Raw genomic sequence first — 72089 nt, forward strand, 5'->3', positions numbered from 1 at the left:
ACGCCGGACCTCACCCTCGCACACCTCTCGCACGCTCCTCGGACACCCCCTTCGCACGTGTCGTCTTTCCATTGGACCGAGGGTTAGACCAATCCGAGCCATCCATCAGCGAGCCTCCGGTCCGAATAACTGCCCTCGCCTCGCCATCTGTCAAAGCGTGTCACCCTCGCATAGCTTCGGGTCCGAGCCTTCGGGCTATATATAGCATGCGAGGGCTTCCGAATTATTTTCACTTTTCACCCTAAATTTCTCACTCTTTCACATTTTCTACTCCCTTAAACTCATATACAACCCCTAAAGCCCCGGTATCAAGACTCGAGCCCGAAGTAAGCCGTGAAGCCCCGAAATTCTCGAGAATTCGTCCTCTCTCCTGTCAAAACTCTGCCCGATTTGAGCCGGTTTCTCGACAAATAAACTCCTTTTCGTGAAACGAAACTCTGTCCGAATTACCACCTATCAAGTGAGTTCATACCCCCGTATTTTCATAATTTCTACTGTTTTAAGGGGGGGGGGGGGGAATACAAGTATAACACAACAACTTTGTGTTATAAATAAATGATTTCAAATCACGATAAAATGATTTTAAAGAATCAAAAATACTTCAAATATTGAACTCTTTTATAAACTTATATTTTTCCCAAATATACATATTTTCATATATAATTTAATATAAATAAGATTTAAAAGGCTTAGGACTAATAATTCATTCTAGGTCCTTTTCCTTGTTTGGATGTGGACTTATAGTACCGGTTATTTGTCCGAAGGTCGTTTAAATTTTACCTATATATAAAATTGTATATGTATATAAATATAAAAGTTATTTCATCAGTTTAATTACCCTTTGTAATATGTTGAGCAAAGGATTACATGCAAAAATAGTTATTTACCAGTTCCTAAAGTACGTATAAATTATAATAGGTATAATTTACGATACATAGAGCAATAATTCATATGAATACACTGTTTTACATGCAACAAGGGTTTTAGTTCAAAACAAATCAAGGGTTTACACTTATCAAATACATGTTCGGGATACTAAGTCAAGAACATATTGTCAATCATTTATTTCAAAATGATTGGGTTTTCATAACTAATATACATGTAACGTTTATATGCTTTTTATGAGACATTCAATTCAGGTTGTTTAATTCAGTTTAGACAACCAAGGTAAAGCCCTGACATTATAACCAGAATCTCCAGTCCGGGGATCGAAACAAGTTGTGTGTAGATCTATATCGGGATTGACAACCCCACACTCAGGCTGCTAGCTACAGTCAGGCATACATGCCAATGAGTAGAAATTGTTATCAACAGTTTAAGCGCTCATCAGGCGTTTGTTTCAGGCGTTCATGTCTTAGTATGGTTATAATAACTCATTAAAAAGATATTAACAACACGTTAGTGTATAAACAACTAAACGTAAGTATATCTTCAAAGTACCAGTTTACAAAATGCAAAGTATAATGGTATACTATAGTTTTCAATAACAGTTGGTGAAGCCAGGCACACTCTCAAATACAAGTTTTACAAATACATTGGTTTACAAATAGGACGGTTTTATGGGAATAAAACTACTTTTCACATACCACAGAAAATATGGGATTTTCTAGATGGGTTTTCATATTCAAAATACAAAGACACCCATTCAAACATAAAGACTTATGTACTCACTCAACTTATTGTTGATACTCTCTTTTCAAATTACTTGTATTATCAGGGAAATAATAACAGGTACTCCCCGAGCTTTTGAGAAGATGGAGCCATTAGGAGTCTTATCTTCTTCTTTTGTATAACTATTTTGGTTTCAATATACAATGTTTGAATGCATGTAAATATTATAATTTTAAATACAATGGTTGTTTGTGCTTTGATTACTATGATACATGTGTTGTGATACTACAAATGAAGTCCTCCACCCCCGGACGTTTCCGTCGTCTGGTTTGGGGGTGTGACAGATTGGTATCAGAGTATTGTTTATAGTGAACTCAATATATCAATCCATAAAAGATATACAAACTATAAATACATTGGGGCTGAGAGCTCTGACTACAAGTATACTTTTAAGAATTCTAAGTATTTTTACAAGAAGTATACTAACCCTCATACTACAAGTACATAGTCATAAGAACTTAAAAGTATTTGGATGTTGAATATTACAGTTAAACTCGGGCTGTTATGTAATCATATCTAGAATTAATATAGTCTGATCAACTATATTGATTTCAGACATGACTAACATATGTTTGGGAGTAATAGTAGTGTTGTGACATGTCTAAAACTTACCAACTACCGAAGAAACTCTAAGAACAGAACATAAAATACTATAAGAATATTATAAACATCGATATGCTTTAGTTTTCTTTTCAGGCATTTCTCATAACCTTATTCTCATACAGACACAATGGCAGGACATCATCTACCAGGGGACCCTTATTTTCCAAATCATGGCAATCAAGGATGGATAGTGGAAGATCCGGAGGAGGATCCAGAAGAAGACTCAGATGAAGAACCATTTGAGGACAGCAAATCAAGCGGTACAGATACAGAGCCACAAGTCTGCAACCCGGGGATACGTCTCCCGAGACAAGAGGAAGCAATACCCATACCCGAGTGGGGCCAATACATAAACCATTGGAGTCGACAAGACGGCCAACGCCCTCCCTACGGAATGGCACGGGGTTTCTATAACGTCTCAGAAGGAGGAACAGCCGACAGAGCTCTTCCATTTATAGTGAACGGAATTGCCCGACAATTCGATCAATCAAGGATGTCAATCAATCGTATCCTAGAAGTGAATGCGGCTGCGCAGGCTAACGCTGCTGATATCCTCCGTCTTGACGAGATGCAAGATGATACCCAACACCATACTGAGGCCCTTCAAAGGAAACTTAATGCTGCCGAATCAGAAATTAGAGGACTGAGGGAGCATCAATCTGCCCAAGAAAGGCGCTGGAAATCGCAAGACGAAGCGGAACCCAGTAAACGTCGTAGCAACCGCCGCAAGTAGTGTTACACTACTTTCTAGTTTAATATACTGAATGTATAGACTACTTTCAGGATATGTATAAAGCAAGTATCAATAAAATAATAAGCACTTTACTTCAACAAGAGTTATTACAATTTACATAAATATTCCATTCCAAAGTTTTGGGATTTTGGATATGTTCCAGTGTTATTTTTCATACTTTTCAAATAGGACCGCGAAATTTTTTATTTTCGGTAGGCCGGTTTGAAGTCGATACTTTTGCAATATTGTGGTTTATTAAAGACCTACTTTAGGGTTAAGTATCCAAATTACATATACTTAATATACCAATACAATCGACATGTACTTTCATACTCTTTGAAAAATAACCACTTCATTTTCATCTATCCAGTTGCAAGTTGTACTTACAATGGACATCCATTTTCAATTCTTTACAAGATTCTTGTTGAATTAAGTGTTTAAGTTCAGAGATATCAAATTCATATTCATTCTTGATATCTCACTATCTTTTTATCTATTTATCTATTGACTTTTATAGAAAAAGATGCATCCTCGTAGGAATCCAAGACGTAACAATGAAACGGAAGCACCGACGCCACCTCCACCACCACCCCCTCAATTCGATGCTGCCATGTTCCAAGCGGCAGTCACGGCAGCTGTAGCGGCTGCCTTATCTCATATCAATACTCCTGGTGCTAGTGGGTCGGGAGCTGGTCCACGTCCTTCTAACCTTGCCGAGGGTCATGAGCACTCGAGAGAGTGCACTTATAAAGACTTCTCGAATGCCAAACCCAGGACCTTTAATGGAACTGGAGGAGTGATGGTTTTAAGGTAGTGGATTGAGAAGATAGAAGCAGTCTTTAAAATCTGCTCCTGTCCAGAGGGTAGCAAAGTTAAATTTGCAGCCTTTACTTTCTTAGATAGGGCCCTAACATGGTGGAACGGTCATGTTATGTCACTAACTTTGGTAATGGCTAATACTATAAGTTGGGAGAACCTAAAAACCATGTTGATGCGGGAATATTGCCCGCGAGGGGAAATTCAGAAACTGGAACAAGAACTCTGGGGTATTACTATGGCCGGTGCCGACATAACGACTTACACGAATCGATTCTGTGACTTGGCGATTCTGTGTCCGGAGATGGTTGCTCCAGAGAGCAAAAAGATTGAAAGGTATATTTGGGGACTGTCGCCCTAGATACAAGCAAGTGTCATTGCATCTAAACCTGTCACTTTTGACAGTGCCAAGGAACTGGCACAGTCACTAATTGACCACGGAAACCGTCAAAACTCTATGGTTACTTCCCCAGAACAACCTAGGGAGAACAACAACAACAAGAAGAAGAAGGGTTGGAACAAAAGGAAGGGAAAATCTCCTCTAGAACCTTCAAAGAAGCAACAAATAGTGGCAGTCCATGCTACTACTGTGCCTGCAACCATACCTACTACTGCACCTGCTGTTGCCCCTAGCTACTCAGCACCAACTAAGCCCTATGTCGGTAGCCTCCCTAAATGCAACAAGTGCAATTTTCACCACACCAGAAATTTCCCTGAAATGCAGTGTCGTAACTGCAACAGGAAAGGGCATACTGCCCCGATTCTGTAGAACACCACCTCAACCCCTTAACCAAGTACCTGCTGCTGGAGTAAGTCGAGCATGCTACCAATGCGGTGATGTGGGGCATTTCAAGAAAGATTGTCCAAAAGCTGGAAATGTCGGTGGGGTTGGGAGAATTCTAGCACTAGGTCACGAAGAAGCGGTGGCAGACCCTACTGTGGTCACGGGTACGTTCCATCTCAACAATACTTATGCATGCATTCTTTTTTATTGTGGTGCCGAGAGGAGCTTCTTGAGCCATAACTTTAAAAATCTACTAAATCAAAACTCCCAACCACTAAATAAAACCATCACTGTAGAAATGGCTAACAGGAAATCCGAATCCACCAATGATATATACATAGGATGTACCCTTACGTTAAATGACTTGTCTTTCCCAATAGACCTTATGCCGGTCTCTATCAAAAGTTTTGACATCATAATAGGTATGGATTGGTTGTGCCCCAACCATGCCGACATCCTATGATATGAAAGAGCTATTCGTTTGAACTTGCCAACTAACGAAACTCTTATTATCTATGGCGAAAAACCCGGAACGAACCTTCAGATCATTTCATGCATCAAGGCACAGAAATACCTTCGCAAGGAGTATTGTGCATTCCTAGCTCATGTGGTAGACAAAAAGCAAGAAGTAAGAGACATCGCGAGCATTCCTGAGGTCTGCAACTTTCCCGATGTATTTCTTGATGATCTTCCAGGGGTGCCTCCCGAACGACAAGTCGAATTCCGAATCGACTTAATCCCTGGAGCTACCCCTGTAGCCAAATCCCCCTATCGTCTTGCACCTTCTGAAATGCAGGAATTATCTAGCCAACTTAACAAACTCCTAAGCAAAGGTTTAATAAGACCAAGCTTCTCACCTTGGGGAGCACCGGTTTTGTTCGTGAAGAAGAAGGATGGATCATTCCACATGTGTATAGACTATCGCGAGCTGAATAAACTTACCATCAAGAATCAATACCCTCTGCCTCACATTGACGATCTGTTCGACCAACTTCAAGGGGTGAACTACTTCTCGAAGATAGACTTAAGATCCGGGTATCACCAGTTACGGATTTTGGAGGAAGACGTTCCCAAAACTTCGTTCAGTACTCGTTATGGTCATTACGAGTTTATAGTGATGCCATTCGGATTGACGAATGCACCTACAGTGTTCATGGACCTAATGAACAGAGTGTGTCGTCCATTTTTGGACAAATTCATTATAGTCTTCATTGACGATATCCTTATCTACTCAAAGAGCAAAGAGGAACATGGCCAACATCTTTGTCAAATATTACAAACTCTTAGATCGGAGAAGCTCTATGCGAAGTTTTCAAAGTGTGAATTTTGGATCAGGAAGGTAGATTTCCTAGGTCACGTGGTCAGTTCAGAAGGAATACACGTCGACCCTTCCAAAATAAAGGCAATTGAAAATTGGTCAGCACCTAAAACACCTACAGAAATCCGTCAATTCTTAGGTCTTGCTGGCTATTATCGCAGATTCATTCAAAATTTCTCTTGAATAGCTAAGCCTCTTACTACTCTGACCCAAAAGGGTGTAACTTTTAGCTGGGGAGAAAAGCAAGAAACAGCATTTCAAATGCTGAAGCGAGCCTTGTGTAGTGCACCGATCCTGTCTCTCCCTGAAGGAACAGAGGATTTCGTAGTGTACTATGATGCTTTTAATCAAGGGTTTGGATGTGTTCTTATGCAAAGAGGAAAGGTTATATCCTATGCCTCAAGACAGCTAAAGACACATGAAGTCAACTATACAACACATGACCTTGAATTAGGAGCAGTGGTGTTTGCTCTGAAGATTTGGAGACATTACTTATATGGCACGAAATGCACAATATTCACGGACCATAAAAGTCTCCAACACATCTTCGATCAGAAAGAGCTTAATATGATACAACAACAATGGGTGGAGCTACTGAACGATTACGAGTGTGAAATTCTTTATCACCCTGGTAAAGCAAACGTAGTAGCTGACGCCCTCGGTAGAAAAGAATACTCGGGACGTCGGGTAAAGTCGTTGACCATGACAATCCATTCGCATCTGTCCACGCAAATCAAGGAAGCTCAACTTGAAGCCTTGAAACCCGAAAACGTAGCAGGTGAAACTCTAAGAGGAATGGATAAGAACTTCGAAGTCAGGGATGATGGAGTCTATTATTTCATGAACCGGATTTGGACACCAAAGTTCGGTGGTTACAGAGATGTGGTTATGAATGAAGCACACAAAACCCGATACTCCATCCACCCAGGTTCAGACAAGATGTATCTGGACCTTAAGAAGCTATATTGGTGGCCTAACATGAAGGCCAAAATCGCTACCTTTGTGGGCAAGTGCCTTACTTGCGCCAAAATTAAGGTAGAGTACCAGAAACCTTCAGGCTTATTACAACAACCTGAAATCCCTGAATGGAAGTGGGAGCGGATTACAATGGATTTCATAACCAAGTTACCCAAGACTTCAAGTGGTTATGATACTATTTGGGTAATTGTCGATAGATTAACCAAATCCGCACACTTCTTACCAATCAAAGAGACTGACAAGATGGAAAAGCTAACCAAAACATACCTCAAGGAGATTGTTAGACTACATGGTGTACCAATATCTATTATTTCAGACCGAGATAGTAGATTCACCTCTCGTTTTTGGCAGTCTTTACAAAACGCTCTGGGAACTAGGCTAGACATGAGTACAGCCTACCATCCGCAAACCGATGGACAAAGTGAGAGGATGATTCAAACGTTAGAAGATATGTTACGATCTTGCGTGATAGACTTTGGAAAGGCATGGGATATTAATTTACCCCTTGTTAAGTTTTCTTATAACAACAGCTATCACATTAGCATAAAAGCTGCTCCATTCGAAGCCCTCTATGGCCGCAAGTGCAGATCCCCTCTGTGTTGGGCTGAAGTGGGTGACATGCAGCTAGCTAGAGGTCAAACTCCTGACAGTGCTCTCACTGGTCCAGAAATTATTCGAGAAACTACCGAAAAGATCGTACAAATTCGGGAACGACTTAAAGCTTCCAGAGATAGATAGAAAAGCTACGCAGACAAAAGGAGAAAACCCTTGGAATTCTAGGTTGGCGACTGAGTTTTGCTAAAAGTCTCACCCTGGAAAAGCATGATACGCTTTGGAAAGCGTGAAAAACTGAACCCACGGTATATAGGACCATTCGAGATTCTTGCCCGAATCATCCCTGTAGCTTACAAACTTCGATTACCCCAAGAACTAAGTAACATTCATCCTACCTTCCACTTTTCAAACTTGAAAAAGTGTCTTTCCGACGAGACTCTTGTGATACCACTCGAGGAAATCGAGTTAAACGAGAGCCTCAATTTTGTTGAAGAACCCGTAGAGATACTAGACAGGGAAGTTAAGAAAACCAAACAAAGCCGCATCTCGATAGTGAAGGTTTGCTGGAACGCAAAGCGGGGACCTAAATTCACATGGGAGCGGGAGGATCAAATGCAACAAAAATACTCACATCTTTTTCCCTACTCTATCTGTAAAGTAATTTTCGGGACGAAATTCTCTCTAACGGGGGGATAATGTAACAAACCGTTATTTCAAACTTATGTAATAGTTTAGGTCAAATTGTACTTCTTTTTAATTAAATAAAGAGAAATTTTGGCATACTATGTATATTTACATAATTGACCCTCAAAAATAAATTATTAAATAATCTCAATTGGGTTGAACCAAGTGATAGAGATTGTAACAAGGTTTCCAAAAATATAAAGAACACTAAAATCCGAGTTATAACGAAGAAGTTATGACCAATCGAAAATCCGCGACAAAACCGGCAAGACACTGTTCAGTATAAAAACTGAATTTTTGATAAAAGGATTTTTAGCCTTAACAATCTAAATGAAAGTTATAGTTTATGTTAAACCGAGAACTTTCATAAAAAGAACGCTAAAATATGACTTCGTATGAGGAAGTTATGATTTTTCTAAGTTTTAGTATAGCAGTGTACAGCTAAAAACTCGAAATAAAGATCGAGTGGTTTTTAGCCGACACAACCTAAACGAGAATTGAAGGTCTCATCATTAGTAGTACAACGGTAAAAAGACAGACAAAAACGGACGTCGTATGAAGAAGTTATGAATTTATAACGGATTCACGTCCCGGTCTGTTTAAAATAATAATATAAAAAATAAAGTCAAAATTAGCTGACGAAGTCTAAACGGAAGTCGTAGATTATAATTTTACCTACGCGTGCATATAAAGAACGTCAAAATCGGAGTTCGTATGCAAAAGTTATGAATTTTACAAGTTTTGGCAAAAATAAATAAAGAAAAATACCAAAAACCGGAATATCCGCATGAACAGTAACTGCCACGTCACCCTCGCATGCGAGGCCTCCACGTGTCGGCTGCTGAGTGGACCGATGTCTCGCGTGTCACCTCCTGATTCGACCAGGTCCGAGGTCCAGTAAGAACCGGACAGCCTCGCATGAGACACACCGGACCTCACCCTCGCACGCCTCTCACACGCTCCTCGGACACCCCCTTCGCACGTGTCGTCTTTCCATTGGACCGAGGGTTAGACCAATCCGAGCCATCCATCAGCGAGCCTCCGGTCCGAATAACTGCCCTCGCCTCGCCATCTGTCAAAGCGTGTCACCCTCGCATAGCTTCGGGTCCGAGCCTTCGGGCTATATATAGCATGCGAGGGCTTCCGAATTATTTTCACTTTTCACCCTAAATTTCTCACTCTTTCACATTTTCTACTCCCTTAAACTCATATACAACCCCTAAAGCCCCGGTATCAAGACTCGAGCCCGAAGTAAGCCGTGAAGCCCCGAAATTCTCGAGAATTCGTCCTCTCTCCTGTCAAAACTCTGCCCGATTTGAGCCGGTTTCTCGACAAATAAACTCTTTTTCGTGAAACGAAACTCTGTCCGAATTACCACCTATCAAGTGAGTTCATACCCCCGTATTTTCATAATTTCTATTGTTTTAAGGGGGAAATACAAGTATAACACAACAACTTTGTGTTATAAATAAATGATTTCAAATCACGATAAAATGATTTTAAAGAATCAAAAATACTTCAAATATTGAACTCTTTTATAAACTTATATTTTTCCCAAATATACATATTTTCATATATAATTTAATATAAATAAGATTTAAAAGGCTTAGGACTAATAATTCATTCTAGGTCCTTTTCCTTGTTTGGATGTGGACTTATAGTACCGGTTATTTGTCCGAAGGTCGTTTAAATTTTACCTATATATAAAATTGTATATGTATATAAATATAAAAGTTATTTCATCAGTTTAATTACCCTTTGTAATATGTTGAGAAAAGGATTACATGCAAAAATAGTTATTTACCAGTTCCTAAAGTACGTATAAATTATAATAGGTATAATTTACGATATATAGAGCAATAATTCATATGAATACACTATTTTACATGCAACAAGGGTTTTAGTTCAAAACAAATCAAGGGTTTACACTTATCAAATACATGTTCGGGATACTAAGTCAAGAACATACTGTCAATCATTTATTTTAGAATGATTGGGTTTTCATAACTAATATACATGTAACGTTTATATGCTTTTTATGAGACATTCAATTCAGGTTGTTTAATTCAGTTTAGACAACCAAGGTAAAGCCCTGACATTATAACCAGAATCTTTAGTCCGGGGATCGAAACAAGTTGTGTGTAGATCTATATCGGGATTGACAACCCCGCACTCAGGCTGCTAGCTACAGTCAGGCATACACGCCAATGAGTGGCAATTGTTATCAACAGTTTAAGCGCTCATCGGGCGTTTGTTTCAGGCGTTCATGTCTTAGTATGGTTATAATAACTCATTAAAAAGATATTAACAACACGTTAGTGTATAAACAACTAAACGTAAGTATATCTTCAAAGTACCAGTTTACAAAATGCAAAGTACAATGGTGTACTATAGTTTTCAATAACAGCTGGTGAAGCCAGTCACACTCTCAAATACAAGTTTTTCAAATACATTGGTTTACAAATAGGACGGTTTTATGGGAATAAAACTACTTTTCACATACCACAGAAAATATGGGATTTTCTAGATGGGTTTTCATATTCAAAATACAAAGACACCCATTCAAACATAAAGACTTATGTACTCACTCAACTTGTTGATACTCTCTTTTCAAATTACTTGTATTATCAGGGAAATAATAACAGGTACTCCCCGAGCTTTTGAGAAGATGGAGCCATTAGGAGTCTTATCTTCTTCTTTTGTATAACTATTTTGGTTTCAATATACAATGTTTGAATGCATGTAAATATTATAATTTTAAATACAATGGTTGTTTGTGCTTTGATTACTATGATACATGTGTTGTGATACTACAAATGAAGTCCTCCACCCCCGGACGTTTCCGCCGTCTGGTTTGGGGGTGTGACACCAAGGTGTGGCCCAACCATGGCCCAAGGACACAAAACCCATACTGACAGAGTACATGGGGCATACCTTTACGTACGCTAAGCGTACATGCAAGATGGTGAGTACGCTGGGCGTACCTGCACGTACGCTCAACGTAATACCCCTGTTAAGTCCTTTTTCCATTAAGCACTTATTAGACCACTCCAGAGGCTACGAACTCAAATCCAGGTCCTTTTCCATGTCTTATTCGATAAAGTCACTGACTTGGTGACTTTACTTGGCCCACACAACTCAAACTCCAAAAATGATCTTCTACTTCCATAAAAAGGCCTAAACCTCATGCATGATTATGAATGGACTAGCAAGTTCGAAACTTTATTGGTTATGAAACACTTTTAGCCTTGAGGGTGGTAACCCTAAGCTCAGAAATGAGATTTCATCACAAAGGTCCCATCGTGGGACCCAAAATGACTCCAAAACTAGATCTATGCATCCTTAAGTAAAGTCATGAACTTTATACCTCCAAAGAGTCCCAAATGATGATGTTATTCCAGATCTATGAGCTCCAACTTCGAAAGTTCTTCCTTGCTAACTTCTTCTTTTCCTTCTTTCAAGTTTACACCACGAAAATGAGCTTCTTAAGGAGAAAATCACTCAAGAATGAGGGGATGAGGCATTCTAGGGATATCTGAGGGTAAGGGAACAGATAATGAGGCTAGGGCTTGAACCAATATATTCTTTATATAATGGCACACCCTAAAATTAGGGTTTCTGGACATTAGACGTACGTTGGGCGTACATCCTGTACGTTCGGCGTACGTCAGAAGGCACCTGTGATCTTTTCCTGTCATACGTTGGGCGTAACCCAGCTTACGTTGGGCGTACCTACACGCGTTCCAATTTGCATGCATGGTCCTCCATGCCAACTTTCCTCCATAAGGGACCAATTATTCCAATAACTTGCAAGTGCCATAACTCCCTCACCCGATGTCCGTTTCCGACGCACTTTATATCCGAGAAACTCTACACTTCTATCAACTTTATTCCTCCAGCACCTTTAACGATACATTTGGCTCTAAAGCACAAACCGAACTCTTTTATCACACAACCTACCTTACCTATATCCCAAAAAGGCCTAAACCTTTATCCCTCAAAGCCTCAAAGCCTTCTCATACTCGGATTAAGGCCCACGAGCCTTAATTCACAAGACAATCTAGAACAGGATGTTACAGTAAGATAGTGTGGTGCAAACGGATCTTCAAGAAGAAGACCGACATGGATGGGAAAGTACACACATATAAGGCGCGGTTGGTTGCTAAAGGCTTTACTCAAGCTCATGGAGTTGACTATGAGGAGACCTTCTCTCCAGTAGCGAAGATTAAATCTATAAGGGTTATGCTTTCCATAACTACATTTCATGATTATGAAATATGGCAAATAGATGTCAAAACCGCTTTCCTTAATGAGAAGTTGGCTGAAGATGTTTACATGAGTCATCCAGAGGGTTTTGTTAATGAAAAGTACCCTAATAGAGTGTGTAAGCTTGAGAAATCCATTTATGGATTAAAACAAGCATCTCGCAGATGGAATCTTTGTTTCGATGAGAAAGTCAAAGAGTTTGGATTTTCGAGAAGCGATGATGAGTCCTGTGTATATGTCAAAGCTAGTGGGATTATAGTTAGCTTTCAAGTGTTGTATGTGGATTACATACTTCTCGTAGGAAATGGCATCCCAACCTTGTAGGAGGTTAAGTCCTGGCTTGGGAAGTGTTTCTCTATGAAGGGCCTTGGGGAAGCTGCCTATATTCTAGAGATAAGGATATTGAGAAATAGGAGTAAAAGACTAATAGTACTAAGTCAAATTACCTACTTGGATAAAGTGTTGAAACGTTTCAACATGGAGAATTCCAATAAAGGTGAATTGCCCATCTAGAGCAATACCAAACTGAGCAAGGCTCAGAGTCCTAGAACTGATGAAAAGATAGCGGATATGATTCAAGTGCCATATGCCTCTACTGTTGGCTCAATCATGTACGCTATGACATGTACTCACCCTGATGTGGCTTTTTCTTTGAGCATGGTTAGTCGATATCAAGAGAACCCTGGTAGAGCTCACTAGAATGTAGTAAGGAACTTTCTTAAGTACCTGCAGGGGACTAGAAACTGGGTCCTTACCCTCGTTAGGAGGGATGAGTTGAGAGTGACAGGGTATTGTGACGCCAGCTTTCAGACCGACAGGGATAATTTACACTCTCGGTCGGGCTAGGTGTTTACCCTAAATGGAGGAGCAGTAACATGGAAAAGTTCCAAGCAGGAGACTGTAGCTGATTCAACGTGCGAATCAGAGTACATAGCAGCAAGCGAAGCATCGAAGGAGGCGATATGGTTGAAAAACTTCATCGGAGACCTTAGAGTTGTACCATCCATAAAGGAGCCTGTGGAGATTTTCTGTGATAACGAAGGAGCAGTCGCCTTAAACAAGGAACCGATAGATCATGGAAGATTCAGGCATATCGACAGAAAATATCACTTCATAAGACATCGAGTAGAAGGACTCCTCACAGTAAAGAGGGTACTGTCAGAGGATAGCCCAGCAGATCCCCTTACGAAGGGACTGAGTAGAGTTAAGCACTTGCAGCATGCTAAGAGTATCGGGCTAAAGGACGATATTAGTGCTAGTGATTAGATATATATTCAAAAACTTGTAATAGCTAAAATGTAATTGACATGTGATTATTGAATAAAAGGAGTTTTATTTATAAGTAAAGTTAATATCTTGTGTCAATTGTTTACTATTGTTTCACTTTTGCATGTTTTGACTTTCAGAATAATAATATTATTCAAACTATCCACAATCGATCATACTTTGGGAGTAGGTTATGAGGCTAGACTGTCATGAATTGGCTTGTAGATTGTCCAAGGTATTAGAAATAGAAAAAGTATGCTAAAACATTCATGAGTGCTCTTGAAATAAGATTTGAGTATTGGATTAAACCCACGCTCACATGAATCCCTTCATTGAATTTATCACAAGTGATTGTGAAACAATAATATCATATAGTCTTCAAACCAATATATATGAGTTGTTGACTACGAGTTGGTTGTGCATTGATGGTATGAAAATGCATCAGTAACTTGATGTTATAAAACGTATTGTTGTGTATGATTTAACGAGTAGTTAGTACAAGAATATTAGTCAAAGTTTATATGTTCCTTTTATCGTAAGAGGATTAAAAGAGATATCTTGGGCCCCTCGATGATTTTGTTTTGGATTATGTGTCGAGCCCAGTCAGGACTCAATTGATGTGTTCAATTAAGTTCTCTGTCAAACAAATAATAAATCGGGAAACACACTGTTGGACAATAAGTATGACTATGTTCCATGTATTTTTCCACATGATATCTTGAAGAACAGAGGATTATATGATCCCTTATCTAAAGGACGCGTCACTGACTTGTCTAAGCCTATAACTATAATTGGTATGTAGTTGACCCGATAGTAGCATGGTCCCTTTGGGTTGCCTTCACCGGAGCAATTTGATAGGATGGACTTTTGAGAAAGAGTTTATTTGTGATTTATTAATATATTATAAGTATAATGTATTAATTGAGAAATCATATTATTTAATTAGTATTGATAAAGAATTAATTTGGAATTAATTTAGTGATCAAAAGAGACTAATTAAATTTACGAGGACTGATTAAGTAAATCAATAATACTTATAGTTTAGGCTAATGATCCATGGTTGATTAGGGATGGGCTAAACCTATATGATAGTCCATGAAGGTTTAACCCATAAGGCCTAAGCAATATCAAGGGTCATGGTGAATTAGGATTTGCATGGAAGAAACCCTAGTCTTTGCCACATTATAAAAGCAACCCTTAACCTCTAAAATCGGCCCCCATACATTCTAAAGAAGAACCATAACCAGTTTTAGTGTTACCTAGACTCTCTCTCATAAGCCTCCACTTGCATTTGGTGTTTGTGACACATTAGAGGCATCACATTTGAGGTGCTAAAGCTTTTAAAGGCCAAGAACCACAAGGTACATCAAGAGGATTCATCTAACTTAGTTTTATGTTGTATATCTCCAATTACATGCTAGTTAGGGTGTATGCTTTGGAAAAATGAAATTGCATGTATAATTAGAGAAACTTAGATCCAAATCATCTAGGGTTGTATGTGCACAATAGGAGTGTTATAGTACTCAAACCACAACAGTTAATGGTTCAATTACATCAATGAAATTAAGGGTTGAAACATCATCAGGATAACGCATGGCATCATAAATATTGAAGTTGATAACTTCACCATCAAATTTCATGGAAAGGATACCATCATAAACATCTATTTTAGTTCTGGCAGTTTTTAAAAATGGTCTCCCCAAAAGAATGGAACTGGAATTCAGTGAGTCGTAATATCCAATATCTAAGACGTAAATATCAGCTGGGAATATCAGCTCATTCACTTGAACCAGAACGTCTTCCAGCACACCTTTTGGGTGTACCAGAGAACAATCAGCCAACTGAATGATAACTCATCTTCTTTTTAGTGGCTATGGCAAAACATTTATTTAAGCACCTAAGTCTAGCATGGAAGGTGACACTGAAAGGTTCCCCAACTTGCAAGGAACAGTGAATACTCATGGGTCCTTGCACTTTGGGGTTGCTTTTTTGTAAAACAGCTGGAACATTTTCGCTTACTTTAACTGTTTTGTTACCCTTTAATTTTCTTTTTGAAGTACACAATTCTTTTAGAAATTTTGCGTATCGGGGTAGCTTTTAATAGCATCAAGAAGGGGAATATTTACCTTGACATTTCTGAAGAAGTCCATAATCTCTCTGTCCTCCTTTTCCTTTTTTTTGTATTTTTCAGTCTTGAGGGAAAAGGAGGAGGAGTAATTTTTACCTCAGCTTCAGCATGTTTATCCTTTTTCTGTACCTCTTTAGTTGCCTCAGATTCTTGCTCAGCTACAATCTCTTCTTCCTCATCTTCTTATTTATTTGTAGTTTATACCACTTCTAAGAGTCACAACACAAGCATTGTTCTTTGGGTTTTTCTCAGTCTGAGATGAGAATTTTCCTTGTGTTTGTGCTTCCAGTTTGCTCATAGAGTTCACGAGTTGTGATACCTGCTGCTCCAGATTTTTGAGACTAGACTCGGTCTCATTCTGAAAAGCTTGATTACTGGTAGCAAAACTTTTAACAATGTATTCCAAAGACATGTTGGAACTACTAGCTTGGGGATGAACATGTGGCTGTTGAAAGTTGTTTTGGTGCTGATTTTTCTGAAAAGGGTGTTGAAATCCAAGTGGAGTCTGGTACTGATTTCTTTGCTGAAAGTTCTGTTGAGGCCTCTACTGAAAATTGTTGTTTTGAGGACCTCCCCAAGCTTAGTTGTTGCGATGTTGGTCAAATTGCCTCTGCTGAAATCCTCTCATTGCTTGAATAGACTCAATATCTTCTTGAAGTAGTGGGCACATATATGTTGGGTGCCCAGTTTTGTAGCAGATCCCGCAAGATTTGACTTTTGGCTTGATACCATTTTCTTTTGTCAGCAGGAGAACAACCATAGTCAATTCTAAAATCTGAGATTCTAGGTGGGCATTACTTATTTCTTTGACTCCTCTTGGCTAGTCCGGGTACCACTCTTCTTTAGTTGCTGAGTGTTTTAATTCATTGGCCAACTTCTCGATTAATGTACGAATCTCTATCGATGTCATGTCTGAAAGTGACCCTCCACTTGATGCATTTATAAGCCGCCTTTCCATGGGTACTTGAGGGAAAAGGAGGAGGAGTAATTTTTACCTCAGCTTCATCATGTTTATCCTTTTTCTGTACCTCTTTAGTTGCCTCAGATTCTTGCTCAACTACAATCTCTTCTTCCTCATCTTCTTATTGATTTGTTCCTTTGTAGTTTATACCACTTCTAAGAGTCACAACACAAGCGTTGTTCTTTGGGTTTTTCTCAGTCTGAGATGAGAATTTTCCTTGTGTTTGTGCTTCCAGTTTGCTCATAGATTTCGCGAGTTGTGATACCTGCTGCTCCAGATTTTTGAGACTAGACTCGGTCTCATTTTGTAAAGCTTGATTACTGGTAGCAAAACTTTTAACAATGTATTCCAAAGACATGTTGGAACTACTAGCTTGGGGATGAACATGTGGCTGTTGAAAGTTGTTTTGGTGCTGATTTTGCTGAAAAGGGTGTTGAAATCCAGGTGGAGTCTGGTACTGATTTCTTTGCTGAAAGTTCTGTTGAGGCCTCTACTGAAAATTGTTGTTTTGAGGACCTCCCCAAGCTTAGTTGTTGCGATTTTGGTCAAATTGCCTCTGCTAAAATCCTCTCATTGCTTGAATAGACTCAATATCTTCTTGAAGTAGTGGGCACATATATGTTGGGTGCCCAGTTTTGTAGCAGATCCCGCAAGATTTGACTTTTGGCTCGATACCATTTTCTTTTGTCAGCAGGAGAACAACCATAGTCAATTCTAAAATCTAAGATTCTAGGTGGGCATTACTTATTTCTTTGACTCCTCTTGGCTAGTCCGGGTACCACTCTTCTTCAGTTGTCGAGTGTTTTGATTCATTGGCCAACTTCTCGATTAATGTACGGATCTCTATCGATGTCATGTCTGAAAGTGACCCTCCACTTGATGCATTTATAAGCCACCTTTCCATGGGTACCAAGCCTTCACAGAAACATTGGTATAACTGGTAATCACTAATTTCGTGTTGTAACCATCAGACCAATAACTTCTTGAACTGCTCTCAATAAGTGTGGAAAGCTTCTCTTTTCCATTGCTTTATATCGAAAATTTCTCTGTGTAAATGTGACACTTTATCCTCAGGAAAATATTTCTCCAGAAAAAGTTTGGCGAGCTTGTTCCAACTTGTTATCGAACCAGACGGGAGGTCATATAACCACTCATTTGCTGCATCTTGAACTGAAAATGGGAATGCCCTTAGTTTGATCTGGTCTTCAGTAACTGCATGAGGCTTCATTCCAGAACAGACAACAAGGAATTCTTTGAGAAATTTATGAGAATCTTCGTTCTCAAGGCCTCGGAACGGGGGCAGCAGATGGATTAAACCATATTTGAGCTTAAAGTTTTGAGCTTCTAGAAAGGTGATACATAGAGGTTGTCGGGTAACCTCTTGTGTTGCCCACTCACGAAGAGTCTTTTCATCATCGTCTCCATTTTCGCTCATAGCTGGTTCTGTTTCAGGATCTGAATCAGAAGGTTCAGGTGTTTTAGGTTTGATTGAAGATGTGAGTGAGTAATTCTTAAATGGACTATTGGAAGGTGAGAAGGCGGGTGCTTTTGGAAATGGGTGGAATGAGGCTTCAGGTTCGTTCCACAAGGGAGTGCCTTATGGTGTGGGTGTTTTATGGTGTGATGGGGAAGAGGAGGTTGAGGTACTTACTTGTTGCTTCCGAAGTTTTGTCTCCTTCTTTAGCTTCCTAGCAGTCTTCTCAATCACCATATCAAAAATTAGATCACTTGTTTGTGAAGATCATGGCATAAAAGTATTAGTCTTTACCGTGTCCCCGAAAACGGCGCCAGTTTGTTAAAACCGTTGTCGCACACAATTTAAACAAATAAAAACAAATGGAAGACGGCTTTATTGCACTAACAGGTAGTACAGGTAAGTAGGGTCGAATCCTTAGGGACACGTACTAAAGTCTATGCCTCTTTGCGTAAGGCACGTACTAAAGTCTATGCCTCTTTGCGTAAGGCACGTACTAATTATTGATAGGTCCATAAAATGTAAAAAAGGGGCGGGTAAGTTTATTTCTAAAAATTAAAGTTAATAAAAGAAGAAAATTATAGAAGAATTACTCAATTTAAAGACTAGGAAATTTCAATAAAGAGAAAGCAATTTCAGTTCCGCAGTGACTCCCCTAATCAGACAATTAACTTTCAACACGATAATTGAACTGTGAACTTGTTTAAACTGGTAGCGAAGTTCATTAACAAGCTCTAATGACCTTTATTACAAAAATCATTTAATCAAAACAATCTCTTTAAATTAAACCTAATTTTTTACTAAATTAACCAAACAAGCTCTTGATTAATAAAGAAAAGCAGCATAGACACAATGTCATTTCCCAATAAAGTCAAATACCTCTCATAAGCTCAAAGGCATAAAAAAAAATTTGATCAATTCATATTAGAGTTAATCATGAACATAGAATTAATCCAATACCTTTACTTTTTACTAATTAACCTAGACAATTACGGATCTAAGCAATTAGCTTAAAAGAATGATTTACAAACAAATAAAGTGGCTAACAGACATTGAAATCAAAATCAAACATTCAATTAAGCATAGAATTGATCAAACTAAATAGTAATCGCAGTCAAACATCGTGCCTAATGATTAGTCACATGAAACTGAAATCTAGATTTTTAGCCTCACATGGCTAAACACGAATTACAAGTAATAGAAACGAAATCTAAACGATAAATCTTACTAGACAATGAAAATAAATCGAATCGTATCCTTCAGATCAATGTTTTTCACTTGAAAGTCTCTGAAAATCGCATTGTAGTCGTAAGGAATCGCCAATTAGGGTTACTGGAGGGTTATGTGGCTCTATTAATACGTCTAGCATTAAAAACGGCATGCATGTGATCGCGTGTACTTAAATTGCGATCACATGTTTTTAAGAAAACACGTCTTGGGCCTTTTAAATGAAGTACGTTGTTGTTTTGAGACGTTTCGGCAATGTTGCGATCACATAGAAGGAAGTTGTGATCACATAGAGTGAAGTAACGATCACATACACACAATTTTTTCATCCATTTGAATTTTTGGCACGAAAAATCTCCGAAGTCAAGTTATGAACCAAACATGCGATCGCGTGTACAATACATGTGATCGCATGTCTTCAGTTTTGCGCCTTTTTGAGCGTCATTCTTCCTTCCAAGCTATTATTGATCATTCCTCGACATCCTTCCTTAGTTTAGACTCCAGTTGAGCTCCAAAGTATCCAGTAACACATCCTGAACTCGCTTAATCATCTATGTGCTCCAAATTGCCTTGAAACTTATAACAAACGTGAGAAGTACAAGCATTCTACAAAATAATCATGAAACACTCAATACATAAGAATAATTAGGAGTTAGTTAGCTTTTTATTATAAAATACCGAGAAAATTGTGCTAAAAGATGCATGTAAAATGCATATAACGGTAAGTTTCCCTAAAGTACCACCACACAATACACATATCATTTACAAACAAGCATGATGGGTCCGATAAGTCTTTAGACTGGAATACCTACAGGTCCACAGCCATCGGGCTGGATTACCACTTAGCCCAATCAGTCATCAGACTGGAATGCCGACATACAACAGGTCCACTCAGTCATCGGACTGGAATACCAATATACAACGGGCCCACTCAGTCATTAGACTGGAATAAACTCGGTTTCACTCAGTCATTGGACTGGAATACTCCCGGTCTGTTGACTCACACACATAGCAGAAAAGTCTTAACCCATCATAATATGTCAACATATAATAGATAACAAACATATTCAATAGATAGATAAACATGCAGATAGAAATCACAGGTAGTCCTACATATCTATCGGTATACGCATATTAGCAACTATCATATAATCATATGGATCTATACCATTCTCAGCATATCATGAATCAATGTATAACAGGATATCAATCCAATGGGTCGGCCTTGGTGCCTTCTACTCGTAAGTATAGTGAGGAAAACTCACCTCAAAATCTGAAGAATAGTTGATCACTACTCTCCTTCCAAATACCAGCTCAACCCAAATCCTAAATGTCACAACATTATCTATTAATAATATTTTCCCCAAAATACCCTTTGTCAAACCTGGTCAATGGTCAGAAGTCAAGTTAACACCTAGCCGAGTCAACCCAGCTGAGCCAACCCGACTGAGTCGACCCAGCCGAGTACATTGGGCATACTCTTCATTACACGGGGTGTACTCGATGTTTGACCAGATGACGAGACAGTGATCGCGTACGCGCAAGGTACCACTTGGTACGACCAACGTACACGCCTTATTCACCCCTTTCCCCATTAAGAGCTTAATACTCTAAATTTTCACATCCAAAGTCAGATCCAAAGCCAAAATACCCTCAAGAGTCATAAAGTTTCCAACTTTATGACTTTACATGTCCATTAATTGATTAAACCACAAAATCTCAACATCTTAACACATTAAGACCTTCTATAGCATACATGGAGCAAAACTAACCATCAAGACCACATTTTTATGACTTAAGACCCCTCCTAAGGTCTGAAAGGACGACTTATTGGGTCAAGAACATGCCATGCTCAAGAATGACCATATTTTGGACAAAAATTGTCTTAAAGGAAGAAATGTCTAGATCTACAAGATGGAGCGATCAAGTTGTGAACTTTATACCACCTGGAGGTTACTAACAATAAGGAAATATAAGATCCAATATCTTCCAAGCTCCAAGTTCTTCTAACCACCTTCTTCTTCTTCCTCACTAACACCTCCACAACACTCCAATTGTCTCAAAATGAACTCTTCTTACTTATGGTTTGCTTGGGGTTGTTTTTCACAGAGAGAGGCTGATGAAGAAATGAGACATGAAGCTATAATATGGTTTATATATGGACCAAACCCTAAAATTTAGGGTTTGTGTAACATCCCGATTCCCTGGTATGAGAATCTTTATTAAAAAGGCAAATTTTTCCTTGGAACTCATCGAGATAATGGCCTCAACTCAACATGTTGAAAGTTGTGGTTCGCGGATCTTTTTGGACCAACTCGACAAGTTGGAGAGGAAAACTCGAAGAGTTTGTGGCTGAATATGAAACCCTAATTTTTAGGGTGTTGCACCCTATTTAAAGGCCTTAAGCCCCATTGTTAGGCACCCTAACCGCCTCCTCTGTCCAGAAACCCTAGAATTCGTGCATCTTACCCCAAGTTGAGTGTGTGAGCTTATAAGTTGCTTCTTTTGGTCTCATTTTTGAAAGAGCTTGAAGTTGGTGGTGCCTAACTTGAAGGGGGAAGCTATAAAGTCATAATCTTCTTGAGTTTAGCTACTCTTTTGAGGTAAAAAGTCGAAAACCTGCTTATCTATTGCTTAGATCTCTTTCTTAGAAGTTTATTGTCATATTGGGCTCACTTTTGGGATTGTTCATGGGTTGATTATGTCATGAAGTTATCACTTCAGATATGGTTGTCTTATGGCCTCATTGGACTTAAATTTGCAAGGTTTAGCAAGTTCTAGGCCTCTTTCATCCTCTATGTCCCTTATTAAGACTTTCTAGAGTCTTGGAGCCTCTATGTGTCATGCATGGACATAAAGTTAGCAACTTTACGTGGGTTTCCAACCCTTGGGTGTCAGATTTACATTTTTAAAGCATTAGAATCGTCAAGAAGGGGCTAAATATGTTAAGACTAGGGAAACTCGACGAGTTTTCCTGACAACTCGGCGAGTTATCTAGGGTTTTCCCGCTTCTTTGGATACTGAAGGAACTCGACGAGTTGGTAGGTACACTCAACAAGTTGGGTCAACATGGAATGTTGACCTTGACTATTGACTTTCACTTTGACTATGGTTGACCAAGTTGGAATTTGAGGGCATTCTGGGTATTTCGGTTTTGATAGAAATGGTCATGATGGTTGTAGGCATTTAAGTTCGGAGCCGAGTTTTGGAGTGGATTTACCAATCCAGCACTACTTGTGAGGTAAGTGTTCCTCACTATACTTGTAGGTTCAAAGGCACCAAGGCCGGCCCTTGCGGATTGTGATGCTGATTATTGCATGATTGAGTTTTGTATTAATCTGTTTGATTTGTATCCTAATAATAGGATGATGTTATGCGTAGTGATCTGTAAGATCTGTCTGTTTATCTGATTGACTAGTTGTATGTTTAACTGTTATGCATATGTCGACATGTTATGTGTCACACCCCAAAACCGGAACGGCGGAAACGTTCGGGGGTGGAGGACGTCATGTCAAGTATCACGAGATATGTATATGGTAAGCAAGTAATGAACAACCATTTCATTTAGAAAGAAAGTGTTTACAATGTATGTGTTCACAAAACATAGAAGTCATAAACAAATAACAAAACAATACTTGAAGCTATTATGCTCCATCTTCTGAATCCCCAGCACGAGCACCTGTCTAATAGTCTCCTGAGAATACAAGTTATTTGAAAGAGTTGATCAGCAATTAAGCTGGTGAGTTCATAAGATTTTAGTGATGTGAGTAAGCTGTAAAATGTTGTTGAAAATGTATATGTAAAAGTGATGTAAGCTGTAAGTTCTGTTTTGAAAAGTTCGCCTGTTCCTCTAGAAAATCCTATATTTCCTACTTTAATGGAAGTTAAGTAAAATGACACTACAAGCCTTTCTATGCGTACTAAGTGGGTACAAGTTATATATATACTTAGAGTAAACAAACAATCGATTGTGCGCATCTGCCCTAAACTCACAACCCAACGGGGAACAGTAAGTAAGGCGGATCGCACACATTCCATTGGTTGTTAGATCGTTTTCATATATAACCTTGGTGTATTCACTTGTTACTCATGGAGTTATTTGTAATGGTTCCTTTATATCTAATGAAGATTTCTTTTAAGAAAACCTATATTTATTATAGTAAAATAATGACTACGGTGATTACTTTTATAATAGCTTTGTTTATACTGCTATATATAATCTGATATCGGGTAGATAGTTAATTGGGGGAATCTGCCCTAAGCCCACAATCCAATGAGAACAGGACGTCGGGGGAAAACACACATTTAACTAGCTATCGGATATTAGTTCTATATATAAACATGGTGTATAAACTAAGGTATTATAGAGTTAACTCACTTAAAGTCTTTTAAAACGTACTGCTTAATAACATGGATTAAGCCCTTTCTGGGAAATCTCTAGTTGTGTCTATCCAAAACACTGACTTTGATAAGAAGTTTTGTACTAGAAAAACTGTGTTTTGACTCTGTGTCCTATAACCTGATCCATACTTGGTACCCTTATGATGACTTAATGTATACTAAGCATAAGTATATATATATATATATATATATATATATATATATATATATATATATATATATATATATATTCGGGTAGATAATAGATTGGGGGAACTCGGTTCAAGACCACATCAAACGAGAACAGGAAATGAAGCGAAGGCACACATCCTATTAGCTGTCGGAATCTATTGGCATATACGTAGTCTATAGTGTATACATTAAGGAATCATAAAGCTAGCATCATGGTCCTAACTTTTAAAGTAGCCTTCTACCAAGACTCGATTGTTTGAAAGCAGTCTTCTACCAAGACTCTACTGTTATGAAAGCAGTCTTCTACCAAGACTCTGCTGTTATGAAAACAGTCTTCTACCAAGACTCTATTGTTCCTTTGTCAACTGAAAAGTACATTCTCCCTAGTTTATAACCTATCTCGATTAGAGAATAGATCAACCTTCAAGTGTTACCGACACTTTTATGAAAGTAATGGGAGAAATGGGTACCCTGATGTCATTTTTTATTGACATACGGAGGTACTAACAACCTAAAAATATATGTGTTTTATTAAGGTCATAATGTGATAAGAAATTCCCATACTAAACGTTCTCCCTACGAGAGATTCTGGGAATCAAGGTTGACTTTCGCAATGAGTTACTAGGCCACGTTATCCACATTAAAGTTATGTGATCATGTATACCCAATATAACTACCACAATGTGTTGTGATTCATTGGTATAGTTAGACCCTGAAATTGTTCCATGCTATAGCACCTTATTATGTTCTGTTCTGTTCCGTTCTGTTCTGTTATGTTCTGTTCTGTGTGTGCTTCATTGTACTAGAATTAATGAATGACATTCTCTTAAACTATACCTATAATAACTAATGCTCTAACTGGATTGTTACTGAAAAGACTCATTTATCTAACAAGTTATGCTTATAATTTAAAAATGGAGTTTTGTATAACTATAAAGTAACATAACCTTTAAAAGAGTTTTGAAATGTTTTAACAACTTATAAATAACATAAGTAACATTTTGAAAGATGTTTATAACAAACATTTACACAATTATCATTGTGTTCAACTTGTATTCCCCCCTTAAAACAATTAAAATAGTTAAAAGATTCATTACGGGGTATGAACTCACCTGATGTGGGTGATTCAAACGGGTATGTGTGTAAGGATGAGAAGTTCCACGAATGAAGTCCCAAGACACAATAAGTCCTAAATGACATATAAGGACACATATTGACATAAATATAGTGTTTACAACAACTATATGAAAGGAAACACCTTCCCGGACTAGGAAACACCTTAACCAAGTGTTGGAATCACATGTGATTCAACATAGGAAGGTATAAAGGCACTTATATGAGTTTAATACCATGATTTCACGGCCCAAGGTAGTTTACGGCCGTAAACTCATGGTTACTCATGGGTTAGTGCATGTATGAAAGCTAGGGAATTATTTAGGGACATTAGCTCTACCCTAGGATGAGAAAGACCACTTCTTTTGGCACTTTTGGGGTGTTCACAACCCAAATGAGTTTACTACCGTAAACTCATGGCCAAATATACTTATGAGGGTCCTAAAGGTCATAAAGAAGCATTCTAAATTCATGCCATCATAGACCGACCTCCCTTCAAGATGCTCTACGGTAGGAAGTGTAGGAACCAATCTATTAGGGCGAGGTCGGTGAGAGAGTCGTGGGGGTACTGAGGTAGTACTCAAGACTACAAAGCAGATCTACCAGGTCAGGAACAGGCTTGAGACTGCTTAGAGTCGGTAGAAGAGCTACGCCGACAGATGTCGATCAGACCTAGAGTTTCAATTCGGGGAGATGGTCCTCCGGAAGGTGTCACCTTGGAAGGGTGTCATCCGGTTCTGGAAGCGGGGCAAGCTAGGCCCTAGGTATATCGGTCCTTTTAGGGTTATAGCCCGGGTGGGCAAGGCGGCGTACTGATTGGATCTACCAGAAGAGCTCAGCCAGATCCACAGCACTTTCTATGTTTCTCAGTTGCAGAAGTGCTTAGTGGATGATTCATCAGTTGTGCCTTTAGAGGATATTCAGGTTGATGACAGTTTGAACTACATCGAGAAACCAGTGGCTATTCTCGACAGGAAGACAAATGAGCTGAGGAGCAAGAGGGTTGAGCTGGTGAAGGTGTAGTGACAGCATCGCAAGGGCTTGGAGTGGACCTGGGATTCCGAGGATGAGATGAAGGAGCACTACCCGCAGTTGTTCCTGGATGCAACGGACTTCGAGGACGAAGTCTGGTTCAAGTTGGGGAGAATTATAACGACCATCACTTGAGGTAATAATTATTAAATATTTCTTAATTAATTGTTGGGATAAGTGTTAATAGAAGGACTAATTGAGTGGACTTTTAGTGAGTGGGCCGAAGACTTGTTTTGCCCATAAGACGTACATTGGGCGTAGCCTTGGGTACGCATGGCGTAAAGAAGCATTGGATGCGGGGGACGCATGCACGTACGCGCAGCGTACCAAGGAGTACGTGCAACGTACATGATCAGATTCCAAACCCTAATTTTTATTTAAGCCATATAAATACCACATTATGACAGATACCCTAGCCTCCTTACCAGCCCCTCATTCTTAGAAACCCTAGATAGCCTCCCTTTCTCATTCTTGTGTGTGTTTTGGCCTTGTGAAGCTTGTTTGGAGATTTGAAGCTTGAAATAAGGAAGGAGAAGATAGTGAAGAGGAACTTGAGTATCTTGAGCTCATAGATCGAGGATGACATCTGCTTTTGGGACTCATTGGAGGTATAAATCTTTCAACTTTCTTTTTGAATACTTAGATCTAATGTAGTGTTGTTTTAGGGTCTTTTTAGTTCCAAGAATGGATCTTTATGACTCAAGTTCGATTCTAGGTCAAGAGGTGCCACTCTTAGTGATATTCATGTCCCATAAGCAGTAAAGTCTCGACCTTTAAGGTCCTTTTATGACCATGCATGAGTTTGGAACCATTTCCATGAAAGTTAGTTGCTATATTCCAAGTTTGGTCTCAGTTGGTGGGTTGCAAGCCACCAAGTAATCGGCTTTATGGGTTAAGGCGAGTTATTGGACTCAGATCTATAATTTGGACTTAGTGTCTTAAGGGATTAAGCAGTTTTGAAGAAAATGGATTAACAGAGTAGTACGTTGGGCGTACACACCAGTACGCGCAACGTACATGCCATGCAAGTTGTATGCGTAGCGTACGGAGGAGTACGCTCAGCGTACTCTTAGATTTTGTGCTTTGCGACATTTGGGCCTCGATTTGGGCCAATATTTGGGCATAGCAGATGTTGGGCTGAAATGGGTCATCAGAAGTCAGATAATGGACTAATGACATGTTTGGGCTTAAGGGAAGGCCCATTTGAGGAGTTAGGCCCAATTTAGAAAATTGGGCCATTAGTGGGCCTTTAGTGGGTCATCAGTGGGTCATTGGTGAGTTGGTAAGATTAGAAGGAATTAGGCCTAGGTTATGGTCCAAATTAGATCGGGGGGTAAAATGGTCATTTTACCCTTAGAAGGATTCTCAGTTTTTGACTAAGTGTTTATTGTGATATTGATAGTCGGGGGAGTCGTTGGAGAAGCCATTAGAGATTCCCTCACACGAGTTTCCAGCAGTCAGCTTGAGATGTGAGTTTTCCTCCAGTAGGAACGGGTCTAAGGCACCAATGTCGGCCCGTTTATGTATGTTAGCTTATACCGGACTTGGGTCCGATGTAGATTATATGTTTCTAGACTTTGGTACGATGCCGGGGCAAGCCCAAGGAATGTTTGTATACTTGATGTATTCGTGATTCTTGCATGTGTATATTATGTATTCCAGACTTCAGTCTGATGACGGGGCAAGTCCGATGAATGTTTATATGTTTATGTCATATGCTTGATGATATGTTATATGTATACCGGACTTCGGTCCGATGCTGGGCGGGGCCCGATGTAATGGGCAAGGCCCAATGTATGTTATTATGTGATTGTGTGTATGATATGTGGTAGTTTGGGGAGACTCACTAAGCTTCGTGCTTACAGTTTTCAGTTTTGGTTTCAGGTACTTCCACTAGTAAGGAGAAGAGGTCGGGATGGCTGCATGGCACACACCACAACTTTTAGCCTGGGAGGATTCACTATGATATTTTGACATATGATTTTGATACATTGATAGATGGCATGAGATTTTTGAAGATACATGATTTATGACATTTTGATACTTGTGGTTTTATTTTTATGATGATGGATGAAATATGGTTTTTTTTTAAATGATTTAAAACGAAATTTTTGGACTGTATTTTAGGGATGTTACAAATCCATCAATGATCGACGTTACCTTCTGCTACTTCCCTCCACTTTATGCTTCATGTCTACTGCTAATCACAACCTAGTATAACAATCACATTGTGGCTTTCTTAAGAGAGTTCCTTTCGTTGCTCTCTACTCTGGTTGTTGCCACACTTATTCGCAACCCCCTGCTGCCAATAAAGAAGTTGTCGACCATAAAGATCCTTCCAGATCGATCCTCTTCCGCTGTTATGCTATTTCATCCAACAATAACAAATTAAACGCAAATTAATAAGTTCATAATTGACAACAAGGAAACAAGATGATTTCGACCTTATTCAATGCATCTCATGTAAAAACACTATGCATATCGAACACATGATTGTTGACCAATATCAATAATTAATGTATTTAGTTATTATTAATCTTGAAAATCAACATAAACAACGAGCATATTTGATAGGATTGAAAAATTGAAGATTTAATAGTACCTTATGTGCTAAGAGCCCTAATTTTGTTTGAGGGGAAGAAGGAAAGCAAGTTTGGGGAAGACTTGCAGAGTTTATAAAAGCAAAGGTGTCTTGGACTATTATCACGGTCTGATTATGTCACCAATGAAGAGATGCGTTCTTTGTAAATCCATGGTCAATCTTTGAAGATGATGATAGACTTTGAAGTTTAATGAAGTTTAATAGTAGTCGAAAGTCAAATATGTTGACTAGGCATGACATTACCGGATAACCCCTTCAAATGGAGGGCAGTGGTATTTTTAATATTTAAAAAAATCAACTTCATTTCCTTAAAGTTAAAATAAAAAAAAAAAAAAAAAAAAAAAAAAAAAAAAAAAAAACAATTGAGTTATCTTTTAAAACAAAAACAACAAATTTGTTGGGCTAATATTAGGGGTGTAAGTGAGCCGAGCTACCTGTGAACTACTTGAAATTGACTCATTTAAAACTCGGCTAGAGCTCTAGTTAAATGAGCCCGAGCTCAACATAGGGCTCATTTATTAAACGAGCTCGAGCCCGAGTTTCTGTTACCAAGTTCGATTAGGCTCGCGAGCCTATATATATTATAATATAAAATTATTTTTTTAGTTTATAGTTTATATATTACATCTTACTAATAAAATAATAAGCTTTCTTAATATTTTTTTATCAGTCCATTCACTTTTTTTCCCAATTCAGGTTTAAGAGCATACATTCACACGCAAAACATCTAGTCATCTAAGGTTTTGTATCGAGTAGTGAAGTTGCATCAAGGAAGATTTGTTTATTTCAAGTCGTTTTTTAATTTGGGAGTTTAACTACTGTTTTTATAATTTTAACTTTTACTCTTTTATGTTCTTATGTTTGGTTATATTTTATAGACATTAAAGTAGTGGAAATATAGAATGTATGAATGCATGTTCTGATGTTGGATTATTCATTTGAATGTATGATAAACAATTAAACGAGCTCGAAAACTATACACTGAACTCAAGTCGTTCCTAGGTTTGTTTAGGCTTGCATAATAAACAAAACAACCCCGAGCCGAGTCGAGCTCAAGTATGTTATTTTTCCCACGAGCTGAGCACGAGCTTTAAAACTAGGCTCGAAACGAGCCAAGCTCGAGCTCGAGCCCGAGCCCAAATGAATATAAACGAGCTCGAACCGAGCTTGGGTATATTCGGGTTCTGGTCAGCTCATTTACAACCCTAGATAACATGACATTTTCCCTATAGATATAATTATCAGGTAGGCCTGAGGGATTTGAGTGAATGTTAGCATATAGTTCAGGGACCATTCGATGAAATAACCTTTTATGTTTACGCAGACAGATCCGGACAGAGGTTGAGCCAAATATCAGATCGCCTACCTGACGACTACCGCCGGTCCCGCAGGAAACGGTAAATTTGTATCTAGTCAGTATATAAAAACTTCAAATCTTTAATGTCTCGTTTCCTAATGTAATTTTTTGTATGTATGAATAAGTTTATGTTCATTTTCTATTTTGATTACTTATATGATTTGGTTGAGAAATGTAATCGATGTACGTCTCTGAATTGTACCGGGGATGTAATTTGAGGGCCCAATTTCATTTCGTTGGAATGTAAGCTAATGAAAGCTGAGCGTGATTTCAGAATGGGAGAGAAGAAGAAGAAGAAGAGTGCAACAGTATTCATTCATAAGATTAATTGGTTTTTTGTACGTGAAGAAGAAGAAGAAGAAGAAGAATCCAAAGGAAGATACAAACCAAATTAGAATTCCAAAAGTATGATCGATCGATCTCCGTGTGAATCGTCATGTTGTGCTCAGTGAGGCCAAAATGAAATGATTCGGTAAATGATATGTTTCTAGTGCTAGTCTTTTCAAACCAAACAATATTTGTTTGCAATCACACTTGTCCTTGTTAGTAAGATCAATTTTGTTTCTTTTGTTGTTGGTATCCATAAATAATTAATTGGGGTTGATTAGTTTAAGCTATTATGGTTTTGTTAATTTGCTGTAATCCAAATAAATCACCATCACCATCACCGCATCACCTCTTACTCTCAGAATCCTGCCAAAAAGATTGCGTTTGCATGCGTGGGGAGATGAATCCAAAATCAGCCTTGCAAAGCCAAGAAAGTGGGGCCTTTTTTTTGCATGTAGATCAGTTTTCCAGATACTATTTGACGTTGCAGGTGGTCATTATTATGGCCTTGGTGTCATCTTTCCCACTTAATTCTCTCTCTCTCTCTCTCTCTCTCTCTCTCTCTCTCTCTCTCTCTCTCTCTCTCATAGCACCATGGCCACCATGGGAGTAGATGGGAAGGATTTCTACAGAGCGAAAGTTGACTTTGACGAAACAAAAGCTGGAGTGAAAGGAGTGTTAGACTCAGGTGTGCTGAAAATCCCGGAGATTTTCGTCCACCCACCGGAGAATGTGTCTGTGGGGACATTATGTGATATGAATCTTAAAGTTCCGGTGATAGATATTGAAAGAGTTGAAGAAGGTGGAAAACGAGGTGAAATTGTTGGTGAGATAAAGGAAGCGGCGGCGAATTGGGGGATTTTGCAGATGGTTAACCATGGGATAGGGAGTGGTGTTATGGAAGAGATGATAGAAGGTATACGAAGGTTTCATGAGCAACCACCGGAGGTGAAGATGGAGTGGTACTCACGTGAGCATGACCAAAAAGTGAAGTATTATTCAAATGGAGATCTTTATGTATCAAAAGCAGTAAACTGGAGAGACTCCATATCTTGTCACTATGCTGATGGTGTACTTGATCCTAATGCATTGCCACACGCTTTCAGGTATATATTTTTCAAACAACTTATGATCCAAACACTTCAAAACTAGCTAAATCTACTACTCAACTCACAAAAACGTGTCTCAAAAGATACCAATCAGTCCTTAAACGTACAATTATATTTTAAATTCAATATAACCCATCGGCTCTTAACTAGAACCGGTTTGGTTCCCAATTAAAGAAAGCATTACAGATTGAAATCGGTATAAAACTAGACTGAAATACGAGTAAAAGGTTACACCGGTTTCCATGATCATTGTTAATGACAATGATGAGTGTGACAGAATAGAGAATAGGAATGTATTCATGGTGTGGGGGTAATCAGCAAGTTTGTTTGTTTTTAATTTAATGGATGTAACCTATGGTTTACAAAAACTTAAATAAACAAAAAAGAAAAAAAAAAAGGTTAAAAATCAAAAGTATATGTTATCCCGAACCAAGGTTGTCAAGATCAAATTCCTACGAATGATCATTTTTATTTTGCAATATCATAATCCGGATCTTAAGGTCTCATAAAATAAAACATAATTTTAACTTATAATTTTAAAACATGAAAATTATCTCAAACATTCATTTTTCCTTTCAAAAACTATAAAAACTTCAAAACATTAGTATAACCTGCAAGACAAAATTGTCCCAAAGAGCATGACCATTTGGATGAATTGAAAACATATTCTTGAAATGATTTTAGGCCACCTTTCACAATTGAAGAATAAAAAATTTAAAGAATTTATGATCAAATCTTCTAGTTATGTTTGTATTTGTAATTGTTATTGTATAAAATGTTATTTCGTTGGAGTTTGTTTTGAGTTAGAATTGATTAAAATTATAATCTTTTAAATAAAAAATATTTAATAATTACAAAAACATTTTCATTAAAAAGAAGACACGAGATCCTTTAGAAATTGAGAAAATCATACGGTAATTGGTCTTTTGTGCCTCTAGTTCCAAAAAATGAGAAATGTAAAATAGTGTACAAATTGGATAAAAAGTTGAAAATAGTTTGTTGGAGATTTTATTTATAACTTTGTCATTATTACTAAATAATTTTATTAAAAACGATTACTAAAAAAAATCGATCAAAATGAAAAAGGACAAGAATTGAACTTTTGGTCCTAAAAAGGCAACAAGACAATGAAACAAGATCTAGATCGAGACCAATGAACAACTTTTTTGTCAGCACCATAATGAAACAAATTCTTGTACATAAATCATGGCATGGCATAATATATTAATAAAAAAGTGAGTTCAGCATACCAATTACACTTTTTTTACAAAATTAATGATTTTAAACCAACCGGTCTTTGCAGTGGAGCAATAAAGAAGTACATGGAAGAGATAATGAAGCTAAAAAAGACACTAGCGGAGCTCCTATCAGAGGCATTAGGCCTTGAGACAGACTACCTAACACGCATCGAGTGTATGAAAACCATAACTCTCGTCTGTCATTACTACCCCTCTTGCCCTCAGCCAAACCTAACTCTAGGAGCCACTAAACATTCAGACCCATCTTTCCTCACCATTCTCCTTCAGGACACTGTCGGTGGTCTCCAAGTTCTCCAAAAAAACCAATGGGTAGATGTGGAGCCAATCAAAGGGGCACTCATAGTAAACATCGGAGATCTCATGCAACTCATTACAAATGATAAATTCAAAAGTGTTCAACACAGGGTACGGGCCTCACGAATCGGGCCTAGAATATCCGCTGCCTGTTTTTTCTATCCAAGCGTTGCTAATAACTATAAGCCGTATGGGCCTATAAAGAAGCTTCTAGAAGAAACGGGCCCACCTATATACCGTGAAACCAGCCATAAAGAATATATGGCTTACTACAAACAAAAAGGACTAGATGGTGCCTCATCGCTTCCTTTCTTTAAGCTCTAGCAACGGGATTGTAATTTGTAGCTTGTATGTATGTAACTCCTTTCTTTTTATTATTTAATAATAAAATCAAATTGTTTTGTTTTTCCGAAGATTACACAACTTATTGAAATTGGAACAAAAAAAATTACAGAATTGCATTTTGGATCACCAACCTTGAGGCCATCTTCTCTTTGGGTCAAGCCTAGGAAACCATCTTTTCTTCTTCTTCATGGTTGACTTTTTATCTGGCCATATCAGCTTTAACAAGGGTCCCTTCCTGCTTGGTTTAGGGTTTTGAGGCAAGTGTATGAACACAGGAGGAAAGATTTCATCGTGTGTCCTGATGCTGTTGAATCTGAGGTACTTTTGTTCCAAGGATTCTTTGGGTATGTCTCTAGCTAACATAGGAGATGCACCACCCCAGTTGTTGGTGCCTAATGATGGGTGTTGTGGTGTCCTAAATTCCAACATTTCTCTTTGCATCATCTTTAAAGATCCAACAATAATAATATCTGGTTTCTTGTGTATCTTATCAAGCTCTTTACTGATATAAGAAGGAAAGGTTTACAGATAGCTTTACACATGCTAGATGATTCTTACAGGAAAGAGACAAGAAAAGGACGACGACCTCAAGAATCTTAAAACAATGAAACCTATATGTTGACAAAAGTTAATGCTTCTTTTTTATTCCATATATTAATATCAAGCAGCATACAACCAGATACTATCTCTATGATGTTAAACAAGGTACTAAGCGGATAACTACTGATTGACCTAAAACTTTTAGCAAAATCTTTAATTAAAAATAAAAGGGTGAAAATATTTACAATCTAATTAATTAACGAGCATCCACTTAGCTAGCTTCTGATAATCTTGTGCGAATTGACTCTGGGCTTGATATCTTGTTAACACTGCATTTGAAGGAAAAGTTAACTTTAAGAATGATTTAAAGGGAAGCAAATGAAATTGAATACTATTATTGTTAGATTTTGTTGGGTTTTACCAGAAGAGAAGATCACCACTGGATGCCATTTTCTGATGAATCCATTCAGGAGCTAGTTCTTTCAACAACATGAGTTGTTCCTCAACTTCTCCTGTAGGTAAAATTAGAATTAGATTTGGGCTTTTATATAGTGACGAAATTGATAGGATATGTATATGTATATGTATACCATGATCATGAATGAAGACTTACTTCTATCAACAATTTCCAAACGGCATGAGATTATTGTGTGTATGAGCTCCTCTTTTGTGATGACTGAGCGTTTTTGAAAAATAAACAAAAGAGAGTCAAAAAGCTTGGGTAACCCTGCAATCATTTGTTTCCTCCATTTAGCATGTGAGATTGCTGGATCATTCTCCTCTTTTGCCTTCCGCTCTTTTTCTTTAATCTGAAAAGAGATATACCAACAAGTTATGATTCAATTCATCAAACACAAAAAAACATTCAGAAAATGTCCAAAGCAAGAAAAACATAAATTGATTAAACATACCGAGGCAAAGAGATCCCCTGAAAGAATATCACAATCATCATCATCATCATCATCAGATGCCCTTTTGACAGGAGGCGTTTTGTTCTTCACAGGAGTGTCAAACGTTATTGATCTTCTACCACCTGAACGCCTTGTTAATTTGCTAGGCGTTGATTTGGTAGGAGACATGACTGAATATTCATCATCATCAGGGGTCATAATACTCCTTACTGGCCGATAAGCTGCTTGTGCAGGTGTAGCACTGATTGGAGTCGAAATAAGCTTGGCTGGAGTTCCGTCATCTCCCTTCTTTGAAAAGCTCTTGAGTGGCGTTTCAGGTAGCGTTGAACACATTTTAATTGGGGATGGAGCAATGGGTACACAAGCTATTTTGGTGGAGCTATGGTCAGAAACTAGCTTTGAGAAGCATCTCTTGAAAGATTGAGGCATATGAGATGCTACCACTGTCTTCTGTTGCTGTTGGGAAACTGTATCCTCAACTGAGCTCAAATTGGGTTTTTTCATGGCATTTGAAGATGTCACACGGCTCGATTGATTGAATGGCTCGGGTAACATCTCCTCTGGAACTTCATCTCCCTAATTAAAAAGAAGCATTATTAATCACATCAACACGTAAACTTTGATACATAAAAAAAAACTAATTAATATCAAGCGAGTCAATAAATCAATACCTCGGGATTTGATTTATGGAAGCTCACAAGCCGGGATCGAAACAATTTCTTCATCTGTATATTCTTGTTCTCTGATTTGAGCTTTTCATCATCCTGAATAATGCTGAAGTTCAAAGTCACATCTAGATCTGGTTTCATGCAACTAGTGTGGTCATCGCGGAGAAGAATCTTCTTTATCTCGATCCCCTCAGGCAAAATAAACTTGAGCTGAGCTAGATGACGATAGGTGAACCTCCTGTACAATCAAATACGCCAGAAAAAAAAATTAGTAAACTCCCACAATCCCATCATAATATAGACGTTTTGAGCGATTATATTCATATACCTGTCTGTTAAACTCTCAACCGCACGGCTAATGTTTGTAAACGTCGACGCAGATCCTTTCAAGTGAAGAATTCTTATTGACGATTGCATGCTATTGAAGAATTTATCCAATATTTCGTACCTAAACAAGGGTAATACTCGATTCATCAGCATTTAGTTGAAATAGACGAAATACTAGTCAAAAGGGGGAAAATGATATGTACCTTTCTGGAAGGGATTTAGGGGTTTTGGGTTTCGTGATTGGGGTTTCGCTTGGGATATCGGAGGATTCTAACGGGTCAAAGGGAACAGAAGGCTTCAGATCTGATTTTCGGAGCTGCTTGGCAGCTTCCTTGACTTGACGCAGTGAACGCAATGGTTGGCCGCGGGTGAGAGATCTTCGAAGCGGATGTGTGGGCTTTTCAGGAGTTTTGGAGCTCCACGGACTCTGATCTAGTGTTCCACATGCTTCATCGGCAGAATGCTGTTTGCTGACGGAGGAGCGAAGGACTTTCTTTGATTTGAACGAATCAAACGGCGACGAAGAAGCTCCGGCGGAATCCATTTCGTCAGAGGGTGTGTGTGTGTGTTGTGAGGAAACGAGTGAAAGATGGATACGACAGTGAGCGATGGCAAAGTAATAGGGTTTTCTTTTTGGCGCGAATACTTACGTGGGAGATGACGTGTGTAAGCGACAGGTCAGCGTTCGCGCCAAAATCCGACGTGGACGCGGGAGGGGAGGCGTTTGTAACTGTTTATGTTTCTTTTTTATGCCTTCAAGTCTATAACTTTTAAGTTTGACCTCCAAAATTAAGGTTTTCTTTATTTGGGTCTAAAAAATCTCGTGTATTTTTTATGCTAAAATAAATCACGTTTTAACCCCAAATCTTAAATATTTAAATTTTGACCACTATAAACCGATGTTGCTTTATTTGCATCCGAAAAAATCAAGTGTAATTTTATATGCTAAAACTATTAATGATATTTGACTTTTTGACCTTTAACCTTTTTCAAATGAATATATTGTAAAGTTGATTCTATATATGCATCTTTTTATATAGCTGAAATTAAAAGCATTTGATATGATTAAGTTAGCAAAAAATACTTACAAAAATCTCTCAGTGTTGATTCTTATTGTGCTTTAAATATTTTCCCCTGCAAAAAAAAAAACAAATACAAAATTGCAAAAATCAATAAATAAAAGCAAAATACCTGATTATATTGTTGTATCTTAATCGAGTAACGATTTCTTTGAGAAACACAAGCTTCACCACTTCGATCACATTCACAGCCACTATTGATGAACTTTTATCTAGAGAAATAGCACTATAATCAATCTTTGTCAAAGGTATAAAAAAGAAAATATATATGTATTGATATATAGTTGTAAATTATGACCGTTGGGGTATTAGGTTTAAATTCTAGTTTTGGTATGGTATTTAATAATTAGCCGTTGGTGTCGAATAATAGCCCAGCCCATTTACGATGAGTTTTAATTGAAAGCCCATTGGGCCTAGTTTAATCCGAAGGCGATAGATATACATCGGTGGAAATAGAATTGTAAACTAAAGAAGATTACGAGGAAACACAAAGAGTAATTATCATTCTCACGTCTTCATCTTGTTTGTTAAATCAAAGTCTCCAGAGAGAGAGAGAGAGAGAGAGAGAGAGAGAATCAGTAGATGAAAAAAAAGCTTCTTGGACTGAAAGAAATATACAGCATAAAAAAAGAAAGAAAGGGGAGAAACCAAAAAACAAAAAAAAAAAAAAATTCGATTTTTCCCTTCACGCAATCACAACCGGATTTCTCTTTTGCTCTCCTTTCTGCTTCCTTCCTTCCAATCGTTTTCTTCTTTTTGTCACACACTTAATTTATTGCTCAATCGTTTTTGGGGTTTCATTGTTTCGTCGATTAAGGTTTCTGGGGTTTACTTTACACTGCAAAGATTTCTTTGTTATAATCAATCTATATAAATTCGGTGAACGGTGGTTTGTCGTTTTGTCTTCCCACAGGTAAACTGCTTTAAAGTTTTGATATCTAGGCTTTCCCAAGAACATAGCACAAATTATACACTAGTTTTATGCAACCCAGGTGGAATTTATTGAATCTTTTGATGTGGGTTTAGTTTATCTGACAACAGATTATTCCCCAAATTTCTTTCAAGAACATCAACTCGCTATTGGATGACATAATAGTTATAAAAGATACAATCTTTGTATTTTTTTTACATTATTCTGCAACTCTTGAATTGCTTTTTTCTTAACTTGTGATGCAATTCTGGTTATTGAGTTGATGATTTTTATCATTGCAAGGTGCTGCTGATTTCTTGGAACTTTATCTTTGTGAGAGAAATTGATACATCTAATATCTTGACATTGCATAAACTTGATTGAATTGGTTAGTGATGCTATATCTAAACAGATACTTCAAAACTTATTGGGCATGTTAACTTGTGGGGTCTTGTAGTGATCCTCTTCTGCTTTTTCACCCTTTTCAGGATCATCTTGTAATTATTTTGGGGGATGGACGACTTCCTTCTGTTTATGCATATTTATAAACATAATATATGAATGATGTCTGGTGGGCAAAAAGGCGCTCTCCAGAATCTGAAACAAAAATTGCTTGGAGAATCATCTTTCACAACATTTGTCAATGATGTTCCCCCTGAAATCGAGTTGTCTGATTACCAAAGAGCACCAAGTCCAGGTTCTGAAAGCCCTTCTGGGCTTCTTAATGGTGAAAGCTTGAAAGTCGAACCAATTGCTGATTTAGATCTCTTCTTTGAGAGGCTTTATAGCTATTACTGTGAGAAAGGTCTTTGGTGCATAATCATTAAGTGGATCGTTGAACTTTTGAGCTTGGCTTTTACCATATGTTTCTCTGGTTTTTTCTTACTATTTGTTGATTGGAATGGTCTTCGAAGTGCAAAATGTGGAATGGATGCAGTTGAATCCGGGATAAAACCATGTGATCTTGCTAAAGAGGCTCTTCATCAACATCCATTGATACCATTAACTCCTTTTAAAGTTGTAATCCTTGGTTATCTTGGAATCACATTTGTTTACTGGATCTTTTGCTTTTTAAGGTTCTTTGTACAGCTTAAGGATACACTAGAAATACGCCAATTCTACATTAACAGGTATTTGTAGCACGTGATCATGTTAATAAGTCATATGTTTTTTCGATTTTAATAACTAAAGTTTCTAACTTTTTTGAATTTTTTTTTTTTTTTGCAAGTCTTGGTGTGACCGACAATGAGATGCAAACAACACCATGGGCATCGATTCTTGAAAAGGTAGTTCAAATTCAAGAATCACAGCAGTTATGTGTGGTGAAGGATCTTTCTGCTCATGATATTGTGATGCGATTGATGAGGAAGGAAAATTATTTGATTGGCATGCTGAACAAAGGGGTGCTAAGCTTCCCGATATCTTCGTGGGTCCCAGGTGCGGGGCCCACCGTCAAGAAAGGTCCAAATGGTACACGTTATTGCCTCATGCTAACCAAGACCCTTGAATGGACTCTAAACTGGTGCATATTGCATAGCATGTTTGATAGGTATGTGATCTCTCTCTTAAATTACTTAGGTTTGTTCTTTCTTTATTAAGTCAAAAAGAAACGGACATATATAGCATACCAGACTAAACAAACAGTACTTGCCTTATTCATCAATTTTAACAATATTCATTAGTTATATCGTGAGAGCCGAGGAGTTGGAAGGTTAAAAAGTAAGGGCAAATATGTGAAAGGTTGGTGTCTTAATAAAGAAACAGTCATGTATAGCTGTCCAGAAATCCATATTAAGACCCTAAACCCTTCAGCTCATTAAGTCAAAAAGAAACAACCATTAGTTGTGTATGCTAAAATTATATAAAATCTTGTGCAGAAACTTTTGTATCAGAAAGGACTTTGTAAGCGATCGCAATACATTAAAGAAAAGGTTAATGGTAGTTGGGATTGCAATGCTTCTCCTCTCTCCATTTCTGGTTGTGTTTATGCTCGTGTATCTTTTTCTAAGACATGCTGAACAGTTCTACAATCATCCTAGTACAGCTTCATCAAGAAGATGGTCAAATCTTTCAAAATGGATATTCCGTGAATTCAACGAGGTAATCTTTTTCCCTTGTTTTGTTTATTTGTTATGACAACTCTTTTCTTTGCTATTAATGTTTTTTTTTTATCTGAAATCTTATGTTCTTTAAGGTGGATCATCTGTTTAAGCACCGAATCAACAGCAGTGTTACACACGCTTCAGATTATTTAAAACAATTCCCATCTCCAATTCTATCAATCGTTGCAAAGTTTGTATCTTTTGTCTCGGGTGGCTTTGCTGCAATCTTGATCATCATTGCTTTCCTTGAGGAGTCTCTGCTTGAAGGCCATGTAATGTTTTTCTTACACATGATTAAAGTCAAACTGATTTGCTTTGACTGAAGTTGTTCATGTTTTGTTTGTAGATCTTTGGGCGTAATCTGTTCTGGTATGGAGCTGTTTTTGGAGCTATCACTGCTATTAGTCGAGCTGCTGTTTCAGATGAGCTTCTTGTACTTGATCCACATGGCACTATGTCTCTTGTTGTCCAACATACTCATTATATGCCTAAAAGATGGCGTGGAAAAGAAAACACCGAATATGTTCGAGTGGAGTTTGAAACTCTTTTCCAGGTAACCCATTGAGAGCTGTATACACTGATTAGTATGATGAGGGCATTTGCGTCTTTTATTCGTTACCATGTTGCTCACTTGGCAAAGTATTTTATTATGCAGTACACTGGGAAGATGCTGCTGGAGGAGATGGCCTCAATCTTTTTAACTCCATTCTTGCTTATCTTTGTAGTACCAAAGGTATCCCTCTATCTCATGTAGAATGCAATATTTTGATCGGATTCATTGTTAAAATGTCTAAAATGCCCTTCAAAAATGGAATTTTAAATATAACTTTGTGGATGCTGCAGCGCGTTGATGATATTTTGCAGTTTATTGCTGACTTCACTGTTGATGTTCAAGGAGTTGGTCATGTTTGCAGGTTTGTATGCTCCATAAAAAAGTTGAAGTTACAGAATTTTTAGTTTTCTCATTTGTTAAAATTTCTACATATACAAAAAAAAAATCCATAATTATATATTGCTGCAGCTTTAGTACATTCAACTTCCAAAAGCATGGTAATATCAAGTACGGATCGCCACATAACGCCTCCCGGACTTACAGAAGCTCCCAGGGCAAAATGGAGAAATCATTCCTAAGGTATTCCCTATCCTCAAGATTGTGTTAAATGTCTGAAATACCCTCGTCCAATGACTAACAATATCTTTTTAAAAAAATGGTGCCAGCTTTCAGAGCAGCTATCCATCATGGGAACCAAGCGCAGATGGAAAGCAGTTTCTTTCAACTCTGAAAACATTCAAAGAGCAAAAGTTTCAAGAACAGGGTATAAGGCCAGGTGGCTACATGGGCCCGGACCATATGCAACAATGGGCTCCTCGAGGCCAAGGTGACCCAAACAGCTACTTTTCAAGGGACACAAGAAGCCCAAACATTTCAAGAAGTGCTTATCAACTCGATTGCATGTGGCTCATTGACCCTGTCCACAAGAACCACCCCTACATTCTAGACTGGTACCACACATCATCCGCTCACCATCATCATCATCATCATACATCAATCGGTCAACAAGACATGGAATCCGGGCAGGTTGATGTTGAGGAAAGTCTGGCAAACGTGTGGGACCCACCCGACCTGGGTCGGGACCGGGTCCCGTATGATGAAAACTGGGGAAGCTTTTTCGATGATCGGGCAGGGAGTAACATGAACACATCAACATCAGCTCCTCTGTTACGTGGTAGTGTGTTGCAACATCATGACTCGGGCAGCATCGGGCAGGCGGGCAGGAGTCAGTGGTGGGCTCGGGGTGATGGCCCGCGAGGGGTGGGACCTCAGACGAGCTTTATTGAGCCTCCGAACTTCACTCGGGATGATTACAATGACTACAATGATAATATCTCGGAAAGAAGCTTTGAGGAACATGATCATCAGCAGTTTGATTGGAGGGGTGAAAACAGATTATTATCAAGGACGTTTTATATGGATGATATTGAAGGAGGAAAATTTGATCTTCCTTTTGATGATATTTATGATAGACACTCTCAAAGCCCACCAAGAACCATAGAATGATTCCATGTGTGGATGTGTTTCTGGTTTAAATTTGTGATCTTTTGCAAAGAAACTGTTGGAAATTCTTTGTTGTATATAAATCAATTAGGAAATTGAAGTCGAAAATGTTGGTTAGAAAGTGATTAAGATTTAAGGGTACAGTCACTTTAAAGTAACAAGAAATCAATTAACCGATTGATGATTTGTTGATCTCTTGAGAACTAATGATCTCGTACTATCATGAAGTTTGATGATATATTGCAATATGCATTGTATATAAAATTGGTCGTCTGCTTTTGTTTTATGATTACTTTTTTTAAAGTGTATATTTAGTCTGTTTTAATATGTTCGGCTTAATATCCTACTAATTTTTGTTTATTCTAATCTTCCTACTTATTAGATTAAGACAAGTGTTAAAATCAAGAAATAAGATTAAGAGAGAAAATTAGTAAATTTAACATGTCGTTGTTGTTTTATATGTGAGTAGGAAGATAAGTAAAAACAAAAGATAAGAGAATATTTAATTTTTCTGGGCTTAATGCATTTTGTTATGAGTTGGGATGCCAATGGATCGACTTACTATTACTACCATTTCAAGTATTACAATGGTACATTTTTTTTTTGGAAAGAACCTCTCTAACCTCATGACATTACATGAAATGAAACATAACTATTGGTCTATTGTTGTTGCAGACTTGTAGTTGATTACAAAACAAGTCAAGTCTAGGTCTGAGACTCAAACCCAAACCGAGCATGGTTCTAGCCTAGGCCTTGCAAGACTCGATCAAGTTTGGTGCCTCTATGTGAGTTAATGGTTTTGCATTGAAGCCCTACTTATGAATTATGATCAAGGATCGTCTAGACATGGTTATGGGACGGTTAGGCCTGATTTCGAGATTATTTGTTGGCGCAATTACAAAGTTGCAAAATGAGAACGGTTTTTTGCTATATGCCAATTATAGAATTGGCAAATTTTTATTTTAAATTAACTTTTTGGGATAGATACAAAATGGTCTCAAATTAACTACATATTTTTCTCTATAATGATGCAAGTTTTAAAGCGTATGTAAATTAGTAATAATTTAAGAATCAAATCTCTGTAGCTAGATTTTGTATTTGAATACGATGTGTTTTTTTTAACTAACACATATACTATATGATAGTTTAGCAAGACGTTAGAATAAGAAAAAAATCATCAATTACAATGGGGTTAAAATATTCTCTTTTATCTTATATATATATATATATATATATATATATATATATATATATATATATATATATATATATATATATATATATTCTCTTATTTCTTATAAAAGTAAATGAATTTAATCTGTAATCTTTAAATATTATTAAAAGAGAAACATTATGACATCATCTTAAACAATCTGGACCCAGAGCCGGTCCAAACATATATGGGGCCCGGGGCGAAAAGAATAAAAGGGCCCTCAAAGACAAATATAATAAAAATTAAAAAAAATATATCATTTATTCTTTGGTATAGACACGTTCAATTAGTAAAAAAAAACAAGTCAAATTGTTTATCTTTTGAGCTAATTTGAATTTGAACCAATTTTACGCCCTAAAAATCATTTAGGTAATAACTTTTTTTATATATATACACTACATAGCCCATAAATTTTGGGCCCCCTAGAGACGTGGGCCCTGGGCGGTCGCCCGGGTTGCCCACCGTCTGGACCGGCCATGTCTGGACCCTTGATTGTATTTCAATCTTATGTTTTCTACCTTTAGATCAAATTGATGACATCATCTTCCCCAAATGGAATGTATTTCATTCCAATGAAAGCTTTCTAATTTTCAAAAAAAAAATTAACTTACATCCGTTAAAATAGAATGTATATAATTCCAATAAAATCTTTCCATATTTTAAATCTTGAATTTCCAGTTAGGAAGGTTTTAATATGGTCAGCTTTAAAAACATATTAATAGCAAATCATTTCAATTAAGGCATTAATATCATTCATTAATATAAATTTTTTTATATTAGTAAACCATTAATATAAAATCTATTTTTATTAGGAAATCATTAATACCAAACAATTAGATTCAAATTATCACATACATATACGATTTATCATTGAATTTGCGGCTCACACTTATTTTCAATCGTTGATTTTCTTCAAATCTTCTCCTACAACATCATTTTTATTGTTTATAACTTTCATTATCATTCTCAACTTCAAACATTCGCTGTTGTGCACTAGAAGGTCAGTACCTTCTTTCGCTTTTTATATTTTTTTCGATTGTTTTTTTGTTCCTATATCAAATATATGTATTCATATATTTCAATTTTCTTTCACAAATTATATGAAATCGATTAACTACTTTTCTGAAACTTTTCAAATAAACAGAAAAATATATTATGTACCTTTAACAAAACAGAAATTAACTATATTTGGAATTGACACTAATTAGGAAAATGTTATTTTTATATATTAGAAATGATTATGATTTTTTTTAATTATTATGTCATAAGAATCCAATTATTTTTGTTATGATTTTAAAATATTTTGGTATTATCCTATTACACTTTTAGTTTTTTTAATTGGATATAATATATAATATATTTATGCATCATTTGAAATTAAGTATGGAAACAATTTTGTTGTCAATTATAATAGCTTTCATATCTCTTTATGAATCATACCCCTTTATAGATAAATACATTGTATATGCCCTTTTTATTTCATATAAAAGTTCTTTCTAATCTAATTGTTTTTTTCTCTTTCATTTTACACTCATGGTACAAAACAATCACAATGAGATCGTCTTTGATAAGGTTGCTAACATCGATGCATCCAAGTAAACCTGAAACATTCGTGTTCACGTACTCTTGCTTTGGAAGCAAACTTAAAATACAACCCAAACGTGTTGAGCAATTTGGACATGATTTTAATTTACGAGTAGGTACATTTTTTTCTTTTTATTATTATGTTGCTTTTAATTTATAAAATTTTAAACTTAACCATTTTTTTCACTTACATGTCGCTAAAATACAAACAACAATAAAAAAAATCTCATTAGTTCGTTTGAAGCCCTCTTTGTTGAAGGATCTATAAGGGAAATTAGTAGTCTTCGTAGGACCATAAATGAAGGAGATTACATGCTGGTTGATCATAAGCATAAGAATAATTTCTACAAAACAACCAAAGTTCATATATCAAATGATTTTGCAATTATGGTAAATCCTTATAATTTTGTGACTTTCCAGGATTTGATAGCCATGAATCTGAACACTCATGTTGTATTTGGTAAGATTTTATTTTAACATTCTATCACGTAAATATTTATTGTATTACACATCTATAATACAATAACCGTTTATTTTTTTGTTCCAGATTTTCTTGGTCAGGTTGTGTCGACTAATCTCATGAAAGTGATTATTGAAAATTTAAGGGAGAAACGGTTCATGAACCTGGTAGATCAGGATCTAAGTTAAGTATATATGTTTAAAACATTTTATTTTCTAAAGTATTTTCTACATGATACCATAAAACATGTCGTTTGCATGAAAATGGCATGCTCATCTACACTTCAATATACATGTGTATTTTAGAATTACTTAAAACAATTCGAATCCATTGATTATAGAATTCACCTTTTGTCATACATGAAATAATTTGTTGATCATTATCAGAGGAACCATTTATGATCTTCTCATTAACAAATTAGTCAAATGTGGTTAAAGCTCTTTCACACTTTTTTTTATCACATGTCTTCATACTTTTAAGTTTTAAATTTTCATTTTCAAATTCCATTTTTTAGTTACATACGTTCATTGAAATTATTTTTTTGTTTAACTTGCCAACATACTTTGTTTTACTTTTATATAGTAACAATAAAATTTATAAATTTACACAGCAATATACATATTTCGAATTTTTTCATAGTATTATACTTTACAAAATACAATTCCCCCCAAAATAATTTTCTTCAGAAATTCATCCATAATTTCACCCCATTATAATTATTACTTTCCAAAATATATCCGTTTAATGAGGAATTAAATTTAGTGAAGGAAGTAAATGTCAATTCAAACAAGATATATATATACCATAAATATTACACAAGTTTATTAAAAAAACATCAAGATGTAAACATTAAGTCTTTTTAAAATGAAATTTCATAAGACATACAAACGATAATGTTGTGTAATGAAATATAAAATTGAGTAAATTGAGAAAAAAAACCCTAACTGTTAAGACAGTCAATCTTGTAAATAGTATAGTTATGAAAAATTATAAAGTAAGATAAAAATTATAAAAAAATTAGGAGGTTTGTAAGTACAGTTAGTAGAAGCGTTAGGGTTATTAGAAAAAAATAAGATCGTTAAGATTAGTAAAAATGCAATATATAAACTAAATTATCACAATAGTAATGAAATGTCATTATTTGATATTTCATATAATTGAAAGATATACCAAATTACATTGATGATATATTAAAAATATTCAAAGTTGCATCAAAACTAATGTAAAGTCCTTGCGAACACCAAATAATTAAGAACAAACATAAAAGCTAGCACTTATATTCATAATCAATTTAAAATAAATCAATCATGATTTAGAAAAAAATTTCATTGATGATATACTAAACTTAAATCCATATAACATTTAACATTCCGTAAATTATACTTTATGACTTTATTTGAATAAATAAAATAGTTGTCAAAATTTAATGCAATGAAAAAAAAATATTGATTGTTAATATAAACTTAAATTAAATAATCTTATTATGGAAGGAACGTCTAATTAGAATACTTATGCTTATATACCAATATCATAACCATATGTGACAAGGAAAACCATTCAACTAATAAAACAAAAAATGTTGTATGCAAAGAGGTCCTTCAACGATTATCGATATTTATCGATATCAATGTATTTTCTACACATGTCAATAATACCAATAACCATAACTTTTTTTATAATTATTATGCAATATCTGTAGACATTTGTATTTCTTTATGCGTTTAACGCGGGTTATAACCTATTATATAAACTATAACTAATATATCAAGCCAAATAAACTTTAATCCTCACCTCTACCTAAATCCATACTTTTATAGTCAATTTTGTATTGTATGTTTGAAAGATATCACCATTTTCCTCATTCGTTAAATTTGGTCATGATCAACACTTAAAAATACCAAAATTGCCACCATATTTACAAACGACTTAATGGTCCCTACGTGACTCACACTTTCTTAACTGTACATGATTCACATATGTTGTTCATTGTTCCTTTCATTTTCTTGTTTAATGTCTCCCTCTAAAATTTGCTATTGATCACATCAATCATATTGAGTCGATATCAAGCATATTAATGTGTTTAGTGTTTGCATCTTGTCGGTCAAAGATCTGTCCTTATCTTGTAAGATTGTGATTCAATATGTTCCTACACTAAAAGAAAGGTTCAATATTTAAGTATTGAGGTTTCAAGCACTTGCCCATGAGAATTTAGTGTTCAAATCTTGGTGGTTTCAATTAAAAGTTAAATAGTGGTCGACTGGGTAACACATTTACCTCCCATATGGGAGGTCCAATGTTCAAGCCTTGAGGTTTCAACTAAGAGTTGACTAGTGATCTACCGGGTAAGGCATCGGGATCTTATATGGGAGGTTCAATGTTCAAATTTTAGGAGTTGAGCTAGAAGTTACCCAAGAAAGGGTATGTTATGTATTTTGGTATCTTAGCATATCGTTCAGAAGCCGAACCCTCCCCCCATATCCTTACAAAAAAGGAAGTCATAGTAGGCGGTCGGAAAACCATTTATTTATTAAAAGAACATAGATTGTGTTATTATGGTATTCAAGCTTTGATTTATTGAACATCATTTTTTTGTTGGGGTGTCATACTAGATTCCAAGTCCATGCATTGTTAAATATTTTTATGGATTTTAGTTTAAAAACATGATAAATATCATAAAAGTCTCAAGTTTTACACATGTAGTTGGGAAAAACCTTAACATTTCTTTTGGTTGGCTTTGGCCACAACTTTTACGTAGAGTTATCGCCTAACCTATTTAACTAGTTTCATAGTTAACTCTCTTATCTTTCTTTCAAATTTGGTCCTTGTGGTTAACTTTGTCATCCCACGACACGACAACCCGATACAAAATTAGCGAATTTAGGTAAAAGATTTCAACATATTTAAGTAAACGGGTTGACACAACACAACACAAAAATGAAACGTGTTCGATTATGGTCAAGACTTTCAACTTAAATATAACTCGTTTAATTATAAATTTTATATTTTTATAAATATATTATATATTGTAGACTTCTAGTCAGTCAAACTCAAAAATTAAAATTAAAATACAAACTTTTAAAGTGACTTAATTTAATCCTCCTCACCACTTATGTCTTTTACTCTTCCGCTCTAATTCTTTTTATTTTGTCTTCTAAACTTACTATAAATTTTGTCATTACACCACCCAAATCCAATGTCTCATCTTTTCAATTTCACCTCCATGTCTCTACTTTCCATTATTTAAAATGTTTAAACCCAACTTAACACAACATATTTATAATGTCTAAACCTTAACCTGAAACCCGACATGAAACCGGTCCGAAAATAAACAGATAGACACGACACAACACGTTGATTAAACGGATCGAAATAGAGTTAAGACCTCTCAACCTATTTAATGTCTTGAAACCATGTGACATCAAAGACACGTTTGTGAGATCTAAATGCGATTTGTTGTATGTGGAGATGACAAGAGGTTAAATGTTTTTTTTGATAAAATTTAAACCTTTTTAAGGATTAAATATGACGTCATACCTGCTAGGGTTTTAACAAGGGTTTCACTTGCACCTCCAAATTTCAATTCACAATTCCCAGCTCCGATTTGTCTGATAGTTGCTACCCGGAAAACGATTTGCTACTGTGCTTGATCTCTAATTCCGCCATGAAAAGAGCTTCATTGAGACTTCTGCACTTTCAATTCCAAAAGTTTTACTCCAAATCTTCAATTTCTGTTTTCTCTCAAGACTTCTCATGTCAGTTTTCATCCCTTCCCTCCATTGATGAACACAATAACAACCACCCTTCTAATCCCGATTCAAGTTCCTGCTCTAGAACACAGTCTTTGCTCTTTTCAAGCAAACGACGCCATTCCCTTAATAACCCATCTCATAATCTCAGCACCCTGGTGGAGCCACGTCAACCCTCATCTCAATTATCTTCACGACAAAGGAAACTCAAAGAAAGATCACAACTTGTTGATGATTTCGAGGCTGCGAAAACATCCGATGAAATGATCAAAGCATTTCAAGAAATGGAAGCCATTCTCGATGAGAAGGAACTTGGTTTAGCTTGCTTGAAAATCGGGCTTAAACTCGACGAAGAAGGTCAGTATCCGGAAAAGGTTATAGATTATGCAAATAAAGCTCTGGAAATCTTGGATGAAAATGGTCACGATAATGATTTATCTTTACCCCTTGCTATGAATTTACAGTTATTGGGTTCTGCTTCTTATACTTTGAGTAGGTTTAGTGAAAGCTTAGGATATCTCAATAGAGCCAATAGGATCTTAAAAAAACTAGAGGAAACAATCGATGATGATGGTTTTGAAATCAAACATGTCTTGCATGCTGTTCATCTTAATTTAGCAAACACAAAGAACGCAATGGGTAGAAGAGAAGACGCCATTAGTGATCTAAAAATATGTTTAGAGATTAAAGAGATGACACTGGATAAAGACAGTAGAGAACTCGGGAACGCGTATAGGGACATGTCAGAAGCATATGTCGCCCTTTTAAACTTCAAAGAAGCATTACCATATTGCATAAAAGCCACAGAGATACACAAGGTAGAATTAGGAACCAATTCAGTCGAAGTTGCACATGATAGACGTTTACTAGGTGTAATTTACACCGGTTTAGAACAGCATGAAAAGGCATTAGAACAAAATCAATTATCACAAAAAGTTTTAAAGAATTGGGGTCTCACATCTGAATTGCTTCGAGCTGAAATCGATTCAGCCAATATGCAAATTGCATTAGGAAAATTCGATGAGGCGATCAATACTTTAAAGGGTGTGGTTCTTCAAACTGATAAAGAAAGTGAAGATCGTGCTATGATCTTTGTATCCATGGCAAAAGCTTTATGTAATCAAGATAAGTTTTCAGAAGCCAAACGATGTTTACAGATGGCATGTGGGATTTTAGAAAAAAAAGAAAGATTGTCACCTCTAGAAGTATCGGAAGCATATATGGAAATATCAATGCAATATGAAACAATAAACGAATTTGAAACTGCAATTTCTTTGTTGAAAAAAGCACAAATGATGCTTGAAAAGATACCACAAGAACAACATTCGGTTGGTAGTGCTTCTGCTAGAATCGGGTGGTTACTTTTGTTAACAGGAAAGGTTCAAGAATCAATACCTTATTTGGAAGATGCAGTTGAAAGATTGAAGGAGAATTTTGGTTCTAGACATTTTGGAGTTGGATATGTGTATAACAACTTAGGTGCTGCATATTTAGAACTAGATAGACCTCAATCTGCAGCTCAAGTTTTTGCATTGGCGAAGGATATTATGGACATTTCACTTGGTCCTCATCACGTGGATTCAATCGAGGCATGTCAAAATCTTTCAAAAGCATATAGTGCAATGAGAAGGTAAGGCCATGTTTCTTTCTTTCTGCTTTCTTTTTCCATAATTTCTCTGACTTTCTTCGTTAAGTATTTCTTTCTGTATTAAGTCAAAGAGAAACACTCATTTGGTTTGTGTTGTGCAGTTATACGCTTGCAATAAACTTCCAGGAGAAGGCCATTGATGCATGGAGAGGACATGGGCCAAGTGCTTGTGATGAACTTAAAGAAGCTGAACGTGTTCTTGAGGAATTAAAGGTGAAAGCTTGTGGTGAATTTGAGGAACAAAAGGCGTTGCCAGCACATCCTGTGAGGAGAAGAAGCTCACGAACTGGTGTTTTGGTTGATTAGAGGTATTGAATGTAGATTTGATTATTGGATGAAGTTTTTTGAAGAAACTATACTGCTGATTATCGACTTTTATTTATATAAGCTTTTAGCAGGAAGCTTTTATTGTGCTCCAATGCTTTTTGCTTTATGGGCAACAGTAAAGGTAATTTGATCTATGAAATTTGACTGAAAAGCAGAAAAGTGAATGTATAAATCTTGAATTGTTCTGCAACTAATATGTTATGAAAGTTGAGATTATAATTGTGTTTTTCAACATGTTAGAAAGAGTTTCTTTTAAAGAACAATTCATGTTCATATTTTATTCTCTTTGAAAGCCTATATACTTCCATTTGGGTGCTATCCTGATAAAATGTTGTCCAGATAATTTGATAGATGATGTTTAGAGAGTATTTGAGAAAATGTGGCAAATCCAAGGGAAATGGAAAGTAAAAATATATGAGGACATTTTTATTAAAAGCTGTTAGATAGGTGTTACTATCTTTAATAAATATAGAGGCAATGAGGCATAGGACTAAAAATAGCATCAAACTTTCCAAGATCCAGTAAAAAAAAGGAACAGTTGGAAAAAAAGACAAATAGATAGAAGTGACCTGTGTGCACTTCTATGTTCAAATGACATTCAAATTTTTTAACATCTAAGCAATTGTTTTTCACTTTAGGTTCGACTGTTTGACTTTTGACTTTAAACTTCGCGAAATGTTGTCTCAAGTGGTAATAAGTTAGGGTTGCTTGCTGATCTCTGAATAATTTAGCAATGAATGAAAACATGATGTTTGGTAATTTTGTTATATGAGAAAAATTATCATTTTAACCTTCTAAACGATGCCAATCTAACATATCAAAGCAAGAAACTGACAATTTATATGATGAACTTGATTTGGAGGGTTTCTTAAAATCAGTTGAGGAGAAAACTTAAAAGGGAGGACGATTATGTAGGTGATGTCATAGGCCCATGAGCCCCAATTTAGAAGAAATTAGAGAAATTAGATCAAATGGTCATTATAAATAGATGTTTTTGTATGATTGTAACATTTATGCAGAAAGCGTGTGTATTAACTATTATTGGTAAAATCTCTCTGGTTTGTCTTTGGACGTAACTTAGTTACTGTAATCAAATGAACCATGTTAAATTCTCGTGTTCTTATTGTTCTTCACATCTTTAGCATCATATTTGTACTTGTTTATTGAAGTACTTAATCCCAACACAGACGACTATTGTGTTCGATTGTAAGAACAAGGTTCTAAAAAATTTGTTATGACTCCAAAGCTTGTATATGTATATAAAAATAAATAATAGTAGAAAATACATATAAAAATATTAATTATATACAAAATTGTCGCCTTAAGTCATGTCTTACAAATGACGTAGCTTACCTAGGCTCGTAAAAACTTGAGGCTTGACATTACCGCCAAAGTCATGTCTTACGTTATTTAGAACCTTGGGTAGAAAGCATCAGTCTTTGAGGTAAAAGAAAGATTATTAGACATCATATAGTATAATATTAGAGGATGCAAAGTAAGTGTGTGTGTGTGTGTATATATCCGATTGTAATTTTTTCAATAATAATATACAATATAACCTTTACCAAGGTTAACTTGGTATCAGAGCCACGTGCTCTGATCATCATCGACAACTTCAGGTGCGTCAACCCTAATTTGCGACACACCTACATTTTTCCACCTACATTTTTTCCAGTAAATCTTCTTCTTTGTTGATCACCTTCTCTCGGCTTCCCAAACCGAAAGAGCATTTCGATTTCTTCACAAACAACTTGTGTTGTTTTAAAGTTTAAAACACTATCCTCAATATGGCCCTTGTCGTTGCCTTCACAACAACAAGGAAGACCTCCCATGATTCACACAAGTTTGGTTTACTCTATCCCGAACAAATTATGGCTTCTGGAAAACATTAATCCATTCTTTTCTTGTTACAAACAACTATGTTGATGGTAACGTTTCGTGTCCATCACAAACTAATGAACAGGTGATCTCTTCAAACAAAGATCCTCCCACACCATCTCAACCAAACCCTAACTATGCAACATGGGTTGCTAATGATGCCCATGTCAAGATGTTGATCATCTCTACAATATCAAAGGTTGTTTTCCTTTATGTTCAAGGCACTACTACTTCTCCTGATGTATGCCTCTTTCTAGAACGTTCATATGCTCCACACACAACTTCTAGAGAATTCACCCTCAAGACTTAATTGTTGAAAATACAGATGCAGGGAGATGAAACAGCCTCTATGTATCTCAATTAGGCAAAAGACTATGTTGATGCCTTGGGTCATATTGGTGAATCCGTCAAAGAAAAAGATCTTGTCATGTTGGTGATTGCTGGTCTTTGAGACGATTACAATGGGTTGAAATCAACCCTTCTTGCTCGATAGGGGCAAACTGCCTTCACTGAGTTACATGGACTTGTTCCGTATTATAACTACATGTTGAAACAGTCCCTTCCTACTGTCCCACCACCACAAGCCTTTACCACAACCACTACTGGAACGCCTCACTCAACTGGGTCTTTATCATAGAATCCAATCAAAATATTTTTTTATGGGACATACAATCGTTGCAGTATTGGTCACATTCCATCTGATTGCCCTAACCGGGATCCAACTACCATCCGAACAATGGAACAACCCTCTGCTAATCATGTTGATTATCGCTCTTAGGCACCATCATGGCTTCTTGACAGTGGCTTTATTAGTCATGTAGCCTCGGATCTCTCTAGTCTTGGCATTGTTGAACCCTACTATGGTGATGACTTTCTTTATGCTAGTAATGGTAAGGGTTTACCCATTTTTCATATCAATATTCTACATACTCTACAAATCAAACACAACCTTCTTTCAGTTCAACAATTTTGTCATGATAATAAAGTTTTCTTTGAATGTCATAATACTTTTTTTATGTGAATGACGAGGTTCCCACACTACCCTCCTCACAGGTCCAATTTAACAAGGGATCTATTCATTTCGTTGTCCGTCGTTTCAACCAATTTCCAAAAGCATTACTGTCTGTGCTCTGGTTCAAACATGGCATCAACGACTTGGTCATCCTCATCCACATCTTTTAAACTCTATGTTATCAAAATATTATCTTCGTATTTCGCATAAATGTTTGTCTTTCCCTTGTAATTCATGTCACATTGGCAAATCCACAAAACTCTCTTTACCATTATCAAGTTTTAAAAGTACTAGATTCTTGATCTAGTTTTTTGTGATGTTTGGGGTCCGACTCCTATTACCTCTTTTGATGGTCATCATTATTTTCTACTTTGTGTTGATCATTTTACCCGATATATGTGGTTATTTCCATTAAAACAAATTTTTGATGTCTTTGCTACTTTTAAACATTTTCTTGCCATGGTTGAAAGTCAATTTGACACAAAGCTCAAGTATGTTCAAATAGATTAGGGTGGAGAATTTCGCAATCTTCCTCATTTTTTCTCTCTACTCGTCATTACTCACCGACGCTATTACCCACATACAAGTGAGCAAAACAGCTTTGTTAAACGTCATCATAGACATGTGGTAGAAACATGACTTGCCTTGCTTGCTCAATCTGGTGTGCCGTCATAATTTTGGCACTTTGCTTATGATACCACTATTTACCTTATAAATCTCATGTTATCTCGCACCTCATCCAATATCTCATCTCTTGAGCATGCTTTCTCTCATAATTTGGATTATTCTTTCATACGCGTTTTCGGTTGTTTATGTAATCCTCATCTCCGACTCTACAATAAACACAAAATGGATTTCTGCTCTACTCCCTGTGTATTTCTTGGGTATAGCACCCATCATCACGGTTACCGATGTCTCGATCCAACAACCAATCAAATTTATATCTCCCGATATGACCGGTTTATTGAGCATCACTTTCTTTTTCTACAAATCTCATCCACACCAATTTCACCTCATACCTCAAACATGTATGTCTCCAATTATCCAACTCTAATATTATCACCTAATGTAACATCCCGGAATAGCAAAGAGTATAGTTGAAGGGCTAAAAGAGTAAAATTGGAAGGGGAACTCGGCGAGTCCATGGGTGGACTCGGTGAGTAGAGTCGCGACTTGGTCGCGTGTTAAGTGGCCGACTCGACGAGTCAGTAAGGTGGACTCGGCGAGTAGGCGCTGGGTGGAGAAAACCCTAATTCTCGGGGTTGAGCCCTATATAAAGAACATAACATTCATTCCCCCAGCCTCTTTACTCATCCTCAAGTCCAGAAACCCTTAGCCTTCGTGTGTGAGTGATCATATTGCATTGGGAAGCTTGGAGAAGCAATTATTGAGGAAATCTTGAAGGGTAGGAGGCTTGGAGCAAGGGGCTTTGCTTGGATTCGAGTTCCATTGCAGTTGGGGCGTTCTTTTGAGGTAATATCTCGTCATTGGGTTGTTATTCTTATGAATTCATCATTATGGGGTTTGTGGGGAGCTTATCTTTTGGTGTTTTGGAGTTTAGAGGTTAGATCTGAGGTTGCTACCTCAGATCTGGAATGGAGAAGGGTTGGAATGCCTGAAAGTCCCTGTGTTTGAGTGTGTAGTGAAGCTATCATGTCCCAAACCCTAGCCCTAAAGTGTTAAAGGCCTAGATCTCTTTGGATTCACGTAAAGTTTGCCACTTTACGTGATGGATGGGTTGTAGGAGGTTAGATCTATGTTTTGGATCAATTGCATGGCCTGGAGTGCTTCTGTATGGATTCAGACCGGTGGTACTCGGCGAGTCACATGGGTGGACTCGACGAGTTGCTTGATGATGAGCTGGAACTCGACGAGTTGGATGAAGATGGCCTGGAACTCAGCGAGTTGTATGAACAACTCGGCGAGTAGGTTGAAGATAGCCTTAGACTCGGCGAGTCTGTTCTTGGACTCGGCGAGTCTTGTCGAAGAGTCCCAATATTTTCTGGTCGAGTCGAGAATCGGTGAGTCAAGGGATGACTCGGTGAGTTATGTGCGAGTGGACTCAGAGTTGTTGGACTCGGCGAGTCTCGGGGTGACTCGGCGAGTTAGGTCGCGGATTGAGGGAAGTCCTGAGCTTAGGGACTCGGCGAGTCATCGGGTTGACTCGGCGAGTAGAGTCAGTCAGGGGTTGACTTTGACCTTGTCCAAGGGTTGACCAAATGTTTTCCGGGGGTATTTTGGTAATTAAGGGTATTTATTGAGTTGAGTGTTTTGGTGTTCAGTGGAGGAGTTCGTGTCGGAGTTTGGAGCAGCGGGATCTTATCCTTTCAGCTGGCAGTTTCGAGGTGAGTTATCCTCATTATATCAACAGGGTCTAAGGCACCAAGGCCGGCCCTTATCGGATTGAGATCCGGGTAGTTGTTGTTATGCTACTGCTTTGATATGTTTGCATCCTGAGAGCTAGGATGGTATATGTTAGAGACCTGATTGAGATCGGTATCTTGAGAGATAGGGAGATGCTATGCTAGTGACCTGTTGGGTCGGTATCCTGGTTAGGATGATGATATGTTATGTGATCTGTTTGATCTGCTTGTTGACTGTGAATTGTTATATGATTGTATGTATATGTGCACATGGTTGTTTGGACTGGAGTTGGGTTGAGGCGGGTCCTGCTTTGTGCTGTAGGCCAAGATACCCAGGGCGGACCGGTTGTTCCGAAGGCCCAGCGAGCGGTCCGGATAGGCTGTAGGCCCCAAGAGGGCAGACTAGACGTGCCGAGGCTCGGAGAGTGGACTAGGCCGACTGAAGGCCCGGTGTGGGCGGACCAGTCATACTGTAGACTTAGAGAGTGGACCAAGTGGATTGAAGGCCCGGTGCGGGCGGACCACTCACACTGCAGACTCGATGTATGTGGTTAGATTCAGAGAGTGGATCAGGTGGATTGAAGGCCCGGTGCGGGCGGACCAATCACACTGTAGACTCGAGGTTTATGGCTAGACTCAGAGGGTGGACCAAGTGGACTGTAGGCCAGTGCGGCGGACCAGTCACACAGTAGACCCGAAGTGCATGGCTGTTCTGTGATCAGATATGTTGTGGCATGTTATGCGTGTATGGTATAAGTGGTTGGTATTTTGGGGATATCTCACTAAGCTTTCGGGCTTACAGTTGTGGTTTTATGTTTTTCAGGTTCTTCAGGAGACCGTGGCAAGGCGAAGGCGTGATCGTACCGCTCCTTATGATTTTGTAGTAATGTGATTCTGGGAATACGCTAAACGTTTTGTATTGAAAACCTTTTTGTAATGATTTTAATGGAATCGAGTTGTTTTTGAAAAATTTAAAATTGGTTGTATTTTTCGGTCGTTACACCTAACTTTGAATCTACACCTACTACCCCCTCTGATATTGGTTTCGACCAGCTCCCTACCGAATATCCCTCCTTAGTTGTCCCGAACAACCTTACACCATTGTTCCCGAATGAATGGTTTGCTACTATTGTTCCTTCTCCATCCAAAAATACTACCACCTATGTACCTGTGCACACTGAGCAATCTCATTCTCGTACACGCCCATCCAACCTACGGAAAACCCGAAACAAAAAATTCCCTATGATCCTACATCCTATACTACTACCTCTGACACTTCCGAAATTGAGACTACCACCTTTACTGCTGCCAACAAGTCGAAAAAATGGAGGGCTTCCATGGCAGAAGATTACTCAGCTCTCATACGCAATGCAACCTGGTCCCTTGTACCACCAATTCTAAATGAAAATGTGGTTGACTGTAAATAAGTATACAAACTTAAACGAGATTAAACAGGTGATGTCACTCAACACAAAGCATGCTTAGTTGCAAAAGGATTCAAACAACAACAAGGTATTGACTATCATGAAACCTTCAGTCCTGTTGTGAAATCTACAACCATTTGTATAGTTTTGTCCCTTTCTGTTACAAAGGAGTGGTCACTATGCCAATTAGATATTCAAAATGCCTTTTTGCATGGAGAATTAAAAGAAACGGTTTATCTATGACAACCACCATGCTTCATCGACCCAACAAAACTAGATCATCTTTGTTTACTTCAAAAATCCTTATATGGGCTCAAACAAGCTCCCCGCACATGGAGAATTAGGCATAAAGCCTCACCCTCCTCAGGGTCTCCAACACCTCTCGCAAATGTTGCTCCTTGGTCTTGGAGTAGACCAGAATATCATAAATGAATACAATTACAAACCGATCCAACATCGGTCTGCAAACTCGGTTCATGACATCCATGAATGTTGTTGGTGCATTGGTGAGCCTGAATGGCATCACCACGAACTCGTAATGACCATAACGAGTTATGAAGTCTGTCTTCTGTATATCATCATCCTTGTCCCTCACCTGATGGTACCCTGATCGCAAATCGATCTTCGAAAACCGAGATGCACCCTACATGTGATCAAACAAATCGTCAATCCTCAGAAGTGGGTAACGGTTCTTCACCATTAGCTTATTCAACTCCCGATAATCGATGCACATTTTGTCTGAACAATTCGTCTTCTTCACAAACAAAATCGGTGCTCCCCATGGAGAACTGCTCGGACGAATAAAACCCTTGTCTAGCAGCTCCTGAAGCTGCATAGACAACTCTTGCATCTCTAGTGGTTCCAGGTGATACGACGCCTTACCTATTAGAGCCACACCGGGTACCAAGTCAATCTGAAACTCAACCTGCCTCTCGAGAGGCACTCCTAGTAGATCCTCAGGAAAAACATCAGGGAAATCTCGCACAATAGGCACCCTAATCAAATCTGACACACCCTCAACCCACGTGTCCGCAACATAAGCTAGGAACCACCCAGAACAACCCTGTCACAGATATCTCCAAGCCCTCGAAGCTGAACAGAGAGCTGGCCCACATGAAGCTCTCTCGCCAGGAATGATCAGTTCTTTCCCACTTGGGGTTCGAACTCTCACTAGTTTTCGCTCGCAATCAATCATGGCCCCATTCGGGCCCAACCAACCCATTCTGATGATAACCTTTGATCCTCTCAAGGGAATCGACATCGGGTTAATAGAGAACCTCTCACTAAACAGGTTCAGGACACACCCTCGGTGAATCCTCGAAGCGCTCATAGTGCAGTCATATGTAATCTCAAACTCTAGAGGGAAATCCAAAGTCCCTAGAGCATCGCGAAACTTCTTGCTGAGTGTAAGAGATACGAAGGATCAGGTGGCCCTTGGATCAAACAAAACATGAGAAGTCATACCATTGACCAAAAAGGTCCCTATACAAATCAAGCATAAAAATAAGCATAAAATAAAGAAAGCAATAAAAGATAGAGGTGATGAAACGACCCAAAATACGACCCAAACAAATTTTGTTTAAATGGAGCTAAAAGCTAACAATCATCCATAATATATAATGAAACCGTATGTCACAAACCCCAAAAAGTTATAATAGATGTGTCATGACAAGAAAACAGTATCAACATATCATAGTATCTGAAACAAACTCCCAGGATAAAAGAAACTAAAGTTGTGGTGTGTGCAATGACATCATCCCGAGCTCTTCCCTTTGCTTGCGGAAGTACCTGAAACCAAAACTGAAATTGTAAGCACGAAGCTTAGTGAGCTCCCCCAAACTACCACATACTATACAATAACATATAAAGCACATATTGGGCCTTGCCCAGTGCATCGGACCAAAGTCCGGACTAACCGGGGCCTTGCCCCCTGCATCGGACCGATTTCCGGAAACTACATTGGGCCGAAGCCCGAACTAACTGGGGCCTTGCCTCCTGCATCGGACCGAAGTCCGGCTAACTTCATCGGACTGAAGTAGGACTAACTGGGGCCTTGTCCCCTGCATCGGACCGAAGTTCGGCTAACTGCATCGGAACGAAGTCCATACTAACTGGGGCCTTGCCCCTTGCATCAGACCGAAGTCTGACTAACTACATCAGACCGAAGTCGGACTAACTGGGGCCTTGCCCCTGCATCGGACCGAAGTCCGGCTAACTGCATCGGACCGAAGTCCAGACTAACTGGCTGAACATGGCATAACATAATCATAACTACTAACATAAACACATATACTGCATACTGCATCGGACCGAAGTCCAGAACACATAACACAAAAACATGCTTGAATCACAAAAACATCAAGCACACTGAACTACTGCATCGGACGGAAGTCCGGAAAACTACTGCTAACTAGACGGGTCGGCATTGTGGCCGTAGACCTGTTCCTACTGGAAGGAAACTCACATGAACTACTGAACTCGGCCGATAACCCTCTGGCTGCTAACCGACAACTGTCCGAAATGCTGCTCCTCTAGCTCCCTGAGCAACCAATACCAATAACAACAATTAGACTAAACTGTCTTCCCGGGGTCAATTAAGTCAACTTTGGTCAAAGTCAACCTTCCTGATTGACCCTACTCGCCGAGTCAACCCGTCGACTCGTCGAGTTCTTATACTCATAAAACTCCCATAACATGACTCAACTCGCCGAGTCACCCTAGGACTCGTCGAGTTGAACGATCTCATAATTCCGTCTTGACCAACTCACTGAGTTGCCAACCGACTCACAGATCTGTAACAGCCAGAAATTCAGGTTCAACTATTTAACCCTTCATCTTTTCCAAGTTGTCATATTCGAGGGTGGATGACTTCACGTAGTATCACAACAATTGTTGCGTTATACATATTAGCAAAAGAATATTACAATATGATGATAAATGTTCAATAATAAAACATCCTTAGTCTTCTCCCTCCAAAAGCTGGTAGTTACCTGTATCACTGATTCCCTGAGAAATACAAGTGGTTTTGAAAAAGTGTCAACAATTAAGTTGGTGAGTTCATAAGTGTTTTGCATTGAAATGCATGTCCTTTTTGGTAGTAAATCGATGAACGAGGTTTTCAGAAAATCCAATATTTTCTATAAATGGTTTGAAAAAGTTTCCAGAGTTGATGTGTGTTAGTGTGTTCCATACTTGAATAATAATGATAACTTTGTGCCAAAATGATGTAGAAAACTGAATGCATATATGAATCTCGTGAATCAAACTTGTTTTTATACTTTTATGTGAGTTTTATAACCATACTATTGACACTGACGGCCTGTAACAACATTCTTCAGGTGTTGTAGTGTTATGACATTTGTCACCCCAGACCTGCCGGTCTAACTATAGCTAGTAGTTTAGGTGCGGGATTGTCAATCCCGTATAGATCTATACACAAGTATCACGCTTTCTCTCCAAGAGATTATGGTATATAATACAGGACTTGAAATGCATACATACGAGTACGTTGAAGTTTGAATGTCTCGCATTACTTGGTATAAATAGATATACGATGATAAAGACTTTACTTCATTTGAAAGTATTTCATTTGTCAAGATGTATATGTAAAATGTATGAATAACTTGTTAGCTATGCTCGTTATAGCTTCTCAAAAGTATGTTTCCATTTAGTAAGAATAACTTGGTGATATAATAGCCCTCTAAGCATAAAGATGTTTATAAAAAACGATACTTTGACTTATAATGTACTTGTATTCCCCCCCTAAAACATGAAAAGAATTGAAAAGTAGGGGTATGAACTCACTCTTTAAGTTTGAAGAGAGAGGCTAGAGTTGAGCAGAGTTTCGACCGCGGAAAGTTGCGTCCTCGGGCTCTCGGGAATCTCTGCAGCGTAGATCTTTCGTCGGGGGCTCGGGTGCGGAAATCGAGGTCGTCGGGACAGCTTCTGGTGCTTAGAAGTGTGTGGGAGTAAACGGAGTTTTGAGAGAGTGTGCCTAAAACTCGCAGCTTATGCCATCTATTTATAGTGCTGGAGTGGTGAGTACGCGGGGCGTACTCACGTACGCAGCGCGTACCTCGTTACGCTGGGCGTAAGAATGCGTCATGGCTTACGACTCCGGGCTAGCTAAGCGTAGAGGGGGCAGCCGATGGGACTCGACTCTGGGTCTAGTACGTGGGGCGTACTCCCAGAGAACGCGGGGCGTAATCCTGTCTGTCCTCTTCTAAATTCCGTAACTTTCGCGTACGAGCTCCGTTTTTCGTGTTCTTTATATCCACGCGAAGGTGAGATTATGCTCTACAACTTTCATTTAGACTCCGTCGACTAGTTTTGACTTTATTTTTAATGATATAATTTTAATAGGCCGGGCCTCCTAAAGTTCGTTAAAAATTCATAGTTTCTTTATTCGACGTCGGTTTTCGTGTCTTTTTATCAATTTGCTCCTATTGTGGAGATCTTCAACTCTCATTTAGGTTGCGTTAGCTAATTAACACTCGATCTTCAATTCGAGTTTTTAGCCCTCTACTACGGTTACGAAACTTTGAAAATTCGTAACTTCTTCATACGAGGTCCAATTTGGGCGATCTTTTTATGCACGCTCACCTTTCAACGAGACCTACGACTTTTGTTTAGATACTTAAGGCTAAAATGCATTTTATTGAGATTTTACTTTTTACGTCAAATAATGTTTTAACGGCGTGTCGTAAATATACAAGTGGTTATCATTTCTTCAATATAACCCGGTTTTGAGCATTCTTTATGTTTTTGGAAACCTTGTCATGATATCTAATATTTGATGCATCCCAACTTAGATATTTGAACACTTTATTTTCAAGGTTAATTTAGTTGTATTTGACTTTTGAGCGTTACAATGCTTTTGGAAAATATAGGGTTGTCACATCATCCCCCTGTTAAGGGAATTTCGTCCCGAAATTTAACCTAAGATAGAGTTTACAGGTTAGGAAAAAGATGCGGGTATTTCTGTTTCATCTGATCCTCGCGTTCCCAGGTGTATTCAGGTCCTCGCTTGGCGTTCCAGCGGACCTTTACAATAGGTATGCGGCTTTGTTTAGTCCTTTTGGTTTCCCGATCCATGATCTCTACCGGTTCCTCTACAAATTGGAGGTTTTCATTTATTGCAATTTCGTCTAGAGGGACGACAAGGGTCTCGTCGGATAAGCACTTCTTTAGGTTCGATACGTGAAAGGTAGGGTGTACGTTGTGGAGCTCCTGAGGTAGTCTAAGTTTGTAAGCCACTGGACCGATCCTGGCAAGGATCTCGAATGGTCCGATGTATCTTGGGTTTAGCTTTTTCCGCGCTTCCCGAAACGTATTAACCCCTTCTAGGGCGAGACTTTTAGTAGGACTCGATCTCCGACCTGGAATTCCAAGGGTTTCTGTCTTTTATCTGCGTAACTCTTTTGTCTGTCCCTTGATGCTTTTAGACGTTCCCGAATCTGAACAATCTTCTCCGTAGTTTCCCTTATGATTTCTGGTCCAGTGAGCGTGTTATCTGTTGCTTGTCCTTTTGCTAGTTGTGTGTCCCCCACTTCGGCCCATCACAAAGGTGACCTGCACTTGCGGCCATAGAGGGCTTCGAACGGGGCAGCTTTGATACTGGTGTGGTAGCTATTGTTGTACGAGAACTCGACCAAGGGTAGATGTGTGTCCCATGCTTTTCCAAAATCGATCACGCAAGCTCTCAGCATGTCTTCTAGGGTTTGTATGGTTCTCTCGCTCTGGCCGTCGGTTTGTGGGTGATAAGCGGTACTCATGTCTAGTCTCGTCCCCAAAGCTTTTTGTAGCGACTGCCAGAACCTTGAGGTGAATCTACTATCTCGGTCCGAGATAATGGATATGGGCACACCATGTAGTCGTACAATTTCTCTGAGGTATGTCCTTGTTAACTTCTCCAATTTATCCGTCTCTTTGATCGGTAGGAAATGCGCTGACTTAGTTAACCTGTCGACAATTACCCAAATGGTGTCGAGTCCGCTTGTTGTCTTAGGTAATTTTGTTATGAAATCCATGGTTATCCGCTCCCACTTCCATTCGGGTATTTCTGGTTGTTGTAATAAACCCGAAGGCTTCTGGTATTCCACCTTGACTTTGGCACATGTCAGGCATTTGCTCACGTAGGTAGCAATTTCGGCTTTCATGTTTTGCCACCAGTACAACTTCTTGAGGTCGAGATACATCTTATCGGAGCCGGGATGTATGGAGTATCGTGTTTTATGGGCTTCGTCCATAACAATTTCTCTAAATCCACCAAACTTCGGTATCCAAATTCGATCCATGAAATAACGAACTCCGTTGCTCTTGGTCTCAAGGTTCTTATCCATTCCCCTTAGGGCTTCTCCTGTCACATTTTCGGATTTCAAGGCTTCTATTTGGGCTTCCTTGATTTGCGTGAACAGGTGTGAATGGATCGTCATGGTTAGGGACTTCACTCGGCGACCTGAGTACTCCTTCCGACTGAGTGCATCAGCCACTACATTAGCCTTTCCGGGGTGATATCGAATTTTGCATTCGTAATCACTTAGTAGTTCTACCCATCGTCTCTATCTCATGTTGAGTTCCTTCTGGTTGAGGATATGTTGGAGGGTTTTATGATCGGTGAAGATCGTACATTTTGTGTCGTAGAGGTAGTGCCTCCATATCTTCAGAGCGAAGACGACTGCTCCTAGCTCAAGATCGTGCGTTGTGTAGTTTACTTCGTGCGTCTTTAGTTGCCTTGAGGCATAGGCGATGACCTTCCCTCTTTGCATTAAGACACACCCAAGTCCTTGGTTTGATGCATCACAATAGATCACGAAGTCCTCCGTTCCCTCTGGCAGGGTTAGGATGGGCGCACTACATAAGGCTCGCTTTAGTGTCTGAAATGCACTGTCTTGTTTTTCTCCCCAGTCGAAGGTCACATTTTTCTAGGTTAGGGTGGTAAGTGGCTTGGCAATCTTTGAAAAGTTCGGTATGAATCTTCGGTAATACCCGACGAGTCCCAAAAATTGCCGGATTTCTGTATGGGTCCTTGGAGTAGTCCATCTATCTATTGCCTTTATCTTCGAAGGGTCCACGTGTATTCCTTCTTTGCTTACAACATGTCCTAGGAAATCCACTTCCCGAATCCAAAATTCGCACTTGGAAAATTTTGCGTAAAGTTTCTCTGCCCTTAATGTTTCCGGTACTTGGCGGAGATGTTGGCTGTGTTCTTCCTGGCTTCTTGAATAGATGAGTATATCATCTATGAACACGATCACGAATTTATCCAGGAAGGGACGACATACTCGGTTCATCAAGTCCATGAACACTGCTGGAGCATTTGTCAATCCGAAGGGCATTACCACAAATTCGTAGTGACCATAACGTGTTCGGAAAGTCGTTTTGGGGATGTCTCCTTCCAGTACTCGCAGTTGGTGATAACCAGATCTTAGATCGATCTTTGAGAAGTAGCTTGCTCCCTGTAGTTGGTCGAATAGATCGTCTATGCGCGGTAAGGGATATCGGTTCTTGATCGTGAGTTTGTTTAGTTCCCGATAATCGATGCACATGCGAAAGGATCCGTCCTTCTTTTTCACGAATAGGACTGGTGCTCCCCATGGTGAGAAGCTCGGTCTGATGAATCCCTTGCTCAGCAGCTCGTTTAATTGACTGGATAGTTCCTGCATCTCGGCTGGGGCTAAACGGTAAGGCGACTTTGCTACTGGGGTAGCTCCGGGGATTAAGTCGATTCTGAACTCAACTTGGCGCTCTGGTGGAATTCCTGGAAGATCTTCTGGGAAAATATCTGGGAAGTTGCAGACTTCCAGAATGTCTTTAATGTTCTTTGGTTCTTGTTTCTAGTCTACTACGTGGGCTAGAAAGGCATGGTATTCCTTACGAAGATATTTTTGTGCTTTAATACAGGAAATGATTTGTAAATTTGAACTAGGTTTGTCACCATAAATGACAAGAGTTTCGCCGTTTAGCAGATTTAGGCAAGCGGCCCTTTCGTGACAAAGTATATCGGCATGGTGAATGCTCAACCAGTCCATACCGATGATGACATCGAAACTTCTTATGGAAATGGGCATAAGATCGACTCGAAACAAGCGCTCGTTTAAATTTAGTGTGCATCCTACGTACAAATCGTTTGCGTTTTCTGTTTTACCGTTTGCCATTTCTACAGTGAATATTTTATTGAGTGGTTGGGGTTTTTGACTAAGTAGGTGTTTGAATTTATGACTCACAAAACTTCTCTCCGCACCGCAGTCAAAGAGTATGCATGCATAAGTGTTGTTGAGTAGGAACGTACCCGTAACCACCGTGGGGTCTGTTATTGCTTCATTCTGTCCCATTGCCAGCACTCTCCCCATACCGCCAGTATTCCTTTCCTTGGGACAATCCCTCTTGAAGTGTCCAGTCTCTCCGCACCCATAACACGCCCGGCTTACTCTAGTACCAGAAACTTGAGTGATTGGTCGTGCCGGTGCTTTACAGAATCGGGCTGTGTGCCCTTTCCTGTCACAGTTCTTGCAGTGCATCTCGCGACAAATACCGTGGTGATGGTAGTTGCACTTGCTGCACTTGGGCAGATTCCCCGCATATGGTTTTGTTGGCGTAGAGGTAGCAGGAGTTGTGGTGGGGGTAGTAGCAGCATGAACCGCAACCATTTGCTTCTTTGAAGGTTCTTGCGAAGTTTGTCCCTTCCTTTTGTTCCAGAACTTCTTCTTCTTGTTGTTGTTGGCATTGATCTCGTTGTTGCTGTTCCCTTTGGTTGGTTCGGCCATGATAGCCGCGACTCCTTGACAGACACCATGATCAACAAGAGATTGCGCTAGTTCCTTGGCGTTGGCGAAGGTCAAGGGTTTGGAAGCTAACACACTTCCTCGAAGTTGAGGTGATAGTCCCCAGATGTATCTCTCGACCTTTTGGCTTTCCAAGGTTAACATTCCTGGGCAAAGTGTTATTAAGTCACTGAACCTGTTGGTGTAACCTGCTATGTCCGAACCTACCATCGAAAGGTTCCACAGTTCCTGTTCAAGCTTCTGAATCTCGCCTCTTGGGCAGTATTCTCGAAGGAGCATTCGTTTCAGGTTTTCCCAACCCATGGAGTTCGCCACCACTAGGGTTAGTGTCTGGACATGGCCGTTCCACCACGTCAGGGCGCGTTCAGAGAAGGTAAAAGCAGCAAACTTTACTTTGCTTTCTTCAGGACATGCACAGATTTCGAATACAGCTTCCGTTCTCTCTATCCATTGAGATAGAGCCAATACTCCCCCAGTCCCGTAAAAGGGGATAGGTTTTCCGTTGGTGAATTCTTTGTAAGTGCATACCCCTGAACGGCCTTGACTTTGGCCATTTGTAAAGCTGTTTGTTCCTCCTCCCGATCCGTTGTTGCTCATTTGAGCCATTGCTGCGGTTACAGCAGCGGTTACATCAGTCTGGAACATAACGGCATCCATAATTGGAGGGGGTGGTGGAGGTGGTGTTGAAGTTGAGTTTCTGCGTGTCGGTCTACGAGGAGGCATGTTCTGGTAGAGAAAATAAGAATGAATACTATAAGTTTCTAATGTTTGGACATTAGTGTGTTAGTTGTAATTTGTAATTTTTTTTTACCTTAGTTTATGGTTTCAAGGCTAGCATAGAAATTTTTAGTTAACCCATAAGTTTCCGAGAGGTATTATAAAAAAGTACTTCATATTAATATATATATTGGTCACACCCGTGGTGTGTTACATGTCTTGCTTGGAAAATTTGACCTACCTAGAGGTCTCCGACTATAGTTACAAAGGAAATAAGCGAAAAGAAAACTTTTATCCAAAATCCTATTTTATAACAAAATTGTTGGGGCTCGAACAAGCTCTACTTGCGGCGTTTGGAGCTAGATTCGGCATCCGACCGTTTGACTCCCATCAGTCGCCTCTCGAGATCTGCTTGTTGTTCCTTCATCTCTCTTATTTCTGTCAGAGCCGTTATCATTTGGTTCTGAAGTGTCCTCGTGTAGATTTGGGTATTCTCATGTAGTCCTTCCAAACGGCGGATGTCAGCGGCGTTACCTTGGGTAGCAGCATTGACTTCGCGAACTCTGGCTGCTTGCCTGTCCGTCTCGTAGTTCTGGGTAGCTATAGCGTTCACAATAACAGGAAGTGCTCGATCAGCTGAGCTTCCCCCACTGACATTGTAAAAATCTCGGCACATGCCGAAGGGAGGGCGTACACCTTGCTGGCGGCTCCAGTAGTAGAGGTGGCTTCCCCACATTGGAATGGGTCCCGGTTGATATGGTCTGATTTCGGGAGGATGAGGGATGGGAGGGTCGATTACCTCCGGCTCGGTGTCTGTTCCACTAGAAATTTCCTCGACCTCTTCGTCGACTTCGAATTCCTCTCCGACTTCGACTTCGAACTCTTCTTCGATAACCCCTTCGGGTTCTTCCTCGGCTTCTTCTTCGATTTCCTCTGGGTCTTCCTCCGGGTCTTCTTCTATCCAACCGCCGTTGCCTTGGTTTGGGTAGTAGGGATCTCCTGGTAAATGGAATCCGGCCATTTGTCTGTACTAGGATAGAGGTATGAGAATTTTATAAGAAAAGAAATTTCTATTTAACGACTTACTATTTTTAACTATAATTTTTACGGAGCACAAATATTTTATTGTACAACTATTTTTAACGATACTCCTATAGTATTTCAAATCGGCGAATCTAAAATAATTTGTATTTGATAAGTTTTTGGCTTGTTGTCCACTATGACCATTCCTCAACGTACGTTGGTCAAATCCAAGATAAATATAGTTGATCAGGCTATATTTATTCTCGACCTGATTACATACCCCGGGGCTCAATCGTAGTGTCGTAACTTGCCTTAATACTTTTTAGAAAACTTGTTATGATACGAGATTAATGCATGCTAGTAAAAAGGTATATCTTTAAAAGAAAGTTTATTGTTCATGAAAACGTTTCGTCAGAGGGTTTTTGGTCCCCTTTGCATTTATAGTTTGTATATCTTATGTGGTTTGATATACTTAGTTCACTATAAACAATGCTCTGATACCAATCTGTCACACCCCCAAACCAGAATGGCGGAAACATTCGGGGGTGGATGACTTCACGTAGTATCACAACAATTGAATATTGTAAAGAAAGTAACACAACCATCATATATATAATAAAAACGTATATTGTTGCGTTATACATATTAGCAAAAGAATATTACAATATGATGATAAATGTTCAATAATAAAACATCCTTAGTGTTCTCCCTCCAAAAGCTGGTAGTTACCTGTATTACTGATTCCCTGAGAAATACAAGTGGTTTTGAAAAAGTGTCAACAATTAAGTTGGTGAGTTCATAAGTGTTTTGCATTGAAATGCATGTCCTTTTTGGTAGTAAATCGATGAACGAGGTTTTCAGAAAATCCAATATTTTCTATAAATGGTTTGAAAAAGTTTCCAGAGTTGATGTGTGTTAGTGTGTTCCATACTTGAATAATAATGATAACTTTGTGCCAAAATGATGTAGAAAACTGAATGCATATATGAATCTCGTGAATCAAACTTGTTTTTATACTTTTATGTGAGTTTTATAACCATACTATTGACACTGACGGCCTGTAACAACATTCTTCAGGTGTTGTAGTGTTATGACATTTGTCACCTCAGACCTGCCGGTCTAACTATAGCTAGTAGTTTAGGTGCGGGATTGTCAATCCCGTATAGATCTATACACAAGTATCACGCTTTCTCTCCAAGAGATTATGGTATATAATACAGGACTTGAAATGCATACATACGAGTACGTTGAAGTTTGAATGTCTCGCATTACTTGGTATAAATAGATATACGATGATAAAGACTTTACTTCATTTGAAAGTATTTCATTTGTCAAGATGTATATGTAAAATGTATGAATAACTTGTTAGCTATGCTCGTTATAGCTTCTCAAAAGTATGTTTCCATTTAGTAAGAATAACTTGGTGATATAATAGCCCTCTAAGCATAAAGATGTTTATAAAAAACGATACTTTGACTTATAATGTACTTGTATTCCCCCCCTAAAACATGAAAAGAATTGAAAAGTAGGGGTATGAACTCACTCTTTAAGTTTGAAGAGAGAGGCTAGAGTTGAGCAGAGTTTCGACCGCGGAAAGTTGCGTCCTCGGGCTCTCGGGAATCTCTGCAGCGTAGATCTTTCGTCGGGGGCTCGGGTGCGGAAATCGAGGTCGTCGGGACAGCTTCTGGTGCTTAGAAGTGTGTGGGAGTAAACAGAGTTTTGAGAGAGTGTGCCTAAAACTCGCAGCTTATGCCATCTATTTATAGTGCTGGAGTGGTGAGTACGCGGGGCGTACTCACGTACGCAGCGCGTACCTCGTTACGCTGGGCGTAAGAATGCGTCATGGCTTACGACTCCGGGCTAGCTAAGCGTAGAGGGGGCAGCCGATGGGACTCGACTCTGGGTCTAGTACGCGGGGCGTACTCCCAGAGAACGCGGGGCGTAATCCTGTCTGTCCTCTTCTAAATTCCGTAACTTTCGCGTACGAGCTCCGTTTTTCGTGTTCTTTATATCCACGCGAAGGTGAGATTATGCTCTACAACTTTCATTTAGACTCCGTCGACTAGTTTTGACTTTATTTTTAATGATATAATTTTAATAGGCCAGGCCTCCTAAAGTTCGTTAAAAATTCATAGTTTCTTTATTCGACGTCGGTTTTCGTTTGTCTTTTTATCAATTTGCTCCTATTGTGGAGATCTTCAACTCTCATTTAGGTTGCGTTAGCTAATTAACACTCGATCTTCAATTCGAGTTTTTAGCCCTCTACTACGGTTACGAAACTTTGAAAATTCGTAACTTCTTCATACGAGGTCCAATTTGGGCGATCTTTTTATGCACGCTCACCTTTCAACGAGACCTACGACTTTTGTTTAGATACTTAAGGCTAAAATGCATTTTATTGAGATTTTACTTTTTACGTCAAATAATGTTTTAACGGCGTGTCGTAAATATACAAGTGGTTATCATTTCTTCAATATAACCCGGTTTTGAGCGTTCTTTATGTTTTTGGAAACCTTGTCATGATATCTAATATTTGATGCATCCCAAATTAGATATTTGAACACTTTATTTTCAAGGTTAATTTAGTTGTATTTGACTTTTGAGCGTTACAATGCTTTTGGAAAATATAGGGTTGTCACAGTCATGGACCGGAAGGTCAATACGAGTAGGACCGGAAGGTCTACTGGGACTGGGACGAAGTCCCCTGAGACACATGGACTGGAAGTTCGTGTTGAGTATGACCTGGAAAGGCGTATGTGTGTAGGGGTATTTTGGGGAACTCGCTAAGCACTTATGCTTACAGTTGTTGTGTTATGTGTTTCAGGTACTAGCGAGGACCGTGGAAAGGCGCTGGCGTGACTCGTACACACTAGAGAAAGGATTTGATTTTTTGTGATCTTGGGAAACGATATGTTCTGATAACCAATGTTGGATATTTTATAAAATATTTATGTGAAAATGGTTGTGACAAAAATAAAATTTTTGCCTTGAAATTTACGGTGTTACAAGGTTGTATCAGAGCCTTGGTTTGAGAGATTCGGATGCACCTTCGGGCGTATCTGAACTCAAACTGAGGATTTGAGGAAAATTTTGATAACGAAGTAAATTTTTTTTTTTGAAAAGAGTAAAAAGAGTTTTGAGACAAACAAAGCAGAACCGTGTGTACGATCAGCCAGCGCCCGAACGGTGAATTCCCAAATGTACCCTTACATTATGTGTTATGAGATATGTTATGCTACATTATGCATGCTAGAATAGTCTAGGTATACATATTAGGACTAGAGTGGCCTGATTTGTGATGCCTTCGCCTAGGAGATTTCTGCTGCTAAGATGCTTTGAGAGTAGAGTACTCGTAATCCAGGATCCAAGGAGGAGGACTTGGAGTGAATACTGATGCGGTGTGGTCAGTAGTATTGGGCCCGTACTACTGAAGACGCCGTATCGGTGGGCATTCCAAGTAAGAATCTTTTGGACAACGGAGGACGAGTAGGGTTGCATCATCGAGTATGTGTATGCTCAATCGAGTCTCTGATAAATTTTGTTGTATTTCAGAGACATCATGGTTGGGACACGCCACAGACCTGAGGCGAGCGGTGTGAGTGACGAGGAGCTTCGTAAGATGATCCACGATGAGATGGCTGCAGCGATTAGGGCCGAGATTCCGGAGATGTTTGGGTCTATCATGACCACACTATTGGAGACTTTTGATGAGCGGTACGCCGCGGTGACTGAGGCCACAGCCGTTGCAGCTACAACAGTTGTGGCTGCTGCCAGGCCTCAGGGAGGTGACTCGTTGTTGTTCAGGGAGTTCAGCAACACGAAGTCACCCGAGTTTGATGGGACG

At 38.4% G+C, this 72089-nt stretch overlaps 5 protein-coding genes across 7 annotated transcripts; 3 read left to right on the top strand and 2 right to left on the bottom strand.

Moving 5' to 3' along the window:
- Positions 1-17757: 17757 nt before the first annotated feature.
- On the bottom strand, positions 17758-18198 carry LOC145075340 (uncharacterized). The gene has a single exon (XM_079021620.1). It carries the CDS (start codon positions 18196-18198, stop codon positions 17758-17760), a length of 441 nt encoding a protein of 146 aa, XP_078877746.1.
- Positions 18199-30985: 12787 nt separating this feature from the next.
- LOC145072720 (1-aminocyclopropane-1-carboxylate oxidase homolog 1-like) lies at positions 30986-33959 on the top strand. 3 transcript variants are annotated; one of them, XM_079019184.1, is made up of 3 exons: positions 30986-31573; positions 32880-33481; positions 33584-33959. In XM_079019184.1, the coding sequence occupies exons 1-2, from the start codon at positions 31062-31064 to the stop codon at positions 33451-33453; spliced, it is 1086 nt and encodes a 361-aa protein (XP_078875310.1). In that variant the 5' UTR covers positions 30986-31061; the 3' UTR covers positions 33454-33481; positions 33584-33959. The 3 variants fall into 3 exon arrangements, with proteins under 3 accessions (XP_078875310.1, XP_078875311.1, XP_078875309.1); XM_079019185.1 differs by having other exon boundaries at positions 32880-33477; XM_079019183.1 differs by lacking the exon at positions 33584-33959 and having other exon boundaries at positions 30987-31573; positions 32880-33542.
- Positions 33960-34092: 133 nt separating this feature from the next.
- Positions 34093-37217, bottom strand: CDT1A (CDT1-like protein A). Its single transcript, XM_079019182.1, has 7 exons — positions 36124-37217; positions 35922-36041; positions 35597-35831; positions 34926-35501; positions 34628-34823; positions 34436-34526; positions 34093-34343 (listed from the first exon to the last, which is right to left on the bottom strand). Exons 1-7 carry the CDS (start codon positions 36462-36464, stop codon positions 34286-34288), a joined length of 1617 nt encoding a protein of 538 aa, XP_078875308.1. The 5' UTR covers positions 36465-37217; the 3' UTR covers positions 34093-34285.
- Positions 37218-37481: 264 nt separating this feature from the next.
- On the top strand, positions 37482-42353 carry APG9 (autophagy 9 (APG9)). The gene is made up of 11 exons (XM_079019181.1): positions 37482-37912; positions 38213-38297; positions 38398-39039; positions 39138-39458; positions 39787-40009; positions 40104-40283; positions 40358-40564; positions 40667-40744; positions 40855-40925; positions 41033-41143; positions 41230-42353. Exons 3-11 carry the CDS (start codon positions 38471-38473, stop codon positions 42068-42070), a joined length of 2601 nt encoding a protein of 866 aa, XP_078875307.1. The 5' UTR covers positions 37482-37912; positions 38213-38297; positions 38398-38470; the 3' UTR covers positions 42071-42353.
- A 6489-nt stretch (positions 42354-48842) lies between these two features.
- On the top strand, positions 48843-51239 carry LOC145073455 (Tetratricopeptide repeat (TPR)-like superfamily protein). Its single transcript, XM_079020004.1, has 2 exons — positions 48843-50700; positions 50820-51239. The coding sequence occupies exons 1-2, from the start codon at positions 48986-48988 to the stop codon at positions 51022-51024; spliced, it is 1920 nt and encodes a 639-aa protein (XP_078876130.1). The 5' UTR covers positions 48843-48985; the 3' UTR covers positions 51025-51239.
- Positions 51240-72089: the final 20850 nt, after the last annotated feature.

Source organism: Lactuca serriola, chromosome 9, assembly GCF_051521515.1.
Source record: "Lactuca serriola cultivar US96UC23 chromosome 9, Lser_US96UC23_V15, whole genome shotgun sequence".
In the NCBI taxonomy this organism is placed as follows: Eukaryota; Viridiplantae; Streptophyta; class Magnoliopsida; order Asterales; family Asteraceae; genus Lactuca; species Lactuca serriola.

Excerpts from the sequence above, each read along its gene's own strand:
- LOC145073455 (XM_079020004.1), top strand. The coding sequence starts at position 48,986 with ATGAAAAGAGCTTCATTGAGACTTCTGCACTTTCAATTCCAAAAGTTT. Across the intron at positions 50,701-50,819 it reads GCATATAGTGCAATGAGAAG|TTATACGCTTGCAATAAACT; the intron begins GTAAGGCCATGT and ends TGTGTTGTGCAG.
- APG9 (XM_079019181.1), top strand. The coding sequence starts at position 38,471 with ATGATGTCTGGTGGGCAAAAAGGCGCTCTCCAGAATCTGAAACAAAAA. Across the intron at positions 40,010-40,103 it reads TATTCCGTGAATTCAACGAG|GTGGATCATCTGTTTAAGCA; the intron begins GTAATCTTTTTC and ends ATGTTCTTTAAG. Across the intron at positions 40,565-40,666 it reads AGTTTGAAACTCTTTTCCAG|TACACTGGGAAGATGCTGCT; the intron begins GTAACCCATTGA and ends TTTATTATGCAG.
- LOC145072720 (XM_079019184.1), top strand. The coding sequence starts at position 31,062 with ATGGCCACCATGGGAGTAGATGGGAAGGATTTCTACAGAGCGAAAGTT. Across the intron at positions 31,574-32,879 it reads GCATTGCCACACGCTTTCAG|TGGAGCAATAAAGAAGTACA; the intron begins GTATATATTTTT and ends CGGTCTTTGCAG.
- CDT1A (XM_079019182.1), bottom strand. The coding sequence starts at position 36,464 with ATGGATTCCGCCGGAGCTTCTTCGTCGCCGTTTGATTCGTTCAAATCA. Across the intron at positions 35,502-35,596 it reads TCCATAAATCAAATCCCGAG|GGAGATGAAGTTCCAGAGGA; the intron begins GTATTGATTTAT and ends CTTTTTAATTAG. Across the intron at positions 34,527-34,627 it reads TTTGGAAATTGTTGATAGAA|GAGAAGTTGAGGAACAACTC; the intron begins GTAAGTCTTCAT and ends TTTTACCTACAG.
- LOC145075340 (XM_079021620.1), bottom strand. The coding sequence starts at position 18,198 with ATGAGCGAAAATGGAGACGATGATGAAAAGACTCTTCGTGAGTGGGCA.